Consider the following 72,089-nt stretch of genomic DNA (forward strand, 5'->3'; position numbering starts at 1 on the left):
GTTTGCCTTCTTAATAATGAACTGTAAGAGTTCTTTGTCTATATCTTCTAATTACCAATCTTTCACCAGATACATATACTATAAATATTTCCTTCCAATCTGGGGCTTACATTTTATCATGCTTTTTTCTTTTTCTTTCAGAGACAAGTTCCCATTATGTTGTCCAGGCTGGAAAGCACTGGCCGTTCACAGGCATGATCATCATGCAGTACAGCCTCAAATGCCTGGACTCAAGTGATCCTCCTGCCTCAGCCTCAGAGAAATCACAAAGTATTTTTATTGAAAAGTTTTACTCAATATGAATTTTTAACTAATGACTTTCTTTGGCTACAAAATGTTTTACTTACAGATGAGCAATAAGAATCAGGCTGCTCTAATGTATGTAATAGAAATATGAGAATTAAGCTAATTATTTTAATATAAAAATGGCTTGTCCAACAGGAGTTATGGAGCCCTGTTATTCATTTTTCTAATTCACTTTTAATTCATTCCATGGTACTCAAGTATTTAGAAAAAAACTATTGCCTTATCAACTGCATAAACATTTCTTAGATATGGTGGTCAAAAATTCTGTTTCCATATTCTATTCACTGTCTTAATTAACTGGCTTTTAACGACAGAAAATCTAATATCTTGTCTGCCCAGAGTAAAATGAAAGAATATAGTTCTTTTAAATACAGTGAATCTCCTCCTAAGCAGTTAGCTATCTGATTAAAACCGTCTGTATGAAGACAGTGGACATTAGGAATTAGTCTGAGTATTTATAGCGAAAGTTGAAATTATAAAAGATAGAGGCAGAACAAGTCTTGGATCTATGACAATACTACATTGAAAAGTATCCATTTAGAAATCCTCATATGGTAATTATGGCACTCCAACAGAAGTGGCAAATGGTAAAATCATTCATTTTGGGTTAGCTCCTATATAGCTGAGAGTGCTGGGTTTTGTTTGTTTTATTGTTTTTGGGTATGCCAAGATTATCTTATCTTCTAACAAAGAAACTTTACAAGAAGAATCGTAAGTCTGTCAAATACTTCCAGCTGATAAACCGAGATAAGAATTGAAAAGTGCTCATTTGATTTACTGATGTGGAAATTGCTGATTTCCTTGGCAACTGTAATTTCAATGGAATTGTTGGTGGGAAGAAGCCAGATTGCAATGGGTTGAGAAGCGAGTGGGAGGTAAGAAAGAATTCATGAAGAGTGTGGAAAACTTCTTCAAAGTGTTTTGCTATGAATCAGAATGAAAGAGATAGCTGGAGAAGGTTGAGGGACTAAAAGGGAGTTCTTTGATCATTTTTTAAATGAGAGCATGTTAAAATCCTAATGAGGTACAAGCAGAAAAAAAATAGGTTGACCTAGAAGAGAGAAATCAATGAAATAATTCCCCTGAGAAGGGAGAGATGAGTCCTATTTTTTTTTTTTTTTTTTTTAATTGAGACGGAGTCTTGCTCTGTCACCCAGTCTGGAGTGCAGTAGGGCAATCTCGGCTCCCTGCAAGCTCCGCCTCCCAGATTTACGCCATTCTGCTGCCTCAGCCTCCTTAGTAGCTGGGACTACAGGCGCCCGCCACCACGCCCAGCTAATTTTTTGTATTTTTTAGTAGAGACGGGGTTTCACCGTGTTATCCAGGATGGGCTCATTCTCGCTAATTTTTTGTATTTTTTAGTAGAGACGGGGTTTCACCGTGTTATACAGGATGGGCTCATTCTCCTGACCTCGTGATCTGCCTGCCTCAGCCTCGCAAAGTGCTGGGATTACAGGCGTGAGCCACGGCACCCAGCGAGATGAGTCTTATATAGGAAAAAATTATTCTACTTACAATTTTAACAAAAGCACAGGTGTTTATGGGGGCAGATTTATTAACTCATTGGTAGGATGTCGAGGAATTTTTGTCAATCAGTTTTCATTTTGAAGTAGCACAGAAGTTATCTGTTGAACATGAAAAAATAAATGAGGTAGAGTGTTACTGTTAGAGCCTCAAAAAATAAATTTTAAAAGTGGAAAGCTGGGGGTAAACTGAAGACTTTTTTATAGAGCTTTTGGGCAATGTTACTGACAAGCCAATATTGGCATTTCAGCCCAAAAGAAGGTCAAATATTAATCTAATTAAGTCCCTAGATGTAACTGTCAGCTCTCAGGAGATATGGGGGATAGAAAGACATGTTAAATGACACCAAGAAGATGCAATAATCAGCCAAATTCCATGGGAGATGTGATTCAGTTGCTTCAACAAATAAGTGGCATTTTAAAAGGGTAATGGAACTGTATACTTTTCTTGTTTATATAAATGTAAGGGGTATGAGTGTAATTTTTTTTTTTTTTTTTGAGACAAAGTCTTGCTATGTCACCCAGACTGGAGTGCAGTGGCACGATCTCCGCTCACTGCAACCTCCACCTCCTGGGTTCAAGCGATTCTTCTGACCCAGCCTCCTGAGTAGCTGGGATTACAGGCATGCGCCACCACGCCCAGCTAATTTTTGTTTTTTTAGTAGAGACGGGGTTTCACCATGTGGGTCAGGCTGGTCTCGACCTCCTGACTTCATGATCCACCCACCTTGGCCTCCCAAAGTGCTGGGATAACAGGTGTGAGCCACCACGCCCAGCCAAGTGTAATTTTTTACATGCATAGATTGTGTAGTGGTAAAGACAAGTCTCTTAGGGTCTCCATCACCCAAATAACGTACATCAGAACGCTATATTTTTAAGACAATTAAGAAATATTGAATTAATTGTATATTAGCTCATTCAGGATTACTGTTATTTTGGTGTGGTAATAATATTGTAGTTTTTTTTAAATGGCTTTACTAGGGGGATACATATGAAGTATTTATGAACAAACAGATATGATGTCTGACATCTGTTTTGAAACATCTCTGAAGAAAAGTGAGTCAAAATTAAGAGAAGCAAAAACAGCAAAATGCAAATAATAAACGTTGATAAATGATGTGGAGCTAGGCACAGTGGCTCATGCCTGTAATTCTAGCACTTTGAAAGACCCAGATGGACAGATAACTTGAGCCCAGGAGTTGGAGACCAACCTGGGCAACATGGCAAAACCCCGTCTCTACAAAAAATACAAAAATTAGCTGGGCATGGTGATGTGTCCAACTGTATTTCCAACCACTCAGGAGGCCATCATGTGAGCCCTGGAGGAGGAGGTTGCAGTGAGCTGTGATGATGCCCCTGCAGTCCAGCCTGGGTGATGGAGTGAGACCCTGTCTCAAAATAAATAAATTAATTTAATTAAATAATTTTTAAAAAATGATGTGGAGACAGTAACCATAGGAAGATGTTTTGTTATGAAGAGGAGTAAAGGTGAGGCAGCTGGAGAGGATGAGTGTCAGAGGGGTTTACTTGTTTTAAGTGATACTAAAACATGTTTGTATGCTGAGAGAAATAGCACAATGGATAGGAAGAAACTGATGATGGCCGGAAGAGAGTAATTATAGAAACAAAGTTGCTGAGGTGGTAAGAGGGGATGGGTTCCAGAACTAAAGCAGGGCAGTTAAAGTCAGCCTTTGATAAAAGCAGGGAGACTTAATCCACAATATTGGAGAAGGCAGGGTGCTTGTGTACAGATGTAGATATGTTATTACTTAGGGAGGAATTCAGAGTTCCTAAATGACTGTCTCCCAATGGAAAAATCAAATATGATGAAAGATAATTAATAAGATTAAGGAAATAGTGAGGGCCTGAAAGAAGTTTGAAAAGAAAAGAGAAATATGAAATAGTCCTTGGAATGCAGAAAATGCTTTACAGTGGAATCTTCTAACAGGTGCAATTAAAGCATCTGTTGACATACAAGTGAAGCTGTCATGTGGCCATAGGACAATAAGTACATGTTTCTTAGATTATGTTTCCTATGAAATCATTTTAATTTATTCTAACTTTTAATAGAATATGAGTATTGGACAATTCTAGTAATAGACTCTAATAAAACTACTTGCAGGTAATGAAATGAAGACACGGTGTGCTTTTGCCTCTCAATTCAGTCCTCAAAACTGCATCAGCTGTTCAAACAGTGCAATTCCACCTGGGTTTATATAGAGAACACTACTTTAGATTTAATGTGTTTCTTTACTTCCTTTGAAGATGTATGCTTTTATAATCACTGCCAAAGAAGGAGAGGAATGCGATTAAAAGGAATACATGGATGGCACAATGAACTTCATTAGCAGATCTGAAACTAGGCTGTGTTCACTGAGTGCCACATAGCACATATCATGTGAAATAATAATAGATTAACACACCATCCTGGTGGAAGTGGGAGTTTGAAGGCCAATTAGACAGAACCTTTTTTTTTCAATGTGTCAAAACAATGAAAGTGGCTTTGCTAAATAAATTCATGCAGATGTACTGCTGTGCAAATTGAATGGTTAATACTCTTCAGTATTGCTTCTGCTTAGTTTAAAACACAGTAGACTAATGATTAAATATCCACAACAACATATTTCTGTATGGATGTTACAAATTCCGTTTTAATTACCTGCTTTCTTTTGTGTCATATATACCCGCAGATTATGCTTTTGTTCATTCTGCAATTTCACATCAAACCTTAGGCTTTAAATTTGAAAGAAGGTAAGCTTTAAAGTTATAACTTAACATATCTTTCCTGTGTGGAAATGGTTACTAATAAATTCAGCATTCCTGAAATGCATGTGAAAGTTTGGACCAAAATAATATAGAATCTTACATTTCTTTGTTTGTACTTGTAGTGCTTGCTCCACAACGACTCTAAAATAAAAGTAATTCTAAGAAGAAAAAAAGAATGAAAAATACTGTATTCGTGTCAAAAAGGATAGTGTTTTATCATGGCTATTTACAGTTTGAAGTCGCTGTAAAAAAATAATAAAGGAATTGTTGCTTGGGTTTTTCTATTAATTTTATAGTGATTATAGTGATTCCTGTCAATTTTTTAGTGATTATATAGAGAAATATGCGGAAATTTTTTGCAGTGAGTTCATTAACATATTAACTTTTTTCTCTTTGAGGGTTCAATGAAATTATGAAGGAAAAGAAAAATAAATATTACCTCTTCAGTTACCTCACCAATTATCTGCCTCACCTAGACACATTTAGTTTTCTTTGAGCAGGTTTTCTCAATATGAAATATAAGTTGATTTTTTAAAATTGTAACTAAAGTTTTATAAAGTGTTCTATCTTATATCTTTTGAATTGAGTATGTGTGCATAATTCAGTGTTATTTTTATCATCCATTCATTACAAGAAAATAATGTGAAATAAGACTACAAACAAAGCTAGAGAGTCGTCTTTGCTAATATCCCTGCTATGGTTTGAATGTGTTCCCCCAAGAGCATGTAATAGAAACAATCTTCAGTGCAACACTGCCAGGGGGTGGCGCCTAATAAGAGGTGGTGATTAGGTCATGAGGGCTCCACCCTCATGTACTGATCAATGTCATTATTTTGAGAAAGAACTTGTTATCTCAAGAGTGAGTTCTTTTTTTTCTTTTCTTTTCTTTTGACACAGAGTTTCAGTCTTGTTGCCCAGGCTGGAGTGCTATTGCGCAATCTCAGCTCACCGCAACCTCCACCTCCTGGGTTCAAGTGATTCTCTTACCTTAGCCTCCCAAGTAGCTGGGATTACAGGCATGCACTATAATGCCCGACTAATTTTGTATTTTTAGTAGAGATGGGGTTTCTCCATGTTGGTCAGGCTGGTCTCGAACTCCTGACCTCTGGAGATCCACCCTCCTCAGCCTCCCAAAGTGCTGGGATTACAGGCGTGAGCCACCACGACTGGCCATAAGAGTGGGTTCTTTATAAAAGCACAAGTTTGCCACCCTCTGCTTTCTTTTTTTCCTCTCTCCCTCTCCCCTCCCCTCATCTCTCCTTCCGCTCTGTCTTCTGCCATGGAATGACCCAACAAAAAGGCCCTTGCCAGATGCCAGTGACTTGATCATGGACTTCTCAGCCTCCAAAATAATGAGCCAATAAATTTCTATTAATTATAAATCAACCAGTCTCACATATTCTATTATAGCAGCACCAAACAGACTATGACACTCCTGTAGGTGGGCAATCTGCAGTGAACCATCATGTGGATTAATAGTCTCATTTTCAAATTATTATGTAAAACTAGAGTTTTTAAATGACAAATAAATATTATGCAAACTGAAGATAATAAATGGCACTTTATTTAGCATTTTTAACAAAATGACATAATGAACTAGACATTGTAGTTACTGGAATTGTAAAGTCCCTGAAGCCAAGACAAGTTCACTCAGAACATTGCAAGATAGGAATACTGTCAATTATATACTAACATAAGATATCCCTCATCCAAAATTGAGAATCCCTCATCCAAAATTCTGGGGACTAGAAGTGTTTCAGGTTTCACATTATTTTCAGATTTTGGATTATTTGCATTGTATTTCCCGGATGAACACCCTCAATCTGAAAATCCAAAATTCAAAATGCAAATTTCCTTTGAGCATCATATCAGTGCTCAAAAAGTTTCATATTTTGGTACATTTTGGATTTCAGATTTTCAGATTTGGGATACTCAGCTTGTACCCTTCTTCCTTTCATAATTTTAAATTACAAAGTCTTAATACTATACACCAAACAGGTATGCATAAAAATCCAAACATTTCAAGATCTCCTATGGCACATTCTTTTTATTTAGAAATTCTCCTATGAGCTGGATCTGTCAATAAGAGCAATCAATTTAGAACTCTGTTCCTGTGAAAACACATAATCTACAGGGACAAATTTTGTAATTTACCAAAATTTGCATATCAACAAGTTAACTACTTAATTTCTTCATATTTTTTAATTTTAGGTTTTCTTCCCTATAATTTGATTATATAATAGCATTTTAGAAGACGATGGCTATTATCACAGCCATAGCACAAACAAACAAACAAACAAAAGACATACAAAAGACAAGTGAATAACAATATGGTGAATGTGGGACAGACTCATAGAAGCAATCCATTCAGCTCAGTAATTTAGTCCTTTTAACAATTAACAAAAATCTATATATTTAATTAAGTAGTATTGATTAGTATTGAGCAAAAATTCAGAAAAAACAAATGCATGTTTATTTCTAGTCTCTTTTGGCTGCTATATTAGACCTTTTCACACTGCTATAAAGAATACCTGAGGCTGAGTGGGGTGGCTTACACCTGTAGTCCCAGCACTTTGGGAGGCTGAGGTGGGCAGATCAGGAAATCAAGAGATTGAGACCATCCTAGCCAACATGGTGAATTCCCATCTCTCCTAAAAATACAAAAATTAGCTGGGTGTGGTGGCTCATGTCTGTAGTCCCAGCTACTTGGGAGGCTGAGGCAGGAGAATCGCTTGAACCCAGGAGGTGGAAGTTGCAGTGAGCTGAGATTGTGCCACTGCACTCCGTCCTGGCAACAGAGTAATACTCTGTCTAAAACAAACAAACAAAACAAAAGCAAAAACAAAAAAAACTTGAGACTGGGTAATTTATAAAGAAAAAAATGTAATTGACTCACAGTTCTGCATGGCTGGGGAGGCCTCAGAAAACTTATAATCATGGCTGAAGGCAAAGGGGAAGCAAAGCATGTTTCCCATGGCAGCAGGAAAGAGTGCACATGCAGGGAAAGTGCCAGACACTTATCAACCAACCAGATCTCATGAGAACTCACTCACCTAAGACTGGGGAATTTATAAAGAAAAGAGGTTTAATTGACTCACAGTTCCACAAGGCTGGGGAGGCCTCATGAAACTTACAATCATTGCAGAAGGGAAAGAGGCATGTATTACATGGTGGCAGGTGAGAGAGAGCAAACGAGGAGAGGGAAGAGGCCCTTGTAAAACCATCAGATCTTGTGAGAACTCACTGTCATGAGAACAGCATGGGGGAAATCAACCCTATGATCCCATCACCTCCCACCAGATCTCTCCCTCTACATGTGGAGATTACAATTCAAGATGAGATTTGGATGGGGACTCAGAGCCAAACCATATCGACTGCCATATATATTTAGTGTTAGCTTAATTACTCTAGGTATATTTCAAGGAAAATAAAAATAGGGCATTTTTCTGAGTAAAGACATTAGAAATTCTTATTCTTATTTCTATATATGATGAAACCATTTTTCAAATCAACTTGAAATGCATTCTAGCTTTATAGTTAGAATTTGGAGTACTTTCCTGAATACTATTCTGAAGATTTTAGTTTCTGAAACAATTAAAAGTCTAAATATATAATTTTTATATGATATGCTCAAAATCAGAATAGTATTAAAGTAAGACTTTTGTGTTTACTAAAGTTTTTTAAAGATAGGAGAAAATTTTATTCTAGTAGTTGTAATAGTGGTAATGTAATGCATTCATGTTATACATTATTAGAAGCAGATTGATAATCCTACTGATCTTCCATGTAATTCTACTCTTAAGCCAAAAGGATCAAAAACATACAGATTTTATGGAATGTTTATTAAGTTCTAGTTAATATGGCAAAGAAATCCTTTGGCCTGGTAAATTGGCAATAGAACTACCAGATATTAGACATTTAAAGGAGATTATGAATTAACTATTTTCCCCTCTTCATCAGAGATGAGTTAATAATGTAGATTTAACCATTTAGAGATAGTGTCAGGTCTAAGATGCTAACCATGTGACTCTCTCAGTGAAATTTATTTTTTCTTTTTACAAATTATCTACAATTTTTATTAAAAATAATTTCTAGGTAAATATATATACATATATATGGTTTTTGAGATGGAGTCTCGCTCTGTTGCCCAGCCTGGAGTATGGTAGCGCTATCTCGGCTCACTGCAAGCTCTGCCTCCTGAGTTCACGCCATTCTCCTGCGTCAGCCTCCCAAGTAGCTGGAACTACAGGTGACCGCCACCACACCTGGCTAATTTTTTGTATTTTTAGTAGAGTCGGGGTTTCACCGTGTTAGCCAGGATAGTCTCGATCTCCTGACCTCGTGATTCCCCCGCCTCAGCCTCCCAAAGTGCTGAGATTACAGGCGTGAGCCACCATGCCTAGCTGTATATTTTTATTATACCAAATGTGTGACATTCACAAAAATATTAATAACACTATGAAAATCACCTGCAATCCCAGCCTCCTTAGATAAATACTTAATGGTTTGTTATATTTTCTTCCAATCTTTTTACCATATAAATAAATATATATATACACACATATATTTGTATTTAATGAGATTATACTAGATAAAAAGTTGTATAACCAGTTTCATTTACTTACTGTTTGTATTCTACTAAGTATGTTCTCTGTTGTTATTTAATAAGTTAACACAAAATTAGCAACTTAAAACACCATACATTTCATTGATTCCATGGATTAAGAGACAAGGCATGACAAAACTGGATCCTCTGCTCAGTCTCATACGGTTGCAATGAGTCAGCCAGGCTACATTTTCATCTGGAGGCTTGACATGGAAAAAATATGTTTGCCAGCTTATTCAGGTTTTTGGCAGAATTCATTTTCTCATGGCTGTAAGACTGAAGGCCACAGCTTTTTCGCCAGCTGTCTGTCTGCGGCGGATGCCCTTAAGTGCTATTGGACACGTGCATTTCCTAGAAGTTACTTATAGTTCCTAGAAGCTGTCCTGCAGTTCCCTATCATATGATCGTCTCCAGCATGGTCACTTACTTCATCATGTCACTTCAGGGAGGGCCTTGTCTTTTTTTTGTTTGTTTGTTTGAGACAGAGTTTTGCTCTTGCCCAGGCTGGAGTACAATGGCATAATCTCAGCTCACTGCAACCTCTGCTTCCTGGGTTCAAGCGATTCACCTGTCTCAGCCTCCCAAGTAGCTGGGATTACAGGTGCCCGCCACCCTGCCCAGCTAATTTTTGTGTTTTTAGTAGAAAAGGGTTTCACCATGTTGGCCAGGCTGGTCTTGAACTCCTGACCCCAGGTGATCTGCCCACCTCGGCCTCCCAAAGTGCTGGGATTACAGGCGTGAGCCACTGCAGCAGCCAGGCCTTGTCCTTTTTTTAAAAGTCTTCACCTAATTAAGTCAGGCCCACTCAAATTATCTTCTTTTTGATTAACTGAAAACAAGTGATTTAGGACCTTAGCTACATCTACAAAATGTCTTCATGTTTGCCACATTCTATTGGTTAGTAGCGAGTTAAAGGTCCCACCCACACTCAAGGGGAGGGGATTATATAGGGTGAAGCACAAGCTACAAGAATCATGGGGCCACATTAAGGTCCATTCAGCCTATGCCAAATCATTTAATTTCTTAAAAAATGTAATTCTCAAGGCAAGTATTTGTACAATTTTGCATGCTTTTAGTTGCCATGTCAAGGAACTATTATCAGATTAGTTTATAACATGAACAAATAGGTTTGTGGGGGAAGAAAAGAAAACCAGCTACTAAAGATTGAAGGAATGATAGAGCTAAAAAAACCCACTGTTTTCCAACTGGATTACAATAATTGATACAAAAAGAATTCTCAATGAATTATTAAACCATTGAGCAAAAGGTTTTGGAAAATACATTATTTAGAACATTTCAAAGTGTGACTTCAGAGATTCTGAGATTCTTTTTTTGTTTGTTTTGAGACAGAGCCTTGCTCTGTCACCCAGGCTGGAGTGCAGTGGTGTGATCTTGACTCACTACGACCTCCACCTCCAGGGTTCAAGAAATTCTCGTGCCTCAGCCTCCTGAGTAGCTGGAACTACAGGCATGTGCCACCATGCCTGGCTGATTTTTTTAAGCATTTTTAGTAGAGACAGGGTTTCACCATGTTGGCCAGGGTGGTCTCGAACTCCTGACCTCAAGTGATCCACCCACTTCGGCCTCCCAAAGTACTGGGATTACAGGCGTGAGCCACCATGCCCAGCCAACTTCAGAGATTATTAATTACAAAGTAAGATAACAAATTTTCAATGGAAAACTCTAGTAGATATTAACCAATTACTGAATTTAATAAAACCACTAATAATGAAAGTGCTGTTATATGGCTCTATACCTTGCTGGTATAGATAGGCTGTATCACCTATTTATTATATTGAATCATAAGAATTTGTTTTTGTAGGTCAAAAGTGACAAATATCAGTAATTTATATAGTCTGAGGAAATTCGGAGAGGAAGGTGACATTCCGACAACTGGCGTGGACTCAAAATGATAATATTATGAAAGACAAAAAATAAATTATTATTAATTAAAATAGACTAAAGTGACATAAATCTTTGAAATGTGAAATTCTTAATTGGGTTCCAGATTTTTAAAAACTCTAAATGGGAAATGGGAAATTTGAAGATGTATCAAGTTAAAATTTTTGAATCAAGTAATTGTACTGTGATAATGAAAGAAAACAACCGAATTCTTAGATCACATTTGCCAAAGTACTGAAGGATGATTTTTTTATGTAGTATCATGTAGTATCTTGATGTTCAAAAATAACTCTTACCATACATATATATATATATATATATATATATATATATATATATATGTCTACGTATGTATATTTGTGTGTGTGTAAATATATATATACACAATTGGGCATGTATGTGTGTGGAGAGGGAGGGAGGGAGAGAGAGAGACAGACAGAGAGAGAGAGAGAGAGAGAGAGAGAGAGAGAGAGAGAGAGAGAGAGACTGTTGTATCAAAACACCAAACGTGGCATTGACTTTGAAACTGAGTGGTAGGCAGAAGCTGGAAGAACCTTGAGAAGACAGTTGGTAAAGGTTTGAAAATGTTAGTATAAGATGGAGAGAAGGGGATTCTTGTGGCAGACTAAGGAAAGTTTGGCAGTACTGGTACCTGCAATAAAAAGAAAATAGAAAGGGTACCTAGTAAGCTTGCCAATCTAGCTGGGAAGATTTCCAGGAGGAATTTTAAAAGCAGAAACTGGCTTCTTCTAGTTTGCCTGTTTTAGGTTGAATTGTGTCCCCTAAGAAAATAATGTTGAAGTCTTAGCCCTCAGGTACCTGTAAATTTAACCTTATTTGAAAAACAAAAACAAAAAAGAAAAGAAAAAAAGTATCTGTCCAAATGTAATCAAATTAAGATGAGATCATGAAGGTGAGCCATAATCCTATATGATTTGTTTACTTATAAGGAAGAGAAAAGACATCAACACACAGAAAGACAGAGGAAGAATGCCATGTTACAACACAGGCAAAGATTGCAGAGATGCGTCTAATAACCAAGGAACACACCAGGGATTTTTGGCAATACCAGAAGCTAAGAGAATAGAAGAGGTTCTACCCTGGAATCTCCAGAGAGCGGATGGCCCTACCAACACTTGATTTTGGACTTCCAGCCTCCAGAACTGTGAGAGAACAAATTTCTGTTGTTTTAAACCAATCGGTTTGTGGCAGCTTGTTATGGCAGCACTTGAAAACTAATACACTCTCTATGATAAAATACCATAAAGAAAAAAACTATTTCCAGCCTTTCCCAGAAACAAACACACACACAATACAAAACATGAATTTGGGGCAGAGATCAATCCTGGGTACTTCTGTAGAACCCTTTGTTTCCATAAGACAGAAAGATCTAATTGACTATTTCAGTTAAACAAAATCTTTCTAAGGAACTGAAGCATGTTCTTTGTAGTCCTTCTGTATTAAACAGCAGGCTTTGAGGAATCCTTTGGGCACTGTCCCACAGAAGCTTCACACTGAGCTCAAGTTAGAGGACAGTCTATCTAAAGAGATCTGTGGATCTGGTGTTTAGATAATGGAGAGAACCCCAATATGATTGATAGAAAACTATGGGGCAGAGGCAGCACAACATAGAAGTAGGCCTATGGTTCCCCCAACCTTCTAAGGGCAGGGAGAAAGCTGAGAAATCTATTCAGTTGCACATATAGGAAATTTCTTACCCAAAAGGGAGGATGACTCAGCCAGTGGAATCAAGAGTCTGGATGATAGAGTCAGGAACCTCAAAGAATTATCCCAGTGAATAGGAATAGGCCCTAATCAACAGGGACAGGCTCTCAGCTGGATTTCAGAATTGCTATAAACCAGTGACTATTATATGACTCCGTTTCCCATTCTCTCCTCCCCTTCCAAGGGAATATCAATTTTGATTATTCAATCTCCACTTCACTATTGTATGTTGGGTCTGTGAACAGCAGATAACTTCTGTCTTTAGTGGCTAGGTCTTCAGATGGAAAGCAGTTATACTCAGCAAGCAACATCCAAGGATGTTCACGACACCTAGACCCAAGGAATCATGTTCAAGTAACTTCATCTGCATCTGGACCTGAATTCAGTGACAAACTCCTAGACTGACGCTTTAATAGTTATGAGATATTGGGATCTTAGAAATGAGAAGAGGTTGAATAAATTTCACATATAGGAGCCATATAAATAATTTGTGGACCTAAGATAGACTATGGCAGACTAAAGATGGCCACAAATTCTTTGATATTTATTCCAATAAAAGGTGGGATCCACCCTTTAATGCCACAGGCTCTGTGACTGCTCTGACCAATAGAATGTGGTAGAAGTGTGCTGTGCCAGTTTCTGGGCCAAAGCATTAAGAGATTGGAAGCTTCTACATCCTATAGACATTCACCATACTGTAAGAAGGCTAAGCCACATAGAAAGTTGTTTTAAATGTGGGTTTTATTATTATTTAGGTATAGTGAAGCTGACAGATCAAGAGATGACTACTATTCAAAGTACTTTGTCACTCACAGATCCCAAGAGGAGAGGCATGCACTACCACACAGGCAATCACCAAGGTCAGTCAGGAGAGACAAGTAGGGAGGGGGAAACATGGACAGGAGACTTTCTTGTAGTTTTCACGAGAAAGGCAAGGCAGGATGAGTAGGCTGAGGATTGACTAGTTTGAATAATTTCAGCAGGCTCTGTGGTCTAGGGGTTATCCTGCTTGCCTGGTAACTGGCTTTAAGATGATTAGGGAATAGGAATATTGTCTACTGGGATGTAAGAGCCAGATAGAGGAAGCAGTTCAGAGTACGGGCTTTGAATTGCTTAATTTGCATATTAAGGCACCCTGCTGGCCAAGTTGTTTGCCATCTCTAAGAACTGGCTAGCCTAAGAGGGGCATTATCTCCCCAAGGAGCAAAGCACCAGATTCCAGAGCATCAAAAATAAAGAAAACAAGAAAATACAGTTAATATAGGAGGCCACTCTGGTCAACGGATGATAGCGGTGTGAGTGGACCATCTTAGGTGTTCAGTTAACTGAAACAAATAGCCGACCTTAGCAACAGCCACTACTTAATATATAATCACATGAGAGACTCCAAGCAAAAACCACCTAGCTAATCCCAATCAGCCCAGAAAAGCACGAAAGGCAATAATAAATTGCATTTTAAGCCACTAGGTGTGAGGGTGTACAAATTCCAGCAGTAGATAACTAAAACAAAACTTGTGTCTATGTTTGTGTATGTATCCACACAGAGGAGAGTAAGAAGAGAGATAGAGCAAATGTGGCAAAATATTATTAACAATAGGATCAATCTGGGGAAAGTATTTATGGGTGTTCTTTGCAATATTCTTTCAACATTCTGTATATTTGAATTTTTAATTAGAAGTTTGAGGAGGGAAAAAAAAATACAGAAATACAATCTTATGTGTAAAATGGACATGAATTCAAGCTGTATTCTGTAAGCCAGAAGACACAGCTAAGCCTTTTTGTTTGGTTGATGATTATGTGGGGAGAAAACTATTCCCATTGTGGGTAAAGCCTGGATAATTAGAGGCCTTCTCCTCTAAACTATAAGAAGGGAGAAAATAAACTCTGTAAATAAAAAATTGTGAAAATATCGCCAAGACTAAAAATATTCCCACATTAGACTCCTTCCAGAGATCTTGGAATTATTGTTATTTTCTCCCAGCAAAATTTTGAAAAAAATAAAAAGTATTCTTACAGTTTTATATTTGCAAAATAAAAATTCCTCTAGCTTTCAGAAAAATAAAGGCTCTTTATTGGCTCATGTAACTGAGAAGTACAGAGACAGGTGAGGCTTCATATAAAGCCAACCATAGTTTTTCAGTATATCAACAAGGACCAATTTTCTTCTTTTTTTTTTCACTGCCTTTCTCAATGCCAGATTTATCCTAAACCTAATCCCAGTATGGCAGCAAATGGACCCCAAGTCTACCTCGTATTCTCATTCTTTCAGGGAAGAGCAAATGTCTTTAAAAAACCTGAGATTTTCTGAGACCAAACTATGCTTGCAAGGCCCCAGGCCATAGCTATGTCCTGAAGATGGAATGTGATCATCAACTGTGCTTTGGTTATGTGGTTTCCTCCACAAGTCAGGAGTGATATCAGCATCTCTGATATCACCAAAAGGAAATATAGATATGGTGGGAATTTTGAAAAATAAAACAGATACTGCATGGGCAACCAAGCAAAAACTACTTCTGTGTGCATTCCCCCTCCAGTTCTCATCTATTGCTTTTTGTACATTGCTTCTTTTTTCTCTTAAGCTGCAAAATGACTACTAGTCAATTCTGAGTTTAAAACACTTTCTTTCAAGAAAATAGCAAGACTTATACGGGAAACTCCTTGTCCCAAGGCAAATTTATAGAAAAGAGAGACTGCTTGGTCTAGTCTGAGTCATGTGACCAAAAAATGTGGTCATGGCCTTGAGTCAGTTTCTATAAGCAGCAGGTATCTGCTGCACCCATTTCGTTTGTGGTGAGTGGATATCACTGAAAAACGGTGTTTTGTGGGGATAGTAATGTAGTGAACCAATAGCTATCATTCCAAGTTTCAGCACAGATGAGGCAGTGGCTATCAGTTTAAGATAGTGTGATAGCCAGGCTCCAACATGACCCCCAGTGAGCCATAATTCCTGTTATTCACCCCCTTGCATAATACCCTTGCACACTGAAACAGGTCTGATCTAGGTGAGTACTGTGGAAGTGATGGAATGACATCCTAGGCTAGTATAACAAAAGGCATTGTAGCCTCTGTCTTGCTCTCTTGGATTGCTCATTTTATAGGAAGCCAGGTACCATGACATCAAACAGCCCTTAACAAGCTCACATGGAGGGAAAACTGAGGACTTCCCCACAACAGCTAGTTTCATCTTACTAGTCATGAGGTTTAGCAACATTGGAATTAGAACCTTGAGCCCCAGTTTAGCCTTCCGATGACTACAACCTCAACCAACACATAATTTGTTATGTAGCAATATATAACTTATACAGATTGATATTCTCTAATTTGTTAAAGATTAAATCACTTTAGTGCTAGTTATGTGTGTATGTGCATGTGCATGAATTCTGAAACCATCCCTGTAAACTTTATAAAATTAATCACGGAAGAAACAGGGCAGGGAGGGAGAAATGAAAATAAGCCAAGCTTGCAATACATTCAGCATTAATCATTAGGTCAGCTTGCTCTCTGACCTGCTTCCTCATAGTTTGGCGCCTACTGCCCTGGAATCATGTAGACCCTGTTGCAAGGTTATAGTTCCCCTTAACTGCTCTATAGATAATGACTTGAACATAAAACATTAGGTTTTCCCTTTGAGATATTCCCTCAGATCCTGCATACCAGTGAAACTACAAACATCAGCTGGTCTGAAGGACCCCACAAGAAGCTGACTCACCAGAGAATTCAGTTTCCATGTCCCAAGGATTTCATTCCCCTTACCCCAACCAATTAACAACTCCAATTTTCCAGCCCCTCACTCTCCATAATCCCCTTAAAAAAACTCCAGCCCAGAACTCTTAGAGGAGATGAATTTGTCCTTCCATTTCCTTGCTCAGCATCCTTTGACCATTAAATGCTTTCTCTGCTGCATCCTTGCTGTCTCAATGTATTGATCTGTTACTGCATAGCAGGCATATAAACCTATTGGTCCTATAGCAATTCTGTTCTGGATTAGGTTTTATAATTTATGACGTTCTCTTCTAGAATCAAAGGAGGCTACTCTAATTTTTCTGATTAGGTAAATAGATAATTACTGATGAATCTTCTACTTCGTTAGTAAGAAAGAAACTGAAGCTTAATGAGATCAGAGAGCTTATCTAAGTTCATCCAGCTAGTGACAGCTCAGGGATTCAAGATCACATGTATTTTACCTCAGATCCCATGCTTTTAATTATTACATTTTAAATAGATTTATCTCTGGTCTTGACCCTAATTGCTCATGATTTACTAGAGAATTAAGAATGGTGGTATTTTATTTAGGATATATTATAGACACAGAAATGATTGCTTTCTATATAATATATACTATATTTTGGCATTTGGGTGTCAGAATGACGATAACTTCATATACCACATTGAAATGGTATTCCTCTTTGTCGAGATTCTAAGCCAGTTTATAAAGATAATATTTTTCTGTAAAATATGACATAATTTATTTCAAAAATGTAAAATAAAACTACCTGGTTTCAGAATTATTTTCAGATTTTTTGTCAATATAAATTTTGGGGACTTTTATTTTTGATCTTGAAATAACCAAAAATTTATAGAAAACAAAGATCTTTTAAATGAATTATTTGAAAACTAATTTGCCAAATGGATATCCCATGCCTTTCAAATACTGAAATTTACTGTGTAGTTCCTATAAACAAGGACTTTCCTTCTATGTAGCCACAATACAACCATCAAAATTAGAAAAGTAACGTTGATACATTTTTCCATCTTATTCTCAGAATCCACTCATTTATTGCTACTCGTTTTAAAAATGTCTTTTCTGGACCGGGCTCGGTAGCTCATGCCTGTAATCCCAGTACTTTGGGAGGCCAAAGCGGGTGGATCACAAGGTCAGGAGATCGAGACCATCCTGGCTAACATGGTGAACCCTGTCTCTACTAAAAATACAAACAATTAGCCGGGTGTGGTGGTGGGCGCCTGTAGTCCCAGCTACTCGGGAGGCTGAGGCAGGAAAATGGCAAGAACCCGGGAGGCGGAGCTTGCAATGAGCCAAGATCGCCACTGCAGTCCAGCCTGGGCCAAACAGCAAGACTCCATCTCAACAACAACAAAAAAATGTCTTTTCTGCAAAATGATTTCATTTATAATCATATTAACCAACCTCAATTTATAATTACGTCAAGCAACATCATAACTAAAATACAATTTATATAGCAGTATGTGGCTCATACAGATTTATATTTTCTATATTGTTAAAGAAAAAAGGACTGGATGAGGTGACTCATGCCTGTAATCTCAGCACTTTTGGAGGCTGAGGTGGACGGATCGCTTGAGCCCAGTTATTCGAGATCACCTGGGCAACATGGTGAAAACACGTCTCTAAAAAACTACAAAAATTAGCTGGGTGTGGTGGCACACACATGTAGTCCCAGCTCCTCGAAAGGCTAAGGTGGGAAAATCACCTGAGCCCAGGGGGGTCCAGGATACATGAGCTGTGATGGTGCCACTGCACTCCAGCCTGAGTGACAGAGTGAGACTCTGTATCAAAAAAAACAAAAAAAAACAAAAAAAAAAAAAGGAAAAGAGAAACTTTCATATATGTTTATTCTCCTTTAATATTGAAGAGTTCCTTAGTCTTCCCTTGATTTTCATGAGCTTTGCATTGCTGTAGTTGGTAATAATTTTATAGAATGCCTCTTAGTTTGGTCATATCTGATCTCTCCTCATGATTAGATTCAGATTATGTATCTTTGGTAGGAATATGACAGCAGTGGCTGTATCCTCCTCTTTGCCTTTCAGGTGACACATGATTTCAGCTTTTTCCATCATTGATGATGATTCACTTTGACCACTTGACTAAGATGATGTCTACTCAGATTGCCTACTGTAAAGTTACTCTTTTTTTTTTTTGGAAATATAGTAAATATATTTTGTGTAAAGAGACTTCAAAGTCATGTAAATATCCTGTTCCTTATTACATTTTCAGTTTATTAATTGATTTGTTTTGGTATAGATTCACGGTTCCCACTTGATTCAGTAAGCTGTAATCCATTACTATCATTATTGGCTTGTTCATGTTGTTTCTTAGTTGACCAATGGGACCCATTTTAAGCTGGCTTTTATGTTCTTTTGATATATCCCCTTCATTCTTTGAGCATTTCTTTGTTTCTGGCACAAGATATTCTAGGTTCATCTCATAATTTTCTTGCTCCAGACATGATATTATCATTTCTACCAGGAGCCCTGATTACCTTTAGTGGAAATGGTTTTGAGAAGCCAAGTTTTGAACTCTAAGTTTGCTCGTGTTATTGGGATGTTACTGATTCGATCCCAGATAAGTGAACAGACCTAGGGAACGTGTGAGTGTACACATGCAACATAACACAATATACATCTGTATTTACTGCCTTATGTGTTGGGCTGTTGGAAACCTTTAGTTCACACTTACCCATCCAGCTCCCACTCAATGCCACAGCGTTCAGTTTAGTTTCCTCCCTTTCATATTTGTCTCCCTTCTATGATATCGAGGAATCTGGCTGTCATGATGATTAACATATTTACTTCTTTGAGCAATCTCCTTTATGTTACCAATCTCCAGTTTTCTCTATAGATGCATTTTCCTTTTCAGGTAGATGCATTCCTCTTCCTTCTTGGATCTGATTCCTCACAATGGCTGAGGTAGGAGAATCGCTTCAACCCAGGAGGTAGACGTTGCAGTAAGCTGAGATCATGCCACTGCACTTCAGCCTCGGTGACAGTGAGTGAGTCTCTGTCTAAAAAAAAAAAAAGAAATTGGTGAAGGCAGCCATCTAGGGAGGCCCATAATCACTCAATGACTAACTGATAGAGAATATGAAAGTCCAACCCCCTCATCTCAAGGTAAAAGAAACTACAGGTGCAGTTATGTTCTTAGCATCTCCTTCCCCATCATGCTATGTGGATCTGGCCCAGCCCCTTCCTCATTTCTATTCCAATGCCCTCACTCCCTTACCTTCCTTAGGTTTCTTCCTTCTGAAAAGCACTCCCTCAATAAATGACAGGCATCCAAATTTCTGTCTCATGCTCTGCTTCTAGAGATCCCAAACTAAGATAACATTTTATAATCAGTTTATACATGCTTCATGGGTGCTTTAACAAGAAGATATACACACACACACACACACACACACACACACACATTATATATAATTTGTACATATGTGCCTATGTATTTATGCACACATATCACATTGATCTTATTTTGAAATAGTAATGGATGTTCCCTTTCCCCAGTATATGCTTGTTTTCATTTCTTACCTCAGTTCAGACAGAAACAATAGCTTTCTATATTCTCTGTTACAGGGAAAAGACTAATACAGCTTAGAATTAGGAGTCAAGTTATGGTTGTGCTTTTCCAAATGAACTCCTGAAACTCATAGCAGAGGAAATAATCTTGATAGCAAAGGTGTTCACTGCTAAGAACCACCCTATTTTTTTCCTCATCTCAATAAATGCCAGCACCATTTACCCAGTTGTTGAAATGAAAATCTCGAAGCTATACTTGATCGATCTTGCTCTTTCTTTCACAATGAACATCTGGTTCTCTAGCAAATTCTATTGGCTCTACATTCAAAATATAACCCAAATCAAATATTTTCTCAACACTTCCACTACTATATCTATTCTGTCTCTCTTTCTTTCTTTCTTTTTTTTTTTTTTTCCAAACCACACAAGACTATAAAAAACAATCATAAGATGCTGTGCTTGATGCCTGGAGGTTTGCTATATTAAACATTTTTTGTTTTTAATTTTCATGGGTACATAGTAGGTGTATACATTTATGGAGTGCATGAGATATTTTGATAGAGGCATGCAATATGTAATAATTACATCATACTATATCTACTCACCTGGATGACTACCATTAACTCCTAATTTATCTAATTTCCCCTCTTGAATCCACCCTCACAATCTTCTTCCTACAACAAACAGGCCAAACCTTTTAAAATGTAAATCAATCCCCTCATTCCTCTCCAGAACTCTCTATGAACCTCCCATCCCACTTATAATAAAGTACAAAATCTGCGTAATCTGGATCCAACTCTTCTTCCAACTTCTCTTTTCACACTGCCTCTCACTTGCTCTTGCTTCCTTCATACTAATGCACAGTCCTGCTTCAAGAAAATTTACACTTTCTAGAACAATTTTTTAAATATGTATCTCATATCTCAGTGACTCTCTCCCTACTTAATTCATATCTCTGCTTAAAGGTCATTTCCTCAAGGAACACTTTCTCAATCTCTCAATTCTTTCTCTTTCTCTCTCTCTCTTTTTTTTTTTTTTTTTTTTTTTGAGACAAGGTCTTGCTCTCTCACCCATGCTGGAGCGCTGGAGTGCAGTGGTGCAATCACAGCTCACAGATGCCTTACCCTACCGGGCTTAGGTGGGTCTCCCGCCTCAACCTCCCAAGTAGCTCAGACTACAGAACTGTGCCACCATTCCTGGCTGATTTTTGTCTTTTCATTTTATTTTATTTTTTTTATATATATATATATATATTTTTTTTTTTTTTTTAATTTTTGAGACGGAGTCTCAGTCTGTCACCCAGGCTGGAGTACAGTGGCATGATCTCAGCTAACTGCACCGTTTGCCTCCTGGATTCAAGAGATTCTCCTGCCTCAGCCTACTGAATAGCTGGGATTATAGGAATGTGCCACCATGATTGGCTAAGTTTTGTATTTTTAGTAGAGATGGGGTTTCGCCATGTTGGCCAGGCTAGTCTCGAACTCCTGACCTCAAGTGATCCCCCCACCTCTACCTCCCAAAGTGCTGGGATTATAGGCATGGACCACCACACATGGCCTCAAGCATCATCTTTAAAAGTATTCTTCACTACTCTCTATTTTCTGACTGTACTTTTGTTTACTGCAGTGTACTTTTACCTACACTACATTTGTATCTCTTATTCGTTTATCCACTTTCTTCATGTAATGAAGGCTTATAAAAGACTTATCTATTTTGTTTACTATTATTTCTTCCACATATCTAATAGTGTCTGATACATAATAGCAGTTCATTGTTACATAAATGGATGAATTAAGAATGGTTACATGAATAAATGACTCAAACTAATGCCAGGCATTGGTTAGTTTTATCCAACTAAAACTATTTACTTTGTTAGATCATGCATATTTTACACAGTTTGGTAGTTTGTTTTTTCCTGAAGTTTATGACATCCCTTTTTTTCTCTCATTTTGTGTAAAAGCTGTGTTTGCTTACCTCACATTATCTTCAGTATCTTTAATATGAATCATGCCATTTAGTCCTGAATTTTAATCTTAGTTTCATTCCTTAATTTTATTCTTCTTGAACCCCACAGACTTTTGGCTCTAATTTGAACTTACGTCTGTATAAACACGCATTCTTGCACAGATATTTCATTGACCCTTACATTTCTAAGGGCCTTTCTTATTCCCTTGGGTGGTTAAAATGAAAATCTTGGATTTATACTTGACCTTGCTCTTTTGTTCACATCGACCATCCAATCTTCTAGCAAATCTGATCAGTTTTAACTTCAAAATCTAATCCAAATCCAATATTTTCTCAAGTCCTCCACTACCATGCTTATTTCTCAGCTGGATCACTGCCATGATCCCAACTTAGCAACCACACTGTCTTTGTTTTAAACTTTATTTCCCCCTAGAAATACCTTCCAGGAGCCTTCCATCCTTCTGCTCTGATTTGGACAGATTGCTCTCCAGGCCTGCTTTAGAACTGTCATGTTGGGACTTCTCTTTATTTCTATTTTGGTTTAAATTCACCTTTTACTGGATCCAATGTCTTAATCATGCTTAGTTAATCCATCATTTTGCCAAAGTATATCCTCAAATCAATCTCTCTCACTGACATGCTCTCACGTATGTGTATACTACTCTCAATTTCTAAAATCTTCCCTTTATCCTTAGATCTTTTTAAATTCATCTGCATCAGCCCTCCATGGGAGTTCTCAATCTGAACACTTGTTTGTCCCTCTTCTATTTTTTTTTTCTTTTTTTTTTGAGACAGAATCTCGCTTTGTCACCCAGGCTGGAGGGCAGTGGGCTAGTCTCAGCTCACTGCAACCTCCACCTCCCAGGTTCAAGCGATTGTCCTGCCTCAGCCTCCCTAGTAGCTGGGACTATTGGCGTGTGCCACCACGCCTGGCTAATTTTTGTAATTTTAGTAGAGACAGGGTTTTGCCATGTTGGCTAGGCTGGTCTCCTGACCTCGGGTGATCCACCCGCCTCGGCCTCCCAAAGTTCTGGGATTACAGGCGTGAGCCACTGCGCCTGGCCTATTTTTTCATTGATAATACCTCCTATATTCACCCCTTCCATTTTCTCCAATTTAGTCTCTATTTGAACTCCACTGAGTCATATTAGGACCCTTAGATTAATCATTTATATGTAAGATTTTTCCTTTATATTTTTACTCTCTATTATTTTGTTCTATGTTCCAGGAGATTTTATTTACTCTTATCTTCCAAAGTTCATAGGCAACTTCTGTTTTTTAATTATACATTTTCATTTTCAGTAGCTTTTATTTTTTATTGATACTTTTATATAGCATGTAATTATTTTTCATAGATGCAATATCTTAGTGAATGTCTATAAAGACAGTAAACAATTTCTGGAATGTTATCTTTCTTCTGGAAATTGCCTTGATTTCCTCTTGGTACTGTCTTTTTATTTTTTATATTTATCTTCTACTTTCAAACATTTTTTTCTTTTTTTTTTTTTTTTTTGAGACAGAGTCTCACTCTGTCACCCAGGCTGGAGTGCAGTGACTGGATCTCAGCTCACTGCAAGCTCCGCCTCCCGGGTTTAGGCCATTCTCCTGCCTCAGCCTCCCAAGTAGCTGGGACTACAGGCGCCCGCCACCTCGCCTTGTCTTTTTTAGTAGAGACGGGGTTTCACCGTGTTAGCCAGGATGGTCTCGATCTCCTGACCTCGTGATCTGCCCGTCTCAGCCTCCCAAAGTGCTGGGATTACAGGCTTGAGCCACTGCGCCCAGCCTCAAACATTTTAATTATCAATCCATAATGATAATATGAGTAATATCTTGGGTTATTGGTTCATAAATAATAGGAAAAAAGTGCTCTCTTTGTACATTAACAGAGAATGTTGGCTGATTCTTAAGGGTAATGAGTCAGATACCTGGCTTTTATTTCAGATATGCCTTACATTCTAGAATTAAAGGAGATTTAAACGAGGGTGCCAACAATTAAATTCGTTCTTTACTTCTTACCAGAGGGCTCTTTTGAATCATTTAGAGAACTGTACTCTGTTGGATGTTTCACTGGGTACATGCCGGCAGCAGGTTGTTCTGCATGTGGAGGTTTGAGGAGGGGGTGTAAAGTGCCTGGTGCTCAGTAATATATGACATTTCCATGTTCAAACCTGGACTCCCTCCTCTTCATTTCCTCTGTGGTAATTGTACAATGGATTCCCACAGCCTGCTGTATTTGTTGGCATTCTTCAATCCACTTTCTGTCTTCCAGACATTTGATAAAACCTCTTGCCTGATGATACCACACCTTTTTGTTCTCTTTGTGCATATACTAGTTTTAAAAAATTCTATCAACATCACTGGGGAGAGAGAGAAGATTAAGTTTCCAGTCTACCCTGCAGACTCAGAACCATTAAGGACTATTGCTGCCTTTAAAAAAAAAAACATGTAACCAAATATTTGATTCAAGTGTTTTCCCCCTTCTAATAAGAAACAAAAGTCCTTCATAAGATCTGTCTTACTGTCTTTTCTGACCCTCACAGGAGATCTTGGCCACTGAATATTTGTGGACCTCAAACTATATATCAGTAAAATTGAGAGATTTCTAAATGGTTTTCACCCTAAAATTATAGCTCTAAATCTATGGCAAAACATTTATTAATATGTTTACAAATATTCTTCTGGTTATCATAGAATGCTTACCGATGTATGTTCTAGAACGACAAAGCAAGAATTAGAAGGCTTAGAGTTATTGAACAAGAAAATAATTATTCTCCAAAAAAAAAGAATTATTTTTCCATTATAAGTTATATTCTGAGGAGGAAAACTCAGCTGGCATTAAAACAGTAATGTTTTATTTATAGGAAAAAAAATAAAAGAATGACAGCTCAATTCACTTTAAAGACAAGTCACACCAAAATATCATAAGGATTCTTTCCTTTGCAAATGTTTGTATTGCTTCCTGAATCTTTTTCCCATTATGAGAACCAGAGAGCATGTAGTATACAGTGATGTATGTATTGGCTTTTGTTCACAGCATGTTCACGACAATGCTATGGATTTTGGGTCAACGGGCTGCAAATGAGATCTTAGATTTTGACTTGTAAAAGTTAGTGGGTTTGTTTGTTTGTTTGTGCTGGTGAGATACAGGGACACAAAAAGGCAGTTGTAATTTTTTATTTTATTTAATTTTATTTATTTATTTATTTTGAGATGGAGTCTTGCTCTGTCACTCAGGCTGAAGTGCAGTGGTACGATCTAGCTCACTGCAAGCTCCGCCTCCCGGGTTCACGCCATTCTCCTGCCTCAGCCTCCCAAGTAGCTGGGACTACAGGCGCCCGCCACCATGCCCAGCTAATTTTTTTGTATGTTTAGTAGAGACGGGGTTTCACCGGGTTAGCCAGGATGTTCTCGATCTCCTGACCTCGTGATCTGCCTGCCTCGGCCTCCCAAAGTGCTGGGATTACAGGTGTGAGCCACCGCGCCCGGACTAGTTTTTTTTTTTAAAGAATAAAATTGTATCATCAACTGAAAATATTTACCTTTATTGGTTCTTACCTTGAAGAGTCTGGCTTAATCTGAGACAGCAGCCTGCTCTTTAACATGTCTGTAAATTTAACATTATTTGAAAAGCTAATGAAGCACATTTTAGTTTCTACTTCCTTTTGAGTGTACAGTTCTGTTGATGGATGAAGAAATATTTGGAATACATATTAGTAAATTCTGACGCATACATGTGTAGAGTTTTATGTATGCATGTAGGAGAATTGCAAGGGTGGTGAATGCATCACACAACGTAATTGGCTCTGTTATCATTGGACCCTGGAGAAAAACTGCCCTGTTGCAGCTTGAGGCTTTTCTTCTGGGAATGAAGAACAAAAACAAAAACAAAAAACGTCGCTTTTTTCTTACCAGTTTCATTTCTATACACCTTTAGCATCAATTTAAACTGCAGAAATAATAGTACTAAAATATATACTCGGAAAAAAGTTAAACTTCATGGAAAGAGTATCTTCACAAATCAGATTCTATTTCGTGAAGTTGTATATTTTTTGGCAAACTTGTTTTCATTTTATTGAGTCATTCACGATTATAAAATATTCATCTGAGATTATTTACAAGAGTAGGTAAATTAAGATGGAATCACCAGATTCAAGGAGTCTATATCTTTCAAAAAGAATTTGTTGCTTTTTTTGGGTGACAGGATGTCCTTAGTTTTATGTTATCCCTAATGGGAATGTTCAGAAACTTGTTTTAAGTATCAATTCTCATATTCATTATGTGAATAGTAAACAAGCTTGTGTAGGAGTTTGGTTTGAATAATCTTTGTTTATAACTTAGTCTCTTTTTAATTACTCAGTCTTCTGTAGTCCCAAATCCCTTTGCTCCTCCGCTTCACATGGGGCTCATCACTTTGTCTTTTTTTCTGTTTTGTGCATGTGACTTTTTTGTTGTTGTTGTTGCTCCACAGCCTAGGTTGGTATTTGCTAAGAGCTACACAGAGTGTTGTTAAGTTTATTACTGAACTATCTATGCTTTTAAAAATGCCGTCTCTTTTTAGCCATTTTCTCTCTCCTCTAAATTCATAGAGAAGTGTAAAAATAATAAGAGAATATTACACTTTAACCAAGCTGCTGAAAAGTAGGAAACAGAATGAAATAATGAGTAACTTTTTACAAATAAGTCAAATCAACCTAGATTTTGACAAATCTAGGCAATAATGAAGACTTTTAATAACCATAGAAAGAAATTTTGTTTTTTTTAGGAGAAGGCTTATGAACAACAAATTATCATTGCAAAGCAGTTTAAAAACACAAAAGTGGCTAAAGAGTCTAGGTAAATGTACTAAATCTTACAAGCTGGATTATTCAGTGTTTCTATAATCTCCAAATGCCTGAAGTACGGGGACCACCCTGTGTCCTAATGAACACACTCATCCTTTCCTTAAATAATTCCCTTACTTTGATAATTTATAATTTCACTCCCACTTTCTTCCAATTTGTTGTGGAGCAACTTCCATAAAGGACACAGTCTCTGAGATGCAACCATTTGAAACTAATAATTATTAGGTCATGACTACGGAAAATAAATTATTTAGTCAATGCATTAGTACAAAAACAGCTGATCATTGGTCTGCTCACAGTTCCTCCTACCTTCCTCCACCTTCCTCTCTTTGTCCATAATCTGGTTTCTGTTAAAGAGCCTATTCTTATACTGTTTGAACCTCATCTTTCACCCACATACATCCTGCTGCTTTGCAGGTAACCATGACAATATTTCACAGGACAGAGGTTAGGTGCCATATGAAATGCAGCCATGCTGTCTTAAATTTATTAGCAAGCACACCTTTCCCAAAATACACACGCACAAACAAATATCATGTTAAAACTGCATGACATTTGGGAACTCTTAAAATACCAAGTGTGCAATCAAATGATTTAATGAGTGGGGGGAGATAATGATTCTTTTGCTGGGAACAAATAAAAGCATATAAATCCTTGCTAATACAACAACAGTATCTTAATTTTTTCTACATTATTATCCCAAGTACTTTCACTTCTTCAGTATCTGCCTCCTTAAGATTTACATTAATTAGAAACATTTTCTAACTAACAATCACAACAAGGTTGAAGGTAGATATATTTTCTGGCTTGCAGCTTAAAAGATAAATATTGTTAATAATTATTAGTCATTTAGACAACTGTGGTATAACATGCACACACTGGTCAAGGAGTAAGAAGTTTGAGATTCAGACTCTGGGCAATTATAGCAATTGCTGGATCATCCAGAGTTTTTCCCATATGGACTATATTTTAAGGTTTTGTTTACTCACATTTACTAATTCAATTATCTCTTTACTGACAATTCCAGTATCTCCCATTCTTGCCTCTCTACAGAGCTTTAGTTCATTATGGAGTTGAAATAAAAGCCTAAAACCCATCCAAAATAAATCTTTTTTTGAGCATTAGTGGAAACACTCTCCTAGACACTGAGGCTAAAAGAAAGATACTAGATATTATCCCAGAACTTGGAGACACAAGTCACATCTTATTTAGCCTTTCTCTGAATGGTTTCTTTCCTTGTTAAGCTAGTATATATTTCACAATCAATACTGTCACACTCTTAGGTGTTCCCAAAAAATGTGTGATACAGAGGCCCAGCCCTCAGGAAGTTCATACTCTATCTATCCCATTATTTCTTCTTCCACTATATTTCTGTAATTCTTGCTCTTATCTCAGTACTGGAGTCAGTGTCTTTTTCTTGAACTTTGCCCAGTGTCAATTACCCATCAGATTAAATTCTTGAAAACAAAACTTCCAACATATCACTAACTCTAAAGGCTTCCAACTGCATAAAGTTTGTCATTGAACGATCTCCAAAACATGCTTCTCAGCAAACCTTGTGTTATTCCATTACCATATTTTTGCCAACATTGTTCCTTTTACCAGGCACTTCCCATTGTTTTTAGTTTATCAGTATTTAATGACCAAGTTAGGCTACAACTGCTCTTTGAAGACTTCTCAGACATTCAAAATGATATCATTAATAATAAATAAAAACAGCAATAATAATAATATCTAATAGTTGGATACTAGGTCTATGTTCCAGTTATGTACCATGGTAATCATCTTACATGCATTATCTCAGTCTCTGCATTAATTTTCTATTGCTGTTGTAATAAATTAATACAAATTTACTGGCTTAAAACACAAATTGGTTCTGAAGGTTAAAAGTCTAATAAATTCCGAATCTGGCTCCCCATTTCCTTTTTTAAGGATCCTTGTGATTACAGTGGACCACCCAGATAATTCAGAATAATCACTTAATCTCAAGGTCTTTAACTTAATCACATCTGCAAATTCTCTTTTGTCATGTAAGATAACATACATATTATCTCCCATAATAAGCTCTTATTTTTTTCACAAGAAAATCTTTCTGGGTGAGATGAGGACTGTATATCATATGGGCAACTAATGTATTTTCCTCCATGGGAAGTAACAGAGACCTGAGAGAGTGTGGAGCCATTATATCACCTCAGATGTTGTAGAGTCAGTGGGAGTGGGTGGATATAGGAAACTAGTGGTTAAAAACATGATCTCTGTATTCAGAAAGTCTGGACTGGACTAACCTAACACCTCTATTCGCATATGTGACCTTGAGAAGTTGCCTTTAAAAACTTTGTGCTTTACAAGGTCAGGAGATCAAAACCATCCTGGCTAACATGGTGAAACCCCGTCTCTACTAAAAATACAAAAAACTAGCCGGGCGAGGTGGCGGGCGCCTGTATTCCCAGCTACTTGGGAGGCTGAGGCAGGAGAATGGCGTAAACCCGGGAGGCAGAGCTTGCAGTGAGCTGAGATCCGGCCACTGCACTCCAGCCTGGGCGACAGAGCGAGACTCCATCTCAAAAAAAAAAAAAAAACAACAACAACAACAAAAAAAAAACAAAAAACTTTGTGCTTTAATTTCCTCTTCTTCAAAACAAGGACAGTAATGATCCCTATCTCATGGGGCCACTTTGAGGATTAAATGAGTTAATCTATGTAAGTACTTCCAAAAGCTATTGGGATGTACAAGTGTTCAAGAAATGTCAGCACTTACTGTTATTATTATCATTACTAGACAAAGCTGTGGAGATACCTATGCTATCACTATCAGTCAGAAAGTGGGCAGCATGACTGTGGTGAATTGAAGTGCAGAGCAGAATATGGATGAGAGATTGCTATTAATAAGAAAAAGCAAAAGACATTTTTAATACCTTGCAAAAAAAGATTAGAAATAATATCCATAAAATATGTTTTTAGAATGTTTCTATGTGGTGAATGATACAGAGCATTTGGTCCGGAGCCTGTAAAAATAAACTTCTCTGATGATGTTTATTTGTCTTCAAAGCTACTAGGATTTATTTTTGTATTTCTTTTTGTCATAGGTTGGGCTTCCTCGAAATTGATCCTGAGATTAGGATTCTTGTTCAAGTGATGTCTTACAGAAAGGGAAGCGGTAGGAGCAGAACAGGTCAGAGAGGTGCTTTCAGAAGCTATTTTCATCCTGAGACCACGGTGGGGTACTCTGAGTGAAAATTAGACAAATAAGTTAGTTCCAGTGTTGGGGAAAGGACCCAGCCAGTCAGCACAAGTCTGGGTGAGAAATAGCCTTCTAGGTGAGACAGCTTCCGTTTTGCAAGTCTTGGGAGAAGGGGGTGGTTGTGAGTTGATAACAGCTGATGCACATAGCGACTGGTACATGGGTACACTAGGCAGTTAAAGGGATCTGAGAAGGACACCAGTACCATCCACTGTATGTATTTGAGTTCTTCTCTGTGTATTAGGGTCTTCTTCTTCAGATTGCCCTCTTTCTCTCTAGACTGTACACATGAACCCAAAGAAGAAAAAGCCTTCTGCTGCTATACTAGGCTTCTTCTGCTATGTATTAAGGTCATACTTATACATAATACTATGTAATCTGATGTTCTCTCTGGTTCCACTAATCTGAAGGATACAAAAAGGAAACAATGGCATTGACAACAAAAAAATACTCCCTTGCTCAACTCCACCAGCAGAGTGTCTATAAAACTTATTCCCAACCCCTCCTTCCTGGGTTTAGGGTACCTCATGCTGAGGAAGCATAACCTTTCCCTTTTCTTCTTCTACCTTGATGTGCCCAACATTTCTTCCTATACTATTTCTGTTTTCCTATTGGCAGCCATTACTCAGGTCATTTCTACCACTTCTTTCTGATCTTAGTGTGGCTGTTACTATACTTACCTGTTTCTCTTAACAGGCATTATGCCAAACTGGGTGGAAATGTCTCCTTCTGCACATACATTCTATAAAACATTGTATTCATATAATTGTCATGATGAAATGCTGCCCTGTGTCATCAGTCTCCCTGAAAGACTGTATGAGTGTGGGCAGCTAATATTTATTGAGCTCTTACTAAGTGCAACGCATGGACTTACCACTTTTAAAGATAATCTCATTTATTTCTCACAAGAACCCAGTAAGATAAGCACTCTCATTATATTCATTGTCTAGCTGAGGAAATGAAAAGATCATAGAGAGAAAGAGGCAGAGATAATTAATTAAGACAAAATAGCTTGGATGTATAAAAGCTGAGATTCAAACTTTAGGATTGTCTGTCTCAGAATCCATACCTTAAAAGAATCTAAAAAATATATGCTGCCTCTTTGTTTTTCTTTTTTTTCTTTTTCTTTCTTTTTTTCTTTTTTTCATTACAGGCTTTTCCTCCTCTGTGCTTATGCATAAATTGTAGAGGGAAGAGAGCAATCTGAATGGAATAATTGTAGTCCAAACACAGCATCCCATCTAAAAGACTGTCATTGGACCAACTCCATTCATGGTTCAAAGTCAACGTCTTACCAATTTTAAGCTTCACCTAAAAGTTTTAACGTTGACTCTTATTACTGGATGGGTTAGGAGTCTTACACCTGTAAGCCAGTTGTCAGTCTGAAGAAATAAGAAGCTCTCTTATAAATAAGCTCCTGTTTGACCTTCCTTCAAATTCTTCAAATTTAACACTTCCCAACTTACTTGTCTTCTGTATCCCTGCTATATTTCATATTCATTTCTTTATATATATATATATATTTTTTTGAGACAGAACCTTGCTTTGTCGGCCATGCTGGAGTGCAGTGGCATGATTTCGGTTCACTGCAACCTCCTTCTCCCGGACTCGAGCAATTCTCCTGCTTCAGCCTCCCGAGTAGCTGGGATTACAGGTGTGTGCCACCATGCCCAGCTAATTTTTGTACTTTTAGTAGAGATGAGATTTCACCATGTTGCCCAGTCTGGTCTCAAGCTCCTGACCTCAGGTAATCTGCTTACCTTGGCCTCCCAAAGTGCTGGGATTACAGGTGTGAGCCACCGTGCCCAGCCCATATTCATTTCTTAACATGTACTCTTACGTCAGTAATTGTGTCAGGAAATATTTCAGATATGCTATAAGGATCTGCTCATAGAAAAATGATCCAACATGGCAGCACAGAGATATATCGGAAGTGAAAAACAATGGTAAGACTACATAATAAACATAAATCTGCATAAATATTGACTTTATAAAACAATATAAACAATGTTTTAAGGAGTTAAAATACTTTTTAATAACACAAAAAGCAGGAATGGTATACATCAAGTTAATATGTTCCAATGTGTTTGCATTGTCTAAGAAATGCTGAGTATTAGTTTCTATTAGACTTTAATGAGTCAGCAATGTAACCATTAGAGTAACCACTAAAATAATAATATATAATTATCAGTCTAACAAGGCAGAAAATATAAATAATAAGAAAATACTTAATCTGAGAGAAGGCAAGAAAAAAGGAGCACAGCAAAGGTGGATAAATAGAATGCAGAGAGTAGTGTGGCAGATTTGAACTCAAATACAATGGTACTTACAGTAAATGTAAATAGACTGAAAACACTAACAAAGATTTTCAGACTGGATTTAAAACAAAAATTTAAAAACCTATGTTGCTTACAAAAGACATTTCTTAAGTTGAAATAAAAGACCAAAAGTAAAAGGATGAAAGAAAAATAGTGTTCAAAAACTAACTAAAAGAAAGCTCGCACTAACAGTGGCAAGAAGCATTACTACCAATAAAGAGGAATATTTCCTAATTAAACTTTGAGTCACTAGAATGATATGGCAATTCTAGACTTTTATGTACCTACTAACATTGTCTTTCTCTAGGTAAAACAAATACATAAAAAACAAATTCACAGCCATAATTGGAGATTTTAACACATCTCTCTTTGCAAATAATAAAACAGGTTAAAAATCAATCAAGATGTAGACTTGAACATTACTAACAAAGTTGATCTGTATTAATAAACTTACATCTAAGTTATAGAATTCACATTCTTTACAAGTTCACATTGAATGTATAACACAACTGATCATATGCTGGGCCAGGCAAGTCTTCATATTCTTCAAAGTACTCACATAGGTACCCAACACCCGGCATTCGCCCGGGAGGGAGGCAAGGCTGCCCGCGTCCCCAGAGCTCCCGATCCCGAGGAGGCGGCCACGTCCCCCTGCAACACGCCTGGGGGGCGGGAACACGGGACGGAGTTATCTCTAGCTCCCATACCACCACTACCACCATCACAGCGCCTCCCTCCAGGGTCCTGCAGAATGGGGGAGATAAGTTGGAGACGATGCCCCTCTACTTGGAAGAAGACATTCGCCCTGGTATAAAAGATGATATATATGACCCCACCTATAATGATAAGGAAGGCCCAAGCCCCAAGGTTAATTATGTCTGGAGAAACGTCATCCTTATGTCTCTGCTACACTTGGGTGCCCTGTTTGGGATCACTTTGATTCCTACCTGCAAGTTCTACTCCTGGCTTTGGGGGTTATTCTACTATTTTGTCAGGGCCCTGGACATAACAGCAGGAGCTCATCCTCTGTGGAGCCAACCCTCTTACAAAGCTCGGCTGCCCCTGCGGCTCTTTCTGATCATTGCCAACACAATGGCATTCCAGAATGGTATCTATGAATGGGCTCATGACCACCGTGCCCATCACAAGTTTTCAGAAACACATGCTGATCCTCGTAATTCCAGACATGGCTTTGTCTTCTCTCACGTGGGTTGGCTGTGCAAACGCTCAGCTGTCAAAGAGAAGGGTGGTACGCTAGACTTGTCTGATCTAGAAGCCGAGAAACTGGTGATGTTCCAGAGGAGGTACTACGAACCCCGGTTTGCTGCTGATATGTGCTTCACCCTGCCCACGCTTGTGCCCTGGTGTTTCTGGGGTGAAACTTTTCAACACAGCTTGTTCATTGCCACCTTCTTGCGGTATGCTGTAGTGCTTCATGCCACCTGGCTGGTGAACAGTGCTGCTCACCTCTTCAGATATCGTCCTTATGACAAGAACATTAGCCCCCGGGAGAATGTCCTGGTTTCACCTGGAGCTGTTGGTGAGGGCTTCCACGAGTACCACCACTCCTTTCCCTATGACTACTCTGCCAGTGAGTACTGCTGGCACATCAGCTTCACCACATTCTTCATTGATTGCATGGCCTCCCTGGGTCTGGCCTATGACCGGAAGAAAGTCTCCAAGGCCTCCACCTTGGCCAGCATTAAAAGAACTGGAGACTGAAGCTACAAGAGTGACTGAGTTTGGGGTCCCTCAGGTTCCTTTTACAAAAGCCAGCCAGGCAGAGGTTTTAATGTCTGTTTATTAACTACTGAATAATGCTACCAGGATGCTAAAGATGACTATGTCAACCCATTCCAGTACAGTATTCTTTTAAAATACAAAAGTATTGAAAGCCAACAACTCTGCCTTTATGACGTTAAGCTGATGTTATTTCTTCTCTTATCCTCTCTCTCTTCTAGGCCCATTGTCCTCCTTTTCACTTTGTTGCTATCGCCCTTCTTTCTCTTATTGCCTCCCAGGCAAGCAGCTGGTCAGTCTTTGTTCAGTGTCCAGCTTCCAAAGCCTGGACAACCTTTCTGTAACCTTAAACGAATGGTCTTTGCTCCAGATAGCTGTCTTTCCTTGAGCTGTTGTGAGCTTTGAAGTAGGTGGCTTGAGCTAGAGATAAAACAGAATCTTCTGGGCAGTCCCCTGTTAATTATCTTCAGCCCAGGCTTTTGCCAGATGGAATGGAAAAGCAACTTCATTTGACACAAAGCTTCTAAAGCAGGTAAACTGTCAGAGGAGAGATTTAGCATGTATGAATGTAAGGACGAGGGAAGTGAAGCAAGAGGAACCTCTTGCCATGATCAGACGTGCAGCTGCCTACCTAGTGAGGACTTCAAACTCCACCACACAGCATGCTTGCATTCTCTCCTGGCTCGGGGTAAGAAGTGGCTGTGGTGTTTGGCAATGCTAATTCAATGTCACAACATATAGTTTAGGCTGAGGATAAAAAAGAGACGTTTTGAGTTTGTAGTAAAAATGGTCTCTGCTGGGGAAGGGTTTTCTTTTCTTTCTTTTTTTCTTTAATAACAAGGAGATTTCTTAGTTCATGTATCAAGAAGTCTTGAAGTTGGGTGTTTCCAGAATTGGTAAAAACAGCAGCTCATAGAATTTTGAGGATTCCATGAGCTGCTCATCACAATTCTTTCCTCTTTCTGCTCTGCCATCTTCAGGATATTGGTTGCTCCCCTCATAGTAATAAGATGGCTGTAGCATATCCAAACATCCAATAAAAGGGAAGGATTTTAGGAGGTGGAGTCGGGTCAAACATAAAATATATATACATATATACATTGCTTAGAATGTTAAACTATTAGAGTATTTCCCTCCCAAAGAGGGATGTTTGAAAAAACTCTGAAGGAGAGGAGGAATTAGTTGGGTCGCCAATTTCCTGTCCACTGCTGGACATGAGATGGAGAGGTTGAGGGACAGGATCTATAGGCAGCTTCTAACAGCGAACTTCACATTGGAAGGGATCTGACACATGTTGCCAGGGGCTTGAGAATGTTACTGAGTTATTGGGAGTCTTAATGAAGTAAGCTAGATATTAGGTCCATTCATTAATTAGTTCCAGTTTCTTCCTGAAATGAGTAAAAACTAGAAGGCTTCTCCCCACAGTGTTGTGCCCCTTCTCTCTCTCTCTCTCTCTCTTTTTTTTTTGGCTCTGTTAACATGTAGCCTACAGTATAGAACTGCCTGGAGGGCAGGGTTAGGAATCTCTTCACTACCCTGATTCTTGATTCCTGGCTCTACCCTGTCTGTGCCTTTTCTTTTACCAGATCTTTCTCTTCCCTAAACGTTTTCTTCTTTCCATGGACAGGCAGCTTCCTTTGCGTGTATTCAGAGGCAGTGATGACTTGCTGTCCAGGCAGCTCCCTCCTGCAGACAGAATGCTCAGGGTCACTGAACCATTGCTTCTCTTTCGAAAGTACAGCTAGCTGCCACTTTCATGTGGCCTCCAGAGTGTCTCCACTTACACCCCTGTGCTCCGCTGCCACACTAATGGCTCAAGACAAGGCTGGCAAACCCTCCCAGAAACACTTCTGGACCAGAGAGCCTCTCTCTCTCTCTCCTTCTCTCATGAGGCACAGCCAGTCCTAGTGCTCACTTTGAGCCGGTGGGTCAGCCACAGAGCAAAAGAGGGTTTATTTTCAGTCCCCTCTGTCAGGGTCAGAACCAGAGAGCATGCTGAATGCCCCCTGCTTGCTCGGTAAGGGTGCCCCGCCTGAGTCAGTGCTCTCAGCTGGCAGTACAGTGCTTGTAGAAGTAGGAGGAAACAGTTCTCACTGGGAAGAAGCAAGGGCAAGAACCCAAGTGCCTCACCCCGAAAAGAGGCCCTCTTCCCTGGAGTCAGGGTGAACTGCAAAGCTTTGGCTGAGACCTGGGATTTGAGATACCACAAACCCTGCTGAACAGAGTGTCTGTTCAGCAAACTAACCTGTATTCCCTACAGCCTAGGGCAGACAATAGTATAGAAGTCTGGGGAAAAAAACAAAACAAAAACAGAACATCAGTGTTTTGAGAACCCTGGACCACTCCTGTCCCTGTAGCTCAGTCATCAAAGCAGAAGCCTGGCTTTGCTCTATTAAGATTGGAAATGTACGCTACCAAACACTCAGTCCACTGTTGAGCGCCAGTGCTGGCAGGGAGGAGGGCCTTTCTTCCTGTGTTAATTGCAGAGAGGCTACAGGGGTTAGCCTGAACTAAAGGCATCTTTGTCTTTTGAGCTATTCACCTCAGTAGAAAAGAATCTAAGGGAAGATCACTGTAGTTTAGTTCTGTTGACCTGTGTGCCTACCCCTTGGAAATGTCTGCTGGTATTTATAATTCCACAGGTCATCAGAGGCCTGCTTGATAATATATGAATAATAAAAAACAACTTTCACTTCTTCCTATTGTAATCATGTGCCATTGATCTGATCTGTACCATGACCCTACATCAGGCTGGATGGCACCTCAGGCTGAGGGCCCCAATGTTTGTGTGGGTGTGGGTGGGGATGGGGGTGGGGGTGTGTCTGCTGAGTAAGGAACACTATTTTCAAGATTCTAAAGCTCAGTTCAAGTGACACATTAATGATAAACTCAGATCTGATCAAGAGTCTGGATTTCTAACAGTCCTTGCTTTGGTGGTGTGCTGACAACTTAACCCGGGTGCCTTACATCTTTTCTAATCACAGTGCTTCATATGAGCCTGCCCTCACTCCCTCTGTGGAATCCCTTTGCACCTGAGAGCCTACTGAAGTGGCTTGTAGAAAAAGGGACCTGAGTGGAGGATTAACAGTATCGTGATTTGCAGGATTCCCTTCTGGGATTCATTCTGGAAACTTTTGTTAGGGCTGCTTTTCTTAAGTGCCCACATTTGATGGAGGGTGGAAGTAATTTGAATGTATTTGATTTGTAATTTTTTTTTTAGGTTAAAAGATGGTTGTAGCATTTAAAATGGAAAATTTTCTCCTTGGTTTGCTAGTATCTTGAGTGTATTCTCTGTAAGTGTAGCTCAAATAGGTCATCATGAAAGGTTAAAAAAGGGAGGTGGCCATGTTATGCTGGTGGTTAAGGCCAGGGCCTCTCCTACCACTGTGCCACTGACTTGCTGTGTGACCCTGGGCAAGTCACTTAACTATAATGTGCCTCAGTTTTCCTTCTGTTAAAATGGGGATAATAATACTGACCTACCTCAAAGGGCAGTTTTGAGGCGTGACTAATACTGTTTATAAAGCATTTTGGGATCCTTCAGCACAGGAATTCTCAAGACCTGAGTAGTTTTTATAATAACAATGTCCACCATGATCTTGATATGTCCATGTGTCCCAGATGCTGTCATTAGTCTATATGGTTCTCCAAGAGATGGAATGAATCCATTGGAGAAGTGGTGGATAACTAGCCAGAAAAAAATTGAGAATGCATAAACAACACATTGCCATGGAAACATACAGAGGATACTTTTGATTGGGTGGGATTTTCCCCTTTTTATGTGGGATAGTAGTTACTTGTGACAAGAATAATTTTGCAATAATTTCTATTAATATCAACTCTGAAGCTAATTTTACTAATCTGAGATTGTGTTTGTTCATAATAAAGGTGAAGTGAATCTGAAAAAGAAAACAAAGTACTAAAATAACACAACAGCAGAAAGAAAACCAGAAAATCCTCATAGATTTGGAAATTAAGTAATAATCTTCTTTAAAAACTTGTATCTCAAAGAAGAAATCACAGTAGCAATTTAGAAAATATTTTAAAGTGAGTGTAATGAAATACTTTATTTCAAAACTTTGGGGATATAGCCAACCCCACACTTACAAGAAAATTGATAGAGAAGAAAAAAGACTGAAAAATCAATAAGCTAATTGCATTAATAACTCATTGCATCTCAAGAACAATGAGTGAAAATAGCACCCAGATCTTGGTTTCTAAATTCCATTCCTCATTAAAAGGAACCAGAGATCCCTCTCCTTACAAAAGTGCTTGATTGCCGGTTTGGGACAGGACAAGGTCAATCTGGGATATTCTGTTGTGTCTGAAAGCACAGAAATTCTCTAAAATGAGTGGGATTCAAAAGAGCAGTGTTGTTCTTGAAGAGGTTTATGGGTTATAAACAGTCATAAAAATGTCCTAAGTCATCTGATTGAGAGAGTGACAGAGAGAGAGAGAGAAGCAATAAAAGGGAAATAGAAAAGCTTATACAGTTGGCCCTCCATATCTGTGGGTTCCACATGTGTAGATTCAACCAACTACAGATCAAAAAAGTTTCCCAAAGTTCCAAAAGGCAAAACTTGATTTTACTATGAAATAAATTCACAAATAAAGTAATGTGATGTATTAGGAATTCTAACTAATCTAGCAATAATTTAAAGTGTATGGGATGATGTGCATAGGTTATAAATACGATATAATTTTACATAAGGGACTTGAGCATCCTCTGATTGGTTCCTAGAACCAATCCCCCATGTATACCATGCAGATGACTGTGTTTACAAAATATACTGCTTCATAAGTATAGAAGAAATCACAGAATGAGAAAAATAATGCATCTTTCAATTCCAATGTAATAACTAATGCAGGCAAGAATCATCAATCAATGGTAAAGTCATTAGGTGAAAAGTTTTGGAGAACAACATATTTGAAACTCTCAAAATATTAGCCTACAGATGACATCAATTACAAAGCCATAGCTTTTATAATAAAAGAATCACAGTCATCTTCTAAAACAAGTGATCAAATTTAGACTCACCAAAAGTTGGACAACCTGATAAGAGCCTCAAACTTTGAAGCAATAAAAAGTGCACATCATTGCCTATGACGCATATCCTTGCCAAGAAATTAGCTAAGTTGAATCTAATCATGTGAAAAGCACTCAGACAAATCTCGAATAAGGGACATTCTATAAGACAGCCAGCCTGGACTCTTAAATAGAACAGTCAATGTCAGGACAAACAAAGGCAAAGCTACTGTTCTAGATTAAAAGAGACCAAAGAGACAAAAAACCAAATGTAACGTGTAAACTTCACTGGATCCTAGATTTTGGGAAAAAATTTATAAAAGACTTTTCTAGAGATAATTAGAAGAGATTTTATATGGACTATATATTGAATATATAGAATTAACTGTTAATTTTCTTACAAATAAAAATAGTTGTATTTGTTTTCTATTGATGCTATTACAGATCTCCCCAAACTTGGTTTAAAAGAAGAGATTTTAGATGGACTATATATTGATTATATAGAATTAACTGTTAATTTTCTTACAGATAAAAATAGTTGTATTTGTTTTCTATTAATGCTATTACAGATCTCCCCAAACTTGGTTTAAAACAACACAAATTTGTTTTATAGTTCTGTACGTTGGAAATTTGACATGGGTCACACTGAGCTAAAATCAAAGTATGGACAGGGCTGCCTTACTTTCTAAGGGCTCACAGGAAGAATTCATCTCCTTGCCTCTTTGAGCTTTAAAATGCCACCAACATGATGGCTTTGGGGCTCTCTTTATCCGTCTTCTTAGTTAGCAATGTCGCATCTCTCTAATCATTCTTCCATAGTCACATCTCCCTCTGACCACATCAAGGAGAGGTCTTCTACTTTAAAGGAACCATGTAATTAGATTGGGCCCACCTGGTTTCAGGTTGTCAAGGGTTACTTTTTTCTTGCCCAATCACTTTTTTTTTGCCCCATCTCACGGTCCTTAATTTAGTTACATCTGCAAAGTTCCTTTTACCATATAGGGTAACTATTCAGAGGTTCTGGGTATTAGATTGTAAAATCTTTGAGGAAGAAGACAAACCACAAAGGTATTGTGGTTATTTAGAAAATTGTTTTTATTCATAGGACATGCATGTTTAATGATTTAGGAGTAAATCTGCAACTTAAATATGTATGTGTGTGCATGTATGTGTGTTATATGTATTAAGCACACACATATACACATACAGATAACCAACTGTAGCAAAATCCTAACAATAGTTGAATCTAGAAAGAGGTTTTATGGTTGTGTTAGTTCTGTTCTTTCAGATTTTCTGTGGGTTTAAAATTTTTCTAAAGAGGAAAGGAGGCATGTTGTTTAACTTCTTTAATTCCCAGACAATACAGGAAACATGGGCTTTCAAGTGTGTATTGATGGCAGCAGTAGCCCATCTAGAGCGGCCACTACCAAGACACCGGCTGCAACCTGCAACGGGGAGGCGCGGCCAGGGCTGTAACACTCCTTGGAGCCAGCAGAAGTCCCGCCACCCACCCCCAACTCCATGGAGCAGGCAGGAGCCCCTCCCTCCCTGGGTGCCGCTGGAGCCGCTCTGCCACGGCTTTGGTCCCCTGCGTCTCTGTGCTCTTGGGGGCCCGGGAAGGCCCCCCTGCCTCCTGTAGGCTCAGACGTCCCTGCTCCCGCTACCTAGCTTCTTCTCGCTGTTGGCGCCCACTCCGATCTCAGGGGTGAGGCCGAGACTGCACACTCCACGGAGCCACCCGGAGCAGGGGACAAGCAGGAAGCCCCGCCCCTTCTGAGCTGGCAGGACAGGAGCTTCCCAGCTGCCCTCTTAGGCACAGGACTCGAGCACCTCTGTAGTCTGCACCTCTGGGGGCCCAGGAAGGACCCCTGTCCCCGCAGGCTCGGAGGTATCCGTTCTCGCTGCCATGCCTCTTCCTGCTTAGGGCACCTGCTCCCGTCTCAGAGTGGGGCGAAGCGTGGACACTGTCACAGCCCGGCCAGGTGTGCCCACACTTAGGGAAATGCTGACACCCCAGCCCCCTGTCACTTTGGCCCCCTCCAGACGTTGGGCACTTGCAGGCGTGAAAGGGGAAGCCTAGAGGAAGCTGAGGGTGGTTCTAGAGCTGGCTTGCAGGTGCCCCTTGGTGCCAGCAGCCTGGGTATCAAGAATTGCCGCAGGAGGCAGTCTCCTCGGTGGAAGAGGGCGGGTCCCTGGTGAGGCCCTACCTTCGGGCCAGGGAGGGCCTGAGGCTGGGGGCCATGCTGCCAGTCCTGCAGACAGGAGTGGGAGCTTGTGGTGCCGTTTCCAGGCCCACCCACGGCACCCCATGAGCCAAGCAGCACGCACTTCCTCCCCTCTGAGGCCCATAAAAGTTCCAGTCTCAGCCAGAGCAGAGCAGAGGACGCAGAGATGCTGGAATGACCCGCTGCAGACAGGAGCTACCCTGTCTACTGAGAGCTGCAGACGACATGCCTACAGAGAGGAGCCACCCACTCTAGTGCCTCCTCTCTGCTGATAGCTGCAGACAACAAGATGACCAGCAACAGACAGGAGCTGCCCTCTCTGCTAATAGCTGAACACTTGTTGGAACGACCTGCCTACAGAGAGGAGCTACCCTTTCTGGCACGAGCTGAATACTGGTTGGGACACCCAGGCTACAAAGAGGAGCAAATCTCCTGTTTGTCTTGCTCACCCTCTACTTCTTTCTTCCTGGTCGTGAGACAAGAACTCAGGACCCATTGAATGGTGAGACTAAAAGAGCTGCTGTAACACAAACAGGGCTGAAACATGTCGCTTGCTCACCACGTTGTGGATGAAGAGAAGGAAAGAAGAGCTGTGGACTTTCGGCGAACCCAGACCTGGGAGCTCCCCGAGACAGAGCTGTGACTCGTTTTGGGACCCTGCAGTTCCTGGCCTCTCCATGTTTACAGGCGCCACCGCATTCCCTGGTGCCAGCCAGGGAAGCTGCTTGCACTGCACCTGGTTCAGTCGCAGCCTCACAGTGAGCGGGCACCCGTGCCGGCACCTGGAGCTGCCCACCCCATGGCAGCAGCCCTAGCGTGTCTGACTGCGCAATGCCCGGACCTCACACTCACTCACACACCTTCTCACTGCTCCACGCCTGCCTCGCCCCTTGGAGGTGTGGGATCCAGGCCAGTACCATGAGCTATGCAGCCTGCCAGGCTGAGTGGGTGGAACGAGCCCAGCTGGCCCGAGCAAAACTCGGGCAAAGGCGCCACCGGCCACAGGTTTCCAGCCAGAAAAGTGACACCCCAAAGATCCCCATAAGAGTATCTCAATAGATTTTAGAGAAATAGAGAAAGCAACTAGAATGAGAACAAAGCTGTAATTGATTTTTTAAAGCAGTCATTTATATTTGCTTACATTTACTGGGAAAAGGAGGCATTTGGTAGTTTGTGGTGACACAGTGGCCCTCTTTTTGTCTGTTTAGATAAAATTGTGAAGAGGCCTTGTTTTACCACACTTTATCTTGGTCTCAGAGTAAACTTGTCTGATGTTGATAATCTGAGAATGTTTACATTCAACAGAACAGCAGCACAGCCTAGCTGTGAGCACCTGGTCAGCTTCTGACAAGAGTCCTTGTTGTGACTGGCACACTGGTTTCAGGACGTCAAGGGTTGCTTTTTGCTTTTCCAATTTTGTGTGTGTGTGTGTGTGTGTGTGTGTGTGTGTGTGTGTGTGTGTGTGTGTTTTAAAGCAAAACTCAAAATATAGTAATCAGTGAGTTATTTTTAAATTCAATAGTAAATGTTAAAGCAGAATATAGTCCTGAAAAATGGTAGCTCAGTCTGGGACAAATATTTTAAGGAAAATAAACATCATTCACACTCATGCATTCATTTGACAAATACATTGAATATCTAGTAGATACAGAGTTCTATAAGTAGTCCTGAGGGAAATATAGAGATGAGTAAAGGATAGTGATTGTCTTTAAAAAACATACACTTTGGTCATACATATGATAGATACTTCCAACTTCCACCATTTATTATAAATAAAGAATGACTATCAGCATGTTTATTAACTAATTCTTTGTTTAAAGCTGAATTCTAGGACTGAGCACAGTGGCCCATGCCTAATCTCAGCACTTTGGGAGGCCGAGGCAGGCAGATCACTTGAGTCCAGGAGTTCAAGACCAGCCTGGGCAACATGATAAAACCCCATCTCTACAAAAATTTAGCTAGGTATGGTGGTGTGTGCCTGTCGTCCCAGCTATCCAGGAGGCTGAGATGGGAGGATCACCTAAGCCCAGGAGGTCGATACTGCAGTGAGCTGTGAACCCACCTCTGTACTCCAACCTGGGCAACAGAGTGAGACCCTGTCAAAATAAAAAAATATCGAATTGTAAATAACCGCATGTGGAAACCTAACCTTGAGAACATTGTCAGCGAAGCTTTGAGGAAATTTTTAGCTTCATGTATACATATTGTGAAATTCAAATACTTATTTCCCATAGACTCTTACTAAGGCTGCTATACAGAGTTGCCAGTAGAAATAAATATATGGCTGAATCTAACCAAAGAAGTCAGGGTTAAATAAAACATTACTAATAGCTGCTCCCCATAAGTATTACCCAGCCATGTAGGCGTTAGCAATGGTGTGCATTTACATTGATGGATGGATGGTATAAAACCAGAATTGTGCCATGCAATCTTGGAAATCCATGTATAAAATAAATATGTCTTGGTAAATTTTTCCTGATTAAGTCTTATCAAGATGTGATGGTTGGAACCACTGTTCTTTTTGCTATTGCCATCAGCCTTTTATATTCAATAAATACGATCCTTCTCTGAAAGGAAATCATTCCCAGGGAAAACACACCATTTAAATGTATTGTTAACAGAAGTAATTGTTATGCAGAAAAATAGCCATTTGCATCACAAGCACATTCTCATTATTAGTTGCTTCATGGAGGTACAGTTACTGAGTAAATTTTCTATAAGCTCGAAAAATTCCAAGTAACCCCAAATAAGTTGAGTTCTTTCTGGTTTATGGTGATTCTGTTTCCAATAGTCAGGGCATTAAACTTCCTGAAGTTTACGTTAATTTAACCTTCATGCCTTTTGTTTATTTTCAAATTATTTTGTTTATACTGTTGAATCTTCAGAGTTTCATATTATTTTAGGTACCTATACTGGTTTCAGTCATCATATTGTTGAGTACTTTCACGGTCCTGCCCTCTTTGTACACTCCTTCCCAGAGAGTGATGATAGGAATATTAGCTCTTTTGTTATTGCCCCATAGGTCCCTGCAGTCTTGTCAATTTTTTAAAAATCTATTTTCTCTCTGTTGTTTCCATTCTGCCGTTGAATCTACTCACTGAGTTTTTATTGCAGTTATTGCATGCTTGAGTTCTGGAATTTCCCTTTGGTTCTTTTTTTTCTTCTTCTATTTTGTTGCCATCATATTCTGTTTCTTTTCAGAGACTTTCTATTTTCATTTGGTTCAAGCATATTTGTAATGCTTGTTAAAACATGTTTTAAGTTTCTGCTTTAAAATCTTGGTCAGATAGTCCTAACATGTTTGTCATCTCGATGTTTGTATGTATTGTTTTTCCCTTTTTATTCAAATTGTGGTTTTCCTTTTTCTTGGAATAACATAGTATTTTTAATTAAGTCCTGGATATTTCGTGGCTCACATTATGAGACTCTGGATTTTATGTAAATCTTTCATAGCTGGCTTTCTCTGACACTGCTGCAGCAGAGGAAGGGAGGGGTGCCACCTTGTTACTTCCAGGTAGGGGTGGAAGGTCAAGTTCTCTCTCAGCCTTCACTGAGATTAAATAAGACACATTTTTTATGTTCTGCTGGGTATGGGTGGAATTCTGGCTCCCTTCTGCTAATACCATGATGCGTGATCCCTCTGCTGATACCACAATGACTAGGAGTAGCAGGAGTGCTTTCTTACTGCTGATCAGGGTAGGAGTTCTGCCCACCACTGACAGCAGGGCAGGAGTGGCCTCATCTCTGGGTGTTAGGGAATGTCCTGATTCTTCATTAGTCCTCCTCTGACCCCACCCTGGTGAAGAGGGGAAAGGCCACCTAGTCACTGCATGGGGTGAAAGACCGTGCTCCCCACTTGGTTTCCACTGACACTGTTGGAATGGGCACTCCTTATTGCCCAGTGGGGAAGAATATCCCAGCTCCCTACCTTGGCCTTCTCTCACACTGTCCAGGAAGGTGGGTTAGGAATGGTGTAATTCTAGGCTTCCCACTTAGCCTTTGCTGTCGTGGAGGGCAGGATTGGGGCCACAGTTATTTCTCTGGTGTTTAGCCAGAGTAGAGCAGTTATTTATTGTGTAAAATGTTTCCGTCTTGCTAATCCTCCCATTTCCTGATCAATTGGCTACAGAGGACAGGCTTTCATTGGGTTTATTTTTGTCTGCCCCTATTTATATTTCCAGTTTGTCAATTTTCCAGCATTCTGTCTGGGATACATGAGGCCAAAAGAAAACTCAGGGAATTTACTATCATGTTTTTTCTCTGGTTTCAGCACCTCTAAATGGTCTGCCTTCTTTTCTCTACTTTTCAGAGTCTTATTATGTTTATTTTACATATAATGTCTAGAACTTTTAGCTGTAATTAGTGGAAGAAATATATTTTAAAAATCTACTCCATTTTGCTAGAAGCAGAAGTCCAAAAACAAATTTATTTTCTGTGTTCAAATGTGTAACTTGTATTTACCATAAATTGTATCCATGAGGACAGTGAGACTCTTTTATAAGAAGATGGAAGTCTCATATTGAAACCAACTCAATAATCCCATAGATGGTTTTTTTTTTTTTTTTTTTTTTTCTCTTTGAGAAACATAGAAATTGACCTTTCTGGTTTTAAAGCTTGAAGCTACGTTTGTGTTATCTGAGTTTCTTCCTGAAGAAATGACCTTCTGGGCTCTCAAAATGTATCAAAGAACTGCAAGGCACCAGATTGCTACATCTAGACAATGAGATGCCAGACTCCTAATTAGTCGTGATTGCTTTCTTACCCTTCCCTAATTCCTGCTTGCCTAACTGACCACCTGCTTTTTGTTAACCAACTCTCTTCCTTACCCCTTCCTAGTTCCGGTTTTCCCACACATAATTATATTTTTTTCTCTTTTCTAGAAACTCCCAATTTTAGTTGGTCAGGGAGATGGATTTGAGATAATCTCATTAAAGCTTTTTTCCCTGACAATATTTGTTGTGTTAGTTATTGGCTTTCTGTTCAGTGAGCAGCAGGACCTGGGTCTAGCCCCTGATGTTTCGGTAACAATGTAACCTTTAGCATCCAATTTGTTTTAGTAGTTTTTTCAGCATTGCATTGGGAAAATTCTGCTTGATAAATAAGTTACCACCATATCCTTTTTTATTGGCCTATCACCCATAAGCCAGATCCTACCTGCTGCTTATTTTGGTAAACAAAGTTGTATTGAATTATAATCACACTTGTTTATTTACATGTTGCTTATGGCTACTTTTACAATGCAATTACATAGTTAAATAGTTGTGACAGAGAACTTGTGGCTCACAAAGCTGAAAGTATTTACTGTCTACTCTTTTACAAAAAAAAGTTTTAAATATTTCACCTTATCATCTCATGACACTATTGTGATAATTCAATCCAGCAGTTGAAATAAGAAATATTTTATCTCAAAGATAAATTACTATCTTAATAATGTGTTATTTTAGCCAATAATTGGGTCCACTGCCATTTATTTGTTCACTAATTGGTGAAAAAAGATTTCAGACTGTTTCTTCTTAATCTGACACATTTAATGCTGTCAATTAAGGAAAATAATAGATGTCTAACTCCAATTTCAGGGATGACTCATTCTCACTGATTTAAACTATCTAGGGACCTACCATTAACTACCATTAAACTTTCAGAGGAAGGGAGGGCTGAAGGTTGAATTCAATCATCTGGTCAACAGTTCAATTATCCATGTCTATTGTGAAACCCCAGTAAAAACTCTGGACACCAAAACTCAGGTGAGTTTCCCTGGTTGACAATATTCTATACATATTTTTCCCCATTGATGTGCTAGGAAGGTGACATGTATTGACAGGGGGAAGACATAGGAAGTTTTAATCTGGGATCCTCCCAGATCTCACCCTATCTGTCTTTTCTTTTGGCTGGTCCAGTTTATATTATTTTTGCCATCATAACACTGTAATTGGAAGTATAGTCCTTTCCTGAATATGTTCCAATAAATTATGAAGCCTGAAAATGTAGTGTAGGAACCCTCTAATGTGTTGCTAGTTGGTCAGAAGTGAGGGTGAACCTAGGAACCTCTGAGCGTGTGGCTGGTGTCTGAAATAACAAAAATCATGTGGAGAACTCGGCCCTGAGCCTGTAAAGTTTGGCCGAACTGCAGGTAGTGTCAGGAGTCACTGCAGGTGGTAGCAGCAAAGATCATGTTAAGTAGCAGATTCCAGAATATTTTTTAGGTAGAGATGAATAATTTACTGAGGAGTAGGCTGAGGAATGTGAAATAAATAGAGACATGAAGAATAATGCCAACATTTTTAAACTACTTAATTTTGCTCAATAAAACATACAAAGATTTTATTCATATTTTTTACAACAAATATAAAAACTATTTCTATACTTATATGGATTTCTGGCTCCATATATTTTATATGTATATACATATATAATTATAATAATTATATAATTTACTATATAATTTGTATAATATAAACATAATTAATATAAATATAAATTTGTATGACATCAATATAATTAACATAAATATAAATTTATATAACATATATACTAAAATATGTTTATAATTTGTATATATTTATGTATATAAGTATATATACATTTTTCTAATATAACAGGAAAATGTCCATACCAAATTATAACCATTTTGATTTCTTCTTTTTGAATTACCTTGTGTAAATGCTTTTCTGTTTATCACAAATCATAAATTTCATATATTGCTTTCAATATCTTCAATAACCACTTGAAGGTTGGAGATAACATAGTATAATATGACTTATCTTGAGGTTAATCAATATGTAAGTATAAACATTGTTATATTTTCCGCATTTTTCTTTTTTTTTTTTTTTGAGATGGACTCTCATTCTGTCTCCCAGGCTGCAGTGCAGTAGTACCATCTCGGCTTACTGCAACCTCCACCTCCTGGGTTCAAGCAATTCTTCTGCCTCAGCCTCCCAAGCAGCTGGTACTACAGGAGCGTGTCACCCCTCCTGGCTAATTTTTGTATTTTTAGTAGAGATGGCGTCTTGCCACGTCAGCCAGACTGGTCTCAAACTCCTGGCCTCAGGTGATACACCCGTCTTGGCTTCCTGAAGTGCTGGGATTACAGGCGTGAGCCACAGTGCCCAGCCTGCGTTTTTCTGTTCTTAATATATAGCGTGTTTTCATAGGTAATTTTTTCAACATCACCAAAAAGCATGAATAGAAAGAAGAAAAAGAACTCTATAGGAAGCAATACGCAAATTCTTTCCAATTTATAAAAAATATGGCATAGTTTAAATTGGGACGATTTCTATTTCCTATATGAGGTAAAGAACCCCTTTGGACATTAAAGCTAAGATCCACCAAGAGTATGTTTGGGAAGGAATGAACAAAGTAAAGAGGAAACTACTCCTCTGCCAAGAAAGTAAGAGAAATTGAAGAGAAATTGTTTAATTATAACTCAAGGGACTGAAAGTGTCCAGCCGAGGATATTTGAAATAGAGTCAGGGGAGTACAGCTATAAGGAGAAAAGAAACAAAAAGGAGCCCCAGGCACACAGCAGAGGCTGTGGGTACACAGAGGCCCAAGACCAATAAGGAATTACATAGTGAGAAAGAACTGATTAGGTATCCAAAAATAATGAATCTAGCATTGCATGTGAAGTTTTTGCTTTTTTGTGTTCATGTTCCAACCAGGCTTCTGATTGCCAATCTATATCAGCAAGACTTTAGTAAAATTATTTACAAGAAAAATTTTTAAGCAGCGCTTTGGAAAAATAAAGAACTGAAGTAGTATTCAGCTTGGGGCAAAGTGGGTAGAGCGAAATAAGAGACCCAAAAGATGGTGGAGCAGGTGAAGTGAAGCCCAAAGTTAAGGTATAAAATAAAAGGAACTTAATTCCTACCCACTCTCCCCTGAAATACTGGGATGCTAGTCATAATATGAGAGATGGGACCCATTCTGCTATTGTGTAAGTATTAAAATTAATGCTGATCCCAGAAAGCTGAAGGATTTGGGATTTGTTCAATCAGAAGAAAATATGAGTATACATGTCATATGAGATTCCCTCCAAATGACAGCACTGGAAATAATCAAAGGATCAAATCATGAAGATATTCACTTATTAAATGCAGTCAAAATTGTCTCGAGTACTGTCATGAGAATAAGCCTTGGGCAAATGTACCCACAACTTGCCTGGCATGGATGATGCCTCCTTATGTGATTTTACATGAGTAAAAGTGCACAGTATCTGAACTATTTTTAAAAAGCCTTCAAAAGAGGTGGGCATGGTCACTCATACTTGTAATCCCAGCAACTCTAGGAGGCTGAGGCAAAAGGGTTGCTTGAGTGCAGGAAATCAAGACCAGCTCCGGGCAACATACCAGGACCCTGTCTCTGAAAAACAAACAAACAAACAAACAAATAGCCACATGTGATGGCACCTGCCTGTAATCCTAACTGCTTGGGAGGCTGAGGCAGGAGGATCACTTGAGCCCAGCAGCATCCATTATATACATGATTGGCTTTCAATGTTCCAATTGAACCTGTTTTTAGTTTTATTTTATAAATGTAATGCATTTGTGTGCAAGTTTAAATATATTCAAAGTGAAATATACATCAAGAATTTGTGAATCATAGAGCATTCCACAAAACAGTTTGGAAACCCCTGTGCTAGGTGATGCTTCTCCGGGAGCACACCTATGCTAAAGAGTAAAAGGGATCTACTGGTAAAAAGTTGATGAAGCAAGTGTGGATGGGTGATAAATTCCAACTATATGGGAAAACTTACTTTCTTTTACATGCCATAAACTTTTCATCATCTTCAGCCATGGTGTAGTGGAAATTGTCACACATGGGTGTGATGATTTCAAAATGACTTGCCTTTGCTTTCTTGCCCACTGTTCTTGCTTAGTGACACAGTGTATTGTGGACTGAATTGTTCCCCTCCCACCCCCACACCCCCAAATTTTTATATGTTGAAGCCCTTATTCCCAGTACTTCAAAATATGACTAGGTTTGGAAATAATCCCTTGAAAGAGGTAAAGATTAAGTGAGTTCATTGAGGTAAGTCCTAATCTAACATCACTGGGGCCTCAGGTAAATCCAAACCTGCCAACACCTTGATCTTGAACTTCCAGCCTCCAGAACTGTGAGAAAGTAAATTTCTTTGGTTTAAGCCACCCAGTCTGTGGCATTTTGTTGTTGCAGCCCTACCAACTAATACAACATGTAAAGATCAAATCCATTTAGAAGCATGTTTGTTGGTTTGGAACTGAACAAAACTGTCTGGTACATACTTATAAAATCCAAGATTTACTGTTATTACTGTAATGCTATAACCAATTACACTATCACAGAGATGTGTGCAGAAAAGTATCATGAAAGGAGAGCAAAGGCCACTTGGACAAACTTTGGGTGACTTAGCAAGGATTCTGTCATGTTTAGAGAGTGCTATGGTTTAAATGTCTCCTCCAAAACTCATGTTGAAATGTAGTTCCCACTGTGACAATATTAAGAAGTGGGATCATTCAGAGGTAATTAGCCTCAGGAATAGATCAATTTTGTTATACCAGGAGTGGGTCCCTGATAAAAATGAGTTCTAAGGCCTCTTGATCTCTCTTGTGCTCTCTCACCCTCTCTCCCTCCACCACAGGATGATACAACAAGAAGGCCCTCACCAGATGCTAGCACTTTGATAGTGGACTTCTCAGCCTTTAGAACTAAGAGAAATAAATGTATTTGCTTCGTAAATTATCTAGTCTGTGGTATTATAGCAACACAAAATGAACCAAGACAGAGAGTCATATGTATTTTTGATATTATAATGCTTTTTTCCCCTCAAAGCAAGACATATTTGAGAGGTTGTTGACCACGGAAAAAAAAAAAAAAAAAAAAAAAAAAAAACCACACACACAGATGTTTTCTAACATGTTTGTGGATATAGAAACTTTCTACAATATATTAATATTTATACTTGATAAATACTGGGGTAGTTACAGTGTGATCCTGGCCACATTTCTGGGCATTATGATACCTTGGACTTTTAAAGCATATTTGTTTGCTTTTATAGAAGACTAAATGAACACTATGCTTTCAACAACGACATTGTCACTTAAATCCAGAGAATTGGGTGCGTTCCTGACCTGACAATGCCACAACTTGGAACAATTTCATGTGTATATGTCAACTCACAAAGAGCTACATTTATGTGAAGTGACTGGTTAGACTAGATGTTCAAATAAGTGCATACAGCTTCAAAAAATCTATAGATCTTAATTTAGACAGAAAAATTATAAACTTCAACTGAAAAATTCTTGAAGGGATGGGAATGGCATGTATAAACAAACACTAGCCACTAGTGATAAAAACTTAAAAGAATTTTTAATGTCATTTTAAAGTTACTACTGTAAAGGTTTGGACTTACCAATTAAGAGCAAAAGACAAATGGTAACCTATATATATTTTTAAAGCCAACGTAGTTAAATCCTTTAACAGTGTGTGTTTAATAGTTTTTCTGGCACAAAACAACTCCATTACAGGTGACAGAAAGAAATCAGTAATTATAAAACTGTAATACCATCTTTTAGCAAAAATCATAGAACATGAGGCTAACATGGCGGTAATTATATGAGTAAATTTGGGAGAGCAATAGATGTTTTTAGTAAAGGAATTGTGTGTTGCTGCTGAATTTTTTTCAAGCTCTTTCAAAGATTAAAACCAGCCAAAAGGTTGACAATTTGTCAGCAAGTCTATATTGTATGAAAATCAGGACCAGTATAGAGAGTTTAATATAAAGGAACTAAAGGAATGTGTTATTTTGTATTATGTTTAAACGCTAAAATTAACTGAACGATTCCAATGTATGAATTTTCAAGATTTGTAATTGTTTAAAGTACCATCACTCTGGTTTTCATGTCATAAAAGGACATTTAATTACATCAAGTAGAGTCATGCAAGAAGAGTGCACTCATTTTGAATCTATAAATGAATATGAGCTAATTGGTCTAACTGGCTAAGATCCCAATGCTATTTAAAGGTGGAAACTTTCTTCAATAAACATATTAAAGATAATAAGAAAGTTATTTTTAACATTTTTTAAAAGCAGAGGGCATAGCAATTTGGGTTTATCTGTAGATGTTGGTCATTGTTACTTAAAACTTAGACTCGCCGGGCATGGTGGCTCACACCTGTAATCCCAGCACTTTGGGAGGCTGAGGCAGGTGGATCACAAGGTCAGGAGATCGAGACCACGATGAAACCCTGTCTCTACTAAAAATACAAAAAATAAGCCAGGCGCGGTGGCGGGCGCCTGTAGTCCCAGCTATTCAGGAGGCTGAGGCAAGAGAAGGGCGTGAACTCGGGAAGTGGAGCTTGCAGTGAGCCAAGATAGCACCACTGCACTCCAGCCTGGGCGACAGAGCGAGACTCTGTCTCAAAAAAAAAAAAAAAAAACTTAGACTCATAGTCAATTAACAAATCTCAAGGCACACTGCTATGGATATAAAAAATTATGATAAATAATTTCTGCTTCTTAAGAAATGTATGATATTGTCAGAAGTATAATACATATTCACATGAAATACGATTTATGCAAAACAGTGAAATTGCCAGGGAAGAGTTACAACATAAGATAGATATTTCTGACCTATGAAAGCAAGATAAATTTGTTCACTGTAAGTATGAGATGAGCTGGCCCTTGAAGGATATGTCACAATTGAATATGATAAGGAGAAAGTGGTTTTGACAAAGGCAAAGGATCAAAAAATCACTGTGGGGCCAGGTGCGGTGGCTCACGCTTGTAATGCCAGCACTTTGGGAGGCTGAGGCAGAAGGATCACGAAAACATTGTGCATGTTTGGAATTGAGGAGTAGACATATTTCCCAGGATATCTGAATACGTATGATAGAGCTGCAAAAATAGGATTGGGTTTAGTTGTGGAGAATATTAAATGCCAGATTGAGAAGTATGGATCTCAACCATTGTTTTAATATTTTCATGTGTTTCCTCAGTTACTACATCTGCAAATCCAAACAGGAACAAGATGTGGAGGAGTTAAAAGTGGATGAACTTGCTCACCTGAAAAGAGCAGTTGTTCATTATATGCCTGTTTACTTTTACCTAAGGATTTTGTGAAAGTAAGTTGAGTAGAAATTTTAAACAATTGGTTAAAATGATAATATAAAAGTCTTCCTATGTCTTAAGAATGAACTCAAGTCTTTAAAAGGGGATTTCTCAACTGTACTGCATCATGCATGTCAGTTGAAACCTCCTCTGAGATGAGTCCTCATTACTACCTGACAGTAGGTGGTGAACCTTTGTGGTTTTCTGGCCAGCAACCTTTCCTTCTACCTCAATCCTGTTTCACTTTTCCAATTGTATATCATTTGGAAGAATTGCTAATTAAAGTGCTTGACCTTCCCTATCATTAAGAGGAACACTTGGCCAGGTGCGGTGGCTCATGCCTGTAATCCCAGCACTTTAGGACGCCGAGGTGGGCGGATCACAAAATCAGGAGTTCTAGACCAGCCTGGCCAACATGGTGAAACCCCGTCTCTACTAAAAATACAAAAATTAGCTGGGCGTGATAGCGGGCGCCTGTAATCCCAGCTACTTGGGAGGCTGAGGCAGGAGGATCATCTGAACCCAGGAGGCAGAGTTTGCAGTGAGCCAAGATCACACGCCACTGCACTCCAGCATGGGCAACAGGGCAAGACTCCATCTGAAAGAAAAAGAAAAAAAAAAAGAACGCTGGCAAGATGGCTGAATAGGAACAGCTCCAGTCTGCAGCTCCCAGCAAGATTGATGCAAAAGATGGGTGATTTCTGCATTTCCAGCTGAGGTACTTGGTTCATCTCATAGGGACTGGTTGGACAGTGGGTGCAGCCCACGGAGGACAAGCTGAAGCAGGGTGGGGTGTCGCCTCACCGGGAAGCGCAAGTGGTCTCGGATTTCATTCCCCTAGCCAAGGGAAGTCCTGAGAAACTGTACCAGGAGAAAGGGTGAACTCTGGCCCAGATGCTGTGCTTTTCCCACAGTCTTTGCAACCGATAGACCAGGAGATTCTCTTCAGTGCCTATGCTACCAGAGCCATGGGTTTCAAGTACAAAACTGGTTGGCCCTTTGGGCTGTTTTTCCATACCCCAGCGGCACCTGGAACGCCAGTGAAACAGAACTGCTCACTCCCCTGGAAAGCAGGCTGAAGCCAGGGAGCCAAGTGGTCTGGCTTGATGGGTCCCACCCCCACAGAGCCCAGCAAACTACGATCCACTGGGTTTAAATTCTTGCTGCCCGCACAGCAGCAGTCTGAGATCCACCTGGGAGGCTCGAGTTTGGTTGGGGGAGGGTCATCCACCATTGCTGAGGTTTGAGTAGGCGGTTTTATCTTCTCAGTGTAAACAAAGCCACCAGGAATTTCTAATTTGGGGGAGCCCACAGCAGCTCAGCAAGGCCACTGTGGCCAGACTGCCAGACTTCTCTGCTCTGGGCAAGGCATCTCTGAAAAACAGGCAGCAGTCCCAGTAAGGGACTTATAAACAAAACACCCACCTCCCTGGGACTGAGCACTTAGGGAAAGGGGCAGCTGTGGGCGCAGCTTCAGCAGAATTAAATGTCCCTATCTGATGGCCCTTAAAAGTGCAGCAGACCTCCCAGCTCAGCGTTCAATCTCTGCTAAGGGTCAGACTGGCTCCTCAAGTGGGTCCCTGACTCCTGTGTATCCTAACTGGGCGGCACCTCCCCATAAGGGCTGACAGACACCTCATACAGGAGAGCTCTGGTTGGCATCTGGCAGGTGCCCCTCTGGGACAAAACTTCCAAAGGAAGGAACAGGCAGCAATCTTTGCTGTTCTGCAGCCTCTGCTGGTGATGCCAAGGCAAACAGGGTCTAGAATGGACTTCCAGCAAACTCCAGCAGACCTGCAGCAGAGGGACCTGACTGTTAGAAGGAAAACTAACAAACAGCAAGGATTAGCATGCCCACTCAGAGACCCCATCCAAAGGTCACCAACATCAAAGATCAAAGGTAGATAAATCCACAAAGATGGGGAGAAACCATTGCAAAACAGCTGAAAATTAGAAAAACCAGAATGCCTCTTCTCCTCCAAAGGATCATAACTCCTTGTTAGCAAGGGAACACAACTGGATGGAGAATGAGTTTGACAAATTGACAGAAGTAGGCTTCAGAAGGTGGGTAATAACAAACCCCTCTGAGCTAAAGGAGCATGTTCAAACCCAATGCAAGGAAGCTAAGAACCTTGAAAAGAGGTTAGACAAATTCCTAATTAGAATAACCAGTTTCGAGAAGAACATAAATGACCTTATGGAGCTGAAAAACACAGCACGAGAACTTCATGAAGCATACACAAGTATCATAGCCAAATCGATCAAGTGGAAGAAAGGATATCAGAGATTGAAGATCAACTTAATAAAATAAAGTGTGAACACAAGATTAGGAAAAAAGAATAAAAAGGAATGAAAAAAAACCAAGAAACATGGAACTTTGTGAAAAGACCAAATCTACTTTTGATTGGTGTACCTGAAAGTGATGGGGAGAATGGAACCAAGTTGAAAAACACTCTTAAGGATATTATCCAGGAAAACGTCCCCAACCTAGCAAGACAGGCCAACATTCAAATCCAGGAAATACAGAGAACACCACATACTCCTCGAGAAGAGCAACCCCAAGACACATAATCGTCAGATTCACCAAGGTTGAAATGAAGGAGAAAATGTTAAAGGCATCCAGAGAGAAAGGTCAGGTTACCCACAAAGGAAAGCCCATCCAATTAACAGTAGATCTCTTGGCAGAAACCCTACAAACCAGAAGAGAGTGGGGGCCAATATTCAACATTCTTAAAGAAAAGAATCTTTAACCCAGAATTTCATATCCAGCAAAACTAAGCTTCATAAGTGACAGAGAAGTAAACAGACAAGCAAATGCTGAGAGATTTGTCACCACCAGGCCTGCCTTACAAGACCTCCTGAAGGAAGCACTAAACATGGAAAGGAGCAACTGGTACCAGCCATTGCAAAAACATACCAAATTGTAAACACCATCGACACTGTGAGTAAACTGCATCAACTAACGGGCACAATAACCAGCTAGCATCATAATGACAGGATCAAATTCACACATAACAATATTAACCTTAAATGTAAATGGGTTAAATGCCCCAATTAAAAGACACAGACTGGCAAATTGGATAAAGAGTCAAGACCCATCAGTGTGCTGTATTCAGGAGACCCATCTCACATGCAAAGACACACACAGGCTCAAAATAAAGGGATGGAGGAAGATTTACTAAGCAAATGGAAAGCAAAAAAAAGAGCAGGAGTTGCAATCCTAATATCTGAAAAAACAGACTTTAAACCAATAAAGATCAAAAGAGACAAAGAATGGCATTACATAATGGTAAAGGGATATACGCATCAAGAAGAGCTAACTATCCTAAATATATATGGACCCAATACAGAAGCACCCAGACTCAGAAAGCAAGTTCTTAGAGAATTGCAAAGAGACTTAGACTCCCATACAATAATAGTGAAGACTTTAACACCCCACTGTCAATATTAGACAGATCAACAAGACAAAAAAATTAACAAGGGTATTCAGGACTTGAACTCAGCTCTGGACCAAGTGGACCTAAAAGACATCTACAGAACTCTTCACCCTAAATCAACAGAATATACTGTTCTTCGAAGAACCTCATCGCACTTATTCTAAAATTGACCATATAATTGGAAGTAAAATACTCCTCAGCAAATGCAAAAGAACAGAAATAATAACATTCTCTCAGACTACAGTGCAATCAAATTAGAACTCAAGATTAAGAAACTCACTCAAAACCGCACAACTACACAGAAACTGAACAACCTGCTCCTGAGTGACTACTGGGTAAATAATGAAATGAAGGCAGAAATAAAGATGTTCTTTGAAACCAATGAGAACAAAGACACAATGTACCAGAATCTCTGGGGCACATTTAAAGCACTGTGTAGAGGGAAATTTATGGCACTAAATACCCACAAGAAAGTAGGAAAGATCTAAAATCGACACCCTAACATCAAAAGGAAAAGAACTAGAGAAGCAAGAGCAAACAAATTCAAAAGCTAGCAGAAGGCAAGAAATAACTAAGATCAGAGCAGAACTGAAGGAGATAGAGACACGAAAAATCCTTTTAAAAATCAATGAATCCAGGAGCTGCTTTTTTTGAAAAGATCAACAAAATAGATAGACTGTTAGCCAGAATAAAAAAGAAAAAAAAAAGAGAAGAATCAAATAGACACAATAAAAAAATGATATAGAGGATATCACCACTGATCTCACAGAAATACAAACTACCATCAGAGAATACTATAAACACCTCTAAGAAAATAAACTAGAAAATCTAGAAGAAATGGATAAATTCCTGGACACATAACCCTCCTAAGTCTAAAGCATGAAGAGGTCAAATCCCTGAAAAGACCAATAACAAGTTCTGAAATTGAGGCAGTAATTAATAGCTTACCAATCCAAAAAAGTCCAGAACCAGATGGATTCACAACCAAATTCTACCAGTGGTACAAAGAGGAACTGGTCCCATTCCTTCTGAAACGATTCCAAACAATAGAAAAGGAGTGAATCCTCTTAACTCACTTAGTGAGGCCAGCACCATCCTGATACCAAAACCTGGCAGAGACACAACAACAACAACAACAAATTTTTAGACTGATATCTCTGATGAACATCGATGTGAAAATCATCAATAAAATACTGGCAAACCGAATCCAGCAGCACATCAAAAAGCTTATCCACATGATCAACTCAGTGTCATCCCTGGGATGCAAGGCTGGTTCGACATATGCAAATAAATAAACATAATCCATCACATAAACAGAACCAATGACAAAAACCACATGATTATCTCAATAGATGCAGGAAAGCCCTTCGACAAAATTCAACAGCACTTCATGCTAAAAACTCTCAATAAACTAGGTATTGATGGAACATATCTCAAAATCATAAGAGCTATTTATGACAAACCCATAGCCAATATCATACTGAATAGGCAAAAACTGGAAGCATTCCCTTTGAAAACCAGCACAAGACAAGGATGCCCTCTCTCACCACTCCTATTCAACATGGTATTGGAAGTTCTGACCAGGGCAATCAGGCAAGAGAAAGAAAGAAAGTGTATTCAAATTTGAAAAGAGGATGTCAGATTGTCTCTGTTTGCAGATGACATGATTGCTGGTTGTATATTTAGAAAACTCTATCATCTCAGCCCAAAATCTCCTTAAGCTTATAAGCAACTTCAGCAGACTCAGGATACAAAATCAGTGTGCAAAATCACAAGCATTTCTATACACCAATAACAAATCATGAATGAACTCCCATTCACAATTGCTACAAAGAGAATAAACAGGAATACAACTTACAAGGGATGTGAAGCACCTCTTCAAAGAGGACTACAAACCACTGCTCAAGGAAATAAGAGAGGACAAACAAATGGAAAAACATTCCATGCTCATGGATAGGAAGAATCAATATCATGAAAATGGCCATATTGCCCAAAGTAATTTATAGTTTCAATGCTATTCCTATCAAGCTACCATTGACTTTCTTCACAGAATTGGGGAAAGAAAACTACTGTAAACTTCACGTGGAACCAGAAAAGAGCCCCCTTCGCTAAGACAATCCTAAGCCAAAAGAACAAAGCCGTAGGCATCATGCTATCTGACTTCAATCTATACTACAAGGCTACAGTAACCAAAACAGCATGGTACTGATACCAAAACAGATATATAGATCAATGGAAGAGAACAGAGGCCTCAGAAATAAAACCACACATCTACGACCATGTGATCTTTAACAAATGTGACAAAAACAAGCAATGGACAAGGGACACCCTATTTAATAAATGGTGTTGGGAAAACTGGCTAGCCATATGCAGAAAACTGAAACTGGGCCCCTTCCTTACGCCTTATACAAAAATTAACTCAAGATGATTAAAGACTTAAGCATAAGACCTAAAACTATAAAAAATCCTAGGCAATACCATTCAGGACATAGACATGGGCAAAGACTTCATATCTAAAAACACCAAAAGCAATGGCAACAAAAACCAAAATTGACAAATGGGATCTAATTACACTAAAGAGCTCCTGCGCAGCAAAAGAAACTATCATCAGAGTGAACAGGCAACCTACAGAATGGGAGAAAATTTTTTCAATCTACTCATCAGACAAAGAGCTAATATCCAGAATCTACAAGGAAGTTGAACAAATTTACAAGAAAAAAAAAAAAACATCAAAAAGTGGGCAAAGTATATGAGCAGACACTTCTCAAAAGAAGACATTTATGCAGCCAACAGACATATGAAAAAAAGCTCATCACCACTGATCATTAGAGAAATACAAATCAAAACCACAATGAGATACCATCTCACACCAGTTAGAATGGCAACCATTCAAAAGTCAGGAAACAACAGCTGCTGGAAAGGATGTGGAGAAATAGGAACACTTTTACACTGACGGTGGGAGTGCAAATTATTTCAACCATTGAGGAAGATAGTGTGGCAATTCCTCAAGGATCTAGAGCTAGAAATACCATTTGACTCAGCAATTCCATTACTGTGCATATACCTAAAGGATTATAAATCATGCTGCTATAAAGACGCATGCACACGTGTGTTTATTGTGGCACTATTCACATAGCAAAGACTTGGAACCAACCCAAATGTCCCTCAATAATAGACTGGATTAAGAAAATGTGGCACATATACACCATGGAATACTATGCAGCCATAATAAAGGATGATTTCATGTCCTCTGCAGGGACAGGGATGATGCTGGAAACCATCATTCTCAGCCAACTAACACAAGAGCAGAAAACCAAACACTGCATGTTCTCACTCATAAGTGGAAGTTGAACAATGAGAACACATGGACACAGGGACTGGAACAGCACACACTAGGGCCCATTGGAGTCGGGGGCTAGGGGAGGGATAGCATTAGGAGAAATACCTAATATGGGTGATGGTTTAATGGGTGCAGCGAACCACCTTAGCACATGTATAACTATGTAACAAAACTGCACGTTCTGCATATGTACCCCAGAACTTAAAGTATAATAAAATAAATAAATAAAAAAAAGGAACACTTGACCCAAGACCAATCAGATACCCTGTCTTTAAATTTGATACTTTAGCAGAATGTCACAAACAATGAATCTCTGAGGCAAAATATCTCAATTCGAGACACCTTAAATAGGCTGTTCAACAGTTTCTCTTAACTCGTCTCCGGGAGCTGTTCTAGTTTTGGTGCACAGGGACACTAGTTCTTCAGTTTTCTCTTCATACATTGAGTTGTCCCATATGCCTCCAAGACATTCATTTTTCGCTTATGTTTCCCACAAAGAGTTTCCAAGTCTTGCAACTAAGAATACTGTCTGGTACTGGGCAACTTCTAATAGTGGTTAGGTGGTTTCAGTATGACATGCTATTGTTAATGGATTATACTGAGGATCTAATAGGCAAAATGACAGTATAATTTATTGTCTTAAACTGGAACACTTTTGAAAGTCAAAGTGGAATATCATTAAAAATTAAGCTATGACAACAGGTATAAAACATGACCAGGACATAGGTTTACCCTTACTCATAGTGTATCTTGTATAAAGGAACAGATAAACAAACTCTTGTTTATGTTTTGATTCCTTTATTTTGAAGAGGTGAGAAGGAATGGGCTGGTCACTGAGCAATCATCTGCTTCTAAAAAATTTTGAGGATGCCACTCCTAAGATTCCAGGATGATGGTTTGCCATCTTGGGAATTTACCTGGCCTTATAGTTCAAGTCTTACAGGGAAGTGTTAAAAAATAATAGCTGAGGTTGATACTTTAGCTAGGTGTATTACTCAGGGTTCTCTAGAGGGACAGAACTAATAGGATAGATGTATATATAAAGGGGAGTTTATTAAAGAGTACTATCTCACACAATCACAAGGTCCCACAATAGACTGTCTGCAAGCCGAGGAGCAAGGAAGCCAGTCCAAGTCCCAAAGCTGAAGAACTTGGAGTTCAGTGTTCGAGGGCAGGAAGCATCCAGCATGGGAGAAAGATGTAGGCTGGGAGGCTAAGCCAGTCTGGTCTTTTCACATTTTTCTGCCTCCTTTTATTCTGCTTGCACCTGCAGCTGGTTAGATGGTGCCCACCCAGATTAAGGGTGGGTCTGCCTTTCCCAGCCCACTGACTCAAATGTTAATCTCCTTTGGCAACACCCTCACAGACACACCCAGGAACAATACTTTGCATCCTTCAATCCCATCAAATTGACACTCAATATTAACCGTCACACCAGGTAATAAAGATATAGGCATTTCTTTACATTTTTACTGAATCATTAATGTCCTATACTTTAATAGTGAACAGAGGAGAAAAAAATAAACACGAAAACCCAACAAAAAGAAAAATTCCAGATTAATGCTCTGGACAATCTAGAGCACGATCTAGGCTGGGAGGGCAACTCATCCCTGTAATCCCCGTCCTTTGGAGGCTGAGGCAGGAACATCACTCAAAGCAAAGAGTTTGAGATCAGCCTGAACAATGTAATGAGGCTCCCATCTCTACGAAGAATTTAAAATTTACCTGGGACTAGTGGAACATGCCCAGAGTCCTAGCTATTGGGAAGCTTGAGGTGGGAGTATTGCTTGAGCCCAGGAGTTCAAGGTTACAGTGAACTATGATTGTGCCATTGCATTTGACCCTGGGTGATAGAGCGAGACCCTGTCAAAAAAAAAAGTACTATCTATAAGATGTTGCCTTGGCCAGTGTGGTGGTTCACACCTGTAATCTCAGCACTTTAAGAAGCCGAGGCAGGCAGATCCCTTGAGCCCAGAAGTTGGAGACCAGCCTGGGCAACATGGTGAAACCCTGTCTCTACAAAAATTACAGAAATTAGCCAGGCATGGTGTCACACACCTATAGTCCCAGCCACTAAGAGGCTGAGGTGGGAGGATAGATTGAGCCCAGGAGTTCAAGGTGGCGGTAAGCCATGTTTGGGCTACTGCACTTCAGCCTGGACAACAGAGCAAAACCCTGTCTTAAAAACAGAAAGAAAAGAAAGGAGAGAGAAAGAGAGAGAAGCCTACTGCTGAGATCCTTTTGAATGTTATTATATGCAAAATAGGTCAATATCACTCATTCTTTTTCTAAGGAATAAAAAAATTGTTGAAGTCATTCTTAGAGTACTTAGCCATGCCTATTCCATATATATGTATATATACATAGATGTGTGTAGATCTTAATTTTCGTTTACTGAGATACCCAATTAACACAGGTATTTATTATGAATAAATTATTTGATAATACAAGTTTTTCCATTGACCAAAAAATGCCCAAAGGAAAATAACCAGAATATAAGTACAGTTTTGTAGTATACAGAATTATAGTAAATGCTACTCGGTAGCTCACTTTTTAGCTGTTTTCTACCTCAGAATTTTTAAGCATACAGTTCTGTTGCCTGGGAAGCTTGTTCCCAACTTTCCACATGGCTAACTCTAAATTATCTTTCAGGTTTCAGCTTAAATATTATTTTCTCAGCAAAGTCTTTCCTACATGCCAAAATCTAAATCACATACTCCTGATCTTTATTATATTCTTATTTTTTTCACTGAAGATATTTGTAGTCATATATTTATGTGTATTATTATTTATTTTGTATCTTTCTAGAAGACTAGAAAGAAGATTCCTGGGGACAAAGGTCTTATCTGTAAATATACATCCAAATGAATGAAAAATCCAGCTAATTTCAAAAATTGTATATTTTTTTTCTTGGCCATATGTTAATTCTGTGGCACATAAACAAACATGGAATAATACATATAGTCTTCTATGTGATTAAATTTGCTTCAAAAATACGTGTAGTTTCCAAGTATTATCACTGCACAGTAATGGTACAATCTGTAGGCAATATTTAATTTTCCTTCAGTCAGAACAGCAAACACATCATGAAAAAAACAAGAAAACCTCAAACCTATCACTTATCATCCAATAACTGAAGACAGGGCAAACTTGAGTATTACTGGGAAAATAACAAATATGTATATGCATGATAGAAGATAAAGTGACCTAAAAATGTAGTTATCAATGATGCTACCAAATAGTAAATGTGGCCAGGTGCAGTGGCTCATGCCTGTAAATCCCAGCACTTTGGGAGGCTGAGGCAGAGGAGTCACTTAAGCCCAGGTGTTCAGTGCTACAGTGAGCTATGATGGTGCCACTGCATTCCAACCTGGGTGACAGAGCAAGACCCTGCCTCTAAAATAAATAAATAACAAATCGTAAATGCTTAAATTCAGACTTCCTAAAATATTATTGGGGAAAAAAGTGTTACCTGCAAAATAAAAAAATGTTTTACGCACTGATATTCTCTTAAAGGGTCTTAGTGAAAAGTTACTTGTGTAGTTGTCTGCAAACGTTTACAAGTATTCATTGGTATTGTCAGGGATCTGTATAATTCAGGTAAGACTGTTTATTGTTTGCTTACCTCACATTTTGGTGAAAAATATGCAGTATCATATTAACACATATGATTGAGCTTTAGAACAAGATTTTTAAAAAATAGCATGTTTTTCTTCTTTCACCATCTTGTAGAAATCTGATATATATTTCAAGCTTCCAGGATTAGTAAAATGTGTACGTTTATCCTTCTTTTGTCAGATCCATAAACTTTTACCACTTTATTATGATTTTTAAATTCGTTTGCAGATGAGGGAAGAGTGTAATCAATGAAATTCTGAAGACTGTCAATTACCATTTCCCTCCATGAGGATTTTTAGAGCATATTTTCGAGATATGGAACATTTAACCAAAGTACCTTAATAGAAAAGAGTAAGTAGATGACAGGACGTGTGACTTGAGTCTATCAACATCACGAAAACAATAAAATAAACCCATTATTCTCTATCGTTTTAAGAGCAGTATTTTAGCACAGACCCAACAACAGCAATGCATTAATATACAGATGTGATTAAGTCATTTAGCATTGAGCTGTAAAACAAGTGTTAATCAAAGAAAGCAGAACCAACTATGAAATGACTAAAAAGGGTAAATGCAGTATTGTCATAAGACCACTAGAGGGTGAAATGAGAAACATAGCCACAATTTCATGTGAAAATATTTCTGCAAAATACTTCATTTAATCAATATATGACAATTTATTACATTTAAAACCATTATTGACCTTCACAGAATTTTACTATAAGAAAAATATCCATACTTATACTTGAGACAATTTATAAACAGATGAGTTGATGATTTGATTTCAGCCAACTAACCAGAAATCACAACTCTTCTACATCTTCAGTGTGGCAACCATTTTGCTACCTACTTTTAAAGCAAGTTATTTGAAAATAACCCCAAAGCTAAGACTATATTATGTTTCAGTTAATGTGATTATTTATTATTACTTAGATAAATCTAATAGATTTACTTTTTAAAAAATACTTGTTTTAAATGTATGATGTCTATTAATTTAAGCATAACCAGGACCAGGTGCAGTAGCTCATACCTGTAATCCCAGCACTTTGGGAGGCCATGGAGGGTGGATCACCTTAGGTCAGGAGTTCAAGAACAGTTTGGCCAACATGGTGAAACCCCGTCTCTACTAAAAATACAAAAATTAGCCAGACGTGGTGGCATCCACCTATAATCCTAGCTACTTGGGAGGCTGAGGCAGGGAGAATTGCTTGAACTCGGGAGGCGGAGATTGCTGTGAGCCAAGATTGCACTACTGCACTCATCCTGGGTAACAGAGCGAGACTCCATCTCAAAAAAAAATTTAAGCATAATGACACACTTGGTGACAGAATAGAGATTTTCTGGCAATTCACTTATGAAGAATGTTTATTCATAATAAATCCCAAGTTCACTGTTTTAAGTGACACAAATGCTCGTTCACTTCTTTGGTGTCTCCATTTTAGCCTTATGACTAATTTATATCAGATTTATTTAAACTGACTTAATTAAACGGATGCAGCTAGATATCCCTTGGTTCTTTTACTTTTAACCTGAAACTGCTGTCGGAAATGTATACTATTCCATGAATATGCTTCCTTTCCAAATTTTACAAGTATTTACTTCATAGGTTTTTTATTATTGTTTTTGATGATGAATGTACTGATGATGATAATGGTGATGGCTAACATTACTGAACCAGGTACTGTTCAGAGTACATAACATAAATGAACTCCTTAAATGTGTCCAGAACTGTTTTGAGTGTATAACATGAATAAAATCATCCAATCCTCAAAACAAATCTATGAGGTAAGTGCTATTATTATCTTAATTCTATAGATAAGGAAACTGAGAAACAGAAAGGTTTAGTAACTTGCTCAAGATCTCATGCCAATAAGTGTTGTAGCCAGGATTTCAAGTATTGCAGCATAGACACAATCATCCCTTGGTATCTGCAGTGGATTAGTTCCAGGACCTCCCCACAGAGTTCAAAATCCACAGATGCTCCAATTTCTCATATAAAATTGCCCAGTAGACTCAGCCCTCCATATCCACGGATATGAAAACTCCCGCTACAGAGGGTCTGCTATACTGGAAGACTTTTTACTTCAATTATTTAGAAGTAGTTTAATTCTGCTACCTGAAAACAACAGATAGTTTATCAAGTTCTCATCTACTTAGATGCAATCTTGGGGCCGGGCACAGTTGCTCAAGCCTGTATTCCTAGTGCTCTGGAGTTGGAGACCAGCCTGGGCGACATAGTGAGACTCCATCTCTATAAAAAATACATATATATAAAAATTAGTGGAGTGTGGTAGCATGTGCCTGTAGCTTCTTGAGAGGCCGAGGTGGGAGGATTGTTTGAGCCCAGGAGGTAGAGGCTGCAGTGAACTGTGATTATTCCATTATGCTCCAGATTGGGTGACAAAGCGAGACCCTGTCTCAAAAAAAAAAAAAAAAAATGCAATCTTGCAATTTATACCCATTTTTGGTTGCTATTATTCATTCTAGATGCTGTATTAGATTCATACAATCTTAAAATTCCCTAATGATATGACATGTATGAATATTCCTTTTCCTAAACTATTATAACATATCACAATATTTTCAATGTTTTATCATGTCTAAATGGTATATATAATATTGTCCCAGGTACAAAAAGAATTGAATCATATATTTTATCTCAGTTTTCATATTTGCTTTTTCTACTTTGTAAAAGTTATATTAACATAGCTATTGTATAATTATATTTAATGATTTAATAATATTTAATATGTATGTAATAAGTAGCATTATAGTTTTATTTGCTTTTCTTTTCTTTTTATGTAATAATATTGATGTTGCTGAATGATAACATGATATTGAAGCAGCTCGCTAATATGAAAAAAACCTAAGCCACTGGAAACCAAACCCACTGGACTAAATATCAGAAGATGGAGATTCTATTTCTGACTTTGCCACCTCTGCCATATCAAGTAAGTGACAACTTTCTGAGCTCAGAAATCAAAATTTCTCAGTTAGAAATCAAAAAGTATATATCAAATTAAAAAGGACTGTGTGACAACTTATAAGTCCATAACATTGTCAAAAACTTTAAACATTACTAGTAAATAAGATGAATTATAATTAAAATAGTTAAAAGTATTTTTGTCTAAAAAAACAAATAAACATCATACAATTTAATTCTGCCAAGTGTGTTACAATCCATGAACGCATATAGACAGGGATAAGTTTTGCAAAGAAGGTTGTATCCAGAATGTGAAGTGTTCTGAATACCTGTTTTTCCTTGGTCTAAAGGAAAATTGGGGCCCACTGAATGTTTTGCAATAGAATAATGATATAAGACCTGCAATTTAAGCAAATTATTTTTACAGCTCTGTTGAGGACAGACTAGTAAGTGAGAATTGAAGATAAGAAGGCCATTTATAACAGGATAGGTAACAGAAATAGAACATCTGCATGCAAATTATAGATTGTAATGGTAATTTGCTTTACATTTGAAAACAAATTCATATTGGTGAGTAAATTCAAATAAAATAGGTAAATGTGATTTTGGTCTATATTTTAGTTTATCGCAAATAATTTAAGCTACGTTTATAAAGCAAGTTGTTGAGGACAGCTCCTCTATCAAAAGGTCCTGCTAAATTATAAACAGGTTAACTAAGATAGCTTCGTAACCCCCACTTTAGTGAATTCCTTTGCTCATTTAATTTTGAAAAAGTACTTAACATATATTTCCATAAGTGAATAATGATGTTTTGATTAAATGCTATATATTTATCTATTTATTAACATTTTAGTAATATGATTAGCCATAATTTAACAATCCAATACCCTTCTTGACTTCAATATAACAACAGCAAGTAATATCAAGAAATATAAAAATATAAATACAGATACGCAACATCACTTAGTGATAATGCTGTCACAACATATTTTATTGGTACTATAATGGCATAAAGCCAACATGAGTGAACCACAGTAGCTGAGAGGGGAGGAAGGATATCAAAACTGAAGCAATGAGTCAAAATTTCCCTAAAGAAAATCAGATGAACAATATCATGGCATTTTCACTTATATTTGGTAACAAAGAAATGACAAACAGGCAAGACTACATTGGAGAGAGGCAACAAAATACAATCATAAAAGCAGGAGACGTTACAAGACCAGTAATAGAATAAACAAGCCTTTGAATTAAGCTCACAGTGGTCACAAAACAGAACACTGTACTTTCTGTTACAGCTTTTAAAACATAAAGATAACGTATAGTAACCTTACGGAGATTCATTTTAATGGACTACCTCTTCATAAGAAGTCCATTTAGGCATGTTTGTCTCTTCATAAACATGTGGGATTCAGTTTCATGGCACAGCTAAATTTAGATATAGTTGTGCCATGAAACTGAATCCCATGTATTAAATCATAACTGGCATCTATTGGCATATTTAGGAAAAAGCATGTTAATATACTCAATTTCAGTTACATGCAACGTGGCAGTTTTTTCTGCATATTTTTAAAAGATAAGCTGTTTATACAAATGAGGATGAGTTTAAGTATACGTTGGTTTCAATAAAAAACTTTTTTTTGTTTGCCAATGATTTCTTAACTATACAAATTTAAGTCCATGTAAAAGTCTTATAACCCTCCAGAACATCAGAAGTGGCTTAACCAGCACTAGGACATAATACTGAGGCAAATTTAAAGGAAAAAAAGAATGTCTCTGTCTTAACAGCTGTTAACTGCTGTGCTCAGACTCGCCACGCTGTTGCTTCTCATTTAACCATAGAAATGATTGATGTAGGTAAAAATAATTCTCACCACTTAGATGGCAGTGAATAAACTTCCCAGTTACCAGCTAAATATCAAGAACTTGTTAGATATAAATCCTGTTGCTGATTAGACAGTGCAGCTTTATAGCCCTTAAGTAAGACGAGAATCAGAAGCTCATTGGAGTTGATTTAAACAAAATTCTTAAGGTTGGTTGGAGATAGGAATCAATCATTCTTAAAATCAAGTGGTGTTAACAAACCTAGAGTTGTAAACAAGATTACACATAAAAGGAAAAAATGAAATGGAAGTTTGTTCACTTTTTAATAGGTTCAAAAGAAGAAATATAATTGATCTTAGACCATTAAGTAAACAAATAAGATTGTTACTCTGTATAAGATATAAATTTTAAATTTGTACCTTCTCTACAGGGAAAATTAAACAGAGACAAACTGGATGAAGTCTAAAATTGATTTATAATCTGTTAAAAAGTATTGCTGTATGTCTAGTTGCAGAAGGATTCTTATCCTATGTTTATGTAATGCCTAAAATATGTTGCAAAGGAAAAACTATATATATATATATATATATAAAATCAAACTCCTGAGCTTTTGTCCTACTTAATGACAAATGACTCATGTGATTTATTCTTTCAGTTGACCTGCCCGGGGAATTAATTAAAGGAACAAATGGATGTTGCAATTGTGTCTGGCATTGCTAATTTGTTGATGACTTGCTCATAACAATTTCTCTGAATTTCTAGTCAATGGGATTTTTTTTAAGTGAGCAGATTTTGAAATTCCAGTTTGGGTTGTTCATTTGTCTTTAGTAGAATTTGCTGGCAATAGCTGGCCATTGGTGACTGAGGAGCCTCAGCTATAAACCTGATCCTTTTTGTCTCATTTATCTGCCACATGATTTCTCTTGACACTATACATTGTTTTTCAGAACATTCCTCCTTCTTGGCACTAAGGAATTAACAGAGGACAGAGGTCAGAGGGAATAAGTATATAAAACACCGTGACAGGGAAAATTAGCTGACAATCAGAAGTGTAAATTCAATCCTGGTAATATAACTAACTAAGCAACATACTTCAGTTTCCATTTCTTCATATGTAAAAGGAGGCCTCAGAAATCATGCTCTCTGAGATTCTTCTCGCTCTGTAATTTATTATTCTGAGTGTGTGAAGAAGGAGAAAATAAACTATCATGTATTACTGAACCAATATTCATTACAACACAATGGCAGTACTTATTTTTTCTTTTTCACAGAAACTAGTGTATCAGTTTCAAAACATCATAATTCTATTTCCATTTGTAGTTACAAAAAAGTAGAATATGAGCTGTAAAGTTTGATAGAAACTGTGGAGATCTTTCGATATATTATTATAATATTCACTCTATGTCTGTTCAAGATACCTCTTGAACATTATACCAAATGTCCACAAGGAACAGCTTGTTCCTTGTTTCCTAGTGGAAATAGCAGCCAAAGTCACATAGGCAAGGCTTGAAAGTATACAATGTTTTAAGTTGTCAGAGAACAACAACAAAAAAAACTATGTAATGGAATAATTATGGAGACTAAACATTATAAACTGAAAATAAATAGCTGTTTTCATTAGCTTAGATCACTGAGATATATTTGTGTGTCAAGTACTGCCAAGGATGGGAAATTTTATTATACTTGTAAGCTATCAGGTTGGCCTGCCACAATTTTTGGTTGCCAACAGAAGACATGAAGCTCCTAGGTCAAAGAAAAAAAACTTTATTACTCATTGTATTAACTGATACCAGAGTATTATCATTTAGGCCTATATTCCAATTCCCACAGGCAGATTAGAAAAGAGACAGATGCTATCCACACATGTAGTGGTTTACATTATTGGAGAGGCATTCTGAGCTTAGGAAACAGATCCTTTCTAATGGACAATAAGCATGAATGGCGCTTCTCCCATACATAGAATACATCATACGTATTTATACACAACAATAAACAAACATGTTTTTGCTCCAGAAGAAGACACCATCTTCATATTTCAAGGTTGTTCCCTATAAAACATTTTTAGGAAGAGTTCAGAACAAAGGCTAAGTTCCTCCGCTAGCAAGATGTACAGAAATTTAAGAGACCTTTGGAGAAGTATCCCCAACAATACGTTAAATCAAGTCTTTTTAAGAATGGCTAATCATCAAGGCCACGTTAAAGCAAAATATGTATTATGTTGTACTAAAAATGTTTATATTTTAGATATTTATCATAATTGGAATTTGGGACAGTGGTGAGATAAAAAAAATAAGACAGACCTGAATAACATTTTAACTCAACAACTCTTTATACAGACTTTACTAAGTAAAGGCTATTATCTAAGTCTTCAACAACTTCCATTTTCCAAAGCCAGTGGTCAATCCTATGTCTTTCTCTCACTTCATCACTCAGCAGCACTGATCAGTTGACTACCTCTCAATCTTGTAACACTTCCTTCTCTTGATTTCCAAGATGCTCCAGTATCCTGGCTTTTCTCTTACCTTATTGGTAGTTCCTCTTTAGGATACTTTGCTAATCTTGATTCATAGGACAAAACTGTAAATTTTAATGTGTCCTTAGATGAAATTTTTCTCCATCTCCTTTTTTCTAGATGATCTCATCTAGTCCCACAAATTAAAATCTAATCCATATTTTAATTACCCAAATTGTCTCCAGCTGAAAACCCTGTCCAGATCACTGGCCAATTCTGTATTCATATTTCTCCTTGGATGTAATCGGAATGTCAAACTCAACACGTCCAAAACAGAATTCTTGATTTTCTTCAGCCCAACAAAATCAGTTTCTCCTCAATAACTTTCCATTTCAGTTAATGGTACAAATATCTACTCAATCGTTCAGGCCCTAAACCCAAAAGTTATGTTTTATTTCTGTCTTTTTTCTATCCTTGACAAACAATCCATTGATAGATGATGTCAGCAATACCCCAACATATAACTGGCATCTCCTTGCCATCGTTAATATAATGTTTTTGTACTAGCTATAATGATTTTTTGCCTGTTCTACTACATTTGTTTCTTAAATGTTTTTACTCTTGCCTCACTGTGACTCATTCCTACATGGCAACCAAAGTAACTGTTTTTAAATGGCTTAACATTTTTTCAGGCTTGGATGGGCACGGTGGCTCATGCCTGTAATGCCAGCCATTTGAGAGGCTGAAACAGGTGGATTGCTTGAGCCCAGGAGTTCAAGGCTGCAGTGAGCTATGATTTCATTATTGCACTTCAATCTAGGTAACCGAGTGAGATTCTGTTTAAAAAAAAGCCAAAAAACTCCAGCTTCAAAATTTTCCAATGACATCTAAGTTTCAACAGAATAAAACTCAGCTTCCTACAGTGGCTCACAAGACTATGTAGATTGAGCTAATACTTGC

The 72,089-nt window shown here is 38.3% G+C and overlaps 2 pseudogenes across 2 annotated transcripts; both read left to right on the plus strand.

The window, feature by feature from the left end:
• Positions 1–24,137: 24,137 nt before the first annotated feature.
• On the plus strand, positions 24,138–38,109 carry LOC112621663 (annotated as a pseudogene). Its single transcript, XR_003118758.1, has 2 exons — positions 24,138–24,168; positions 32,992–38,109. The product of XR_003118758.1 is annotated as an acyl-CoA desaturase pseudogene (transcript).
• LOC112620374 lies at positions 34,275–38,109 on the plus strand (annotated as a pseudogene). The gene has a single exon (XR_003118520.1). The product of XR_003118520.1 is annotated as an uncharacterized LOC112620374 (transcript).
• Positions 38,110–72,089: the final 33,980 nt, after the last annotated feature.

The sequence above is a fragment of the Theropithecus gelada genome, chromosome 3 (assembly GCF_003255815.1).
Source record: "Theropithecus gelada isolate Dixy chromosome 3, Tgel_1.0, whole genome shotgun sequence".
Taxonomy (NCBI): Eukaryota; Metazoa; Chordata; class Mammalia; order Primates; family Cercopithecidae; genus Theropithecus; species Theropithecus gelada.